The 72,089-nt window shown below is 42.2% G+C and overlaps 1 protein-coding gene across 1 annotated transcript; it reads left to right on the forward strand.

Annotated features, from left to right (window-relative positions):
- Positions 1 to 5,865: 5,865 nt before the first annotated feature.
- On the forward strand, positions 5,866 to 23,801 carry LOC311237372 (myosin heavy chain, fast skeletal muscle-like). Its single transcript, XM_084325206.1, has 41 exons — positions 5,866 to 5,890; positions 6,502 to 6,537; positions 6,929 to 7,147; positions 7,241 to 7,384; positions 7,466 to 7,622; positions 7,711 to 7,738; positions 7,825 to 7,933; positions 9,732 to 9,824; positions 9,939 to 10,002; positions 10,080 to 10,178; positions 10,309 to 10,412; positions 10,528 to 10,666; positions 10,810 to 10,928; positions 12,104 to 12,253; positions 12,342 to 12,512; positions 12,604 to 12,904; positions 13,113 to 13,177; positions 13,269 to 13,356; positions 13,478 to 13,595; positions 13,679 to 13,802; positions 14,726 to 14,862; positions 15,214 to 15,469; positions 15,571 to 15,813; positions 15,899 to 16,075; positions 16,155 to 16,300; positions 16,424 to 16,514; positions 18,002 to 18,391; positions 18,481 to 18,607; positions 18,953 to 19,071; positions 19,166 to 19,362; positions 19,465 to 19,648; positions 19,756 to 19,921; positions 20,237 to 20,361; positions 20,500 to 20,808; positions 21,211 to 21,414; positions 21,511 to 21,636; positions 21,750 to 21,920; positions 22,018 to 22,122; positions 22,229 to 22,324; positions 23,180 to 23,311; positions 23,421 to 23,801. The coding sequence occupies exons 3-41, from the start codon at positions 6,941 to 6,943 to the stop codon at positions 23,427 to 23,429; spliced, it is 5,790 nt and encodes a 1,929-aa protein (XP_084181332.1). The 5' UTR covers positions 5,866 to 5,890; positions 6,502 to 6,537; positions 6,929 to 6,940; the 3' UTR covers positions 23,430 to 23,801.
- The last annotated feature ends 48,288 nt before the right edge of the window (positions 23,802 to 72,089 follow it).

Raw genomic sequence — 72,089 nt, forward strand, 5'->3', positions numbered from 1 at the left:
TAACCCAGGATAAGATGCTAGCCGATGACCCCCCCCCCCCCCTTGTTTTTCAATTGTGTGAGTTAAACACTCTTGAATAACAAGCTACTGAAAGAGTGAAGATATCTCAAAACCACGCTTGCTACAATATTAACATACATGAAAAAAGTCACAAGAACAGTCAAATTCAATATATCTAACTTCCGATACATCAGAACTGTCTGAACATTGAAGCAGCAACACTACTTCAATGCCATCATCATGTCACACCTTACATACTGTATTACAAGCTGGACCCAGACCTGCAAAACAACTTTAACACCCATTCAATCTGCATACAAACAGGCTCTGAAGGTTCTGGACCAGAAACCTATCCGTCACCACCACTGAAATATCCTGGACAAGCATGCCCTCTTGAGCTGGGACAACATCATCAAACTAACCGATGCCAGTCTGGTCTTCAAAATCCTCCATGGTCTAGACTCTAGCCCCACCCCAGCAGCAGGTTCATCAGAACTGTTGTACCGGGTGACTTGGCTGTTCCATTAACACATTAACTGCCACGGAGTTTGCCCGTCTCATACCACTCTCTGCCACCACTCTAAGCCTATGGAGATGTTCACCTTCTTTGCAGGGCTATAACTTTTTAAATTGTATTGCTAAATTGACATTACTATGGCCCATTCAACATCGATTATCTATCGTTCAGGATGTAGGAACGTTATACTTTTTCATTCATAGATTCATACAAAAATACCGTTTTCTGCAGTAATTCCTAGAACGTGAGTTATAGGCATAAACGCATATATAGATTATCAACTGCCGTTTGTCGCCGATACACGCTATATTAAAAATGTCAACTGTACATGATACTAAACGTTATGACTCATCATGCGCGGATGAACGGGGAGGGGGTCGTTTATAATTCCGTGATTGTCAGTAAATTCTTTATGTAGTATGGGTGATATATTGATCAGAGCAGTTTGCATTAATAATAATAAACATTCACGCTGAAAGTAACGTTACTGTCCTCTTACCGTTCGCCGATGAGACTGGAGGAAAAAGATCCCACTTATTTGACGGCAATCTACTAGATCCATTTCCGGTTTGTATAATAATAATAAACGCCCAAATAATATTGATTATTGAGTTATGGCAGCGATCCATATACACGGATGTGTGTCTAGAGTCCCGCAACAATATGTGAGTGCCGGACGCATTTCCCAGATGCACAGAGATCACCAGAGATCCATTTCCGGTTGTAACTCGCCCGATCATCCACCAGGCGGCAGTATTGAAGCGTTGCAGAGTTGTGCAGGCTCCCACTGTATCAGCCGAGGCTGGGTGAGGGAATTATGAATACCATGGCAAAAAAATTAAATATGATATCAATAACGTCGTACGCCGTGGTTTGGCAGAATTAGCATGACCTTGAAACACGTTGTACGACGTTATTGGCGCCCAATGTGTTAAGGACATTTAGCAAATCAGCCCTCTCCGTGAGAGCTGCCAGACATGGAACTCCATTCCAAGTTACATCCGCAATATAGAAACACACAGATCATTCAAACACACTTTCAAAACATGGTTAAGAAATAACATGTGAACATAACAGCCCTGCAGAACTCTAACCCCATATGCTTGCCTGTACCTAATATGTAGAATTATTGTTTGTTTGTACATTGTCTGTACATGTCTGATGTAAATATTTAGCATGATGTGTTTTTAACCTGTTCTTAATTACCTGTATGCCATATATGTTGTGCTTTATTTAGGCTCAGGGACAACAGTTGAAAATTAGCTTTGGCTAACACTGTCTCACACATTTACATTTATGTTCATTAATGTTGCTGTCCCTGTTCAAATAAAGTTTCAACTGAAACTGAAACTGAATATAATGCTCATGAATTACAGTTATGAATGCGCTAACTAACGCATAGATCACACTAGGTTGATCAACTTACAACTATGCATTTCCTGGTTGATAACAAATAAGATTGCTAAAATGGCCAATAGCAAACTTTAAATACTTAACCTACAAATATATGACTGTTCTGACTGTACAATTAATGTAACTTCTTTTTGTATTCATTGGTACAGTATTTCAATTTGAATACAGCACAGCAGAGCAGAGCTGAGCACACTTAAGTTTGAGATGTCTGGACCAATCACGATACATTTGTGTTCCTCTGTGCTGGGATCATCCCTGCCCTGAAATTGGAGCAAAATAATCCCCCAAAAATGTGGTTCAGGAACTACGATTGTTCTCAGTTTCTGTAGTTCCATTTATTTTGCACAAAAAGGGGGTACTTCCCCCAAAAAGTCCCTCTGCTTTTGATAATGCCTATTATTGTCCCTCCCCTCTCACACTCTGCCTCAAGCAGAGACATACACAGCCTTGGGCCATTGATGATTGTGTATGCAAAATATAAGTAAGGTGGCACTTTTTTTTGTAAAAATTATTTTAAGGGCGTTTTCACACCTGTAGTTCGTTTGCTTTGTTCCGATTCAGAGAGACACAGGGACTATAATGATACAATGTTGGACTTGTCCCTTAGTTCGTTTGTGTTCACACGGCTGTGTTAACAGCGGACCAAAACAACCGCACGCGCGAGCAAACTGTCACTCATTGGTCAGATTTTGGGGTGTGCCCCCCCCCCCCCCCCCCTAACCCTGAATCTCTGCGTTACATTGAAATCGGGGAGGAGAGAGCGCGTGGAGCAAATTAATGAATGTGGATGAGAGCCGTGATTTAAATCGGCCGATTTAGTTCTGATCGATTAGGAATGGGTTGCGCCGTGTTCAGGAAACTCAGGCGCATACAAGTCTATTCGATCATGTCTCCAGCACCCCCACAGCCGTATCTGCAACCACTTACATCAAGGCTCTCATCCACATTCATTATGCTCCCCCCGCTATCTCCTCCCCGATTTCAATGTAACGTGGAAGTGCAGTGGTCTATAGCGCGTTAACTTTACCGATCTAGCTGCCTAAAGACTACAACCTGATCCCGCCCACAATTCAATGCGAAAGCGTCATCATGCAGCGTGTATACAGTACGGCAAGTGAGTTGTGTCGGTTTGCAGCGCACAAGTCGCTTCGGGTTCGGTTGGAAGTGCGCCGAGACCACCCTCTCTAGGTGGTCTCGGCCCGCTTGTTTTGTTCCGCAACAGAATGCGATTGCTGTGTTCACATATGCCCAAATGAACCGAAAAAGGGGGTAAACGCTCCAGGTTTAGGAACAACAGCTCCAAACGAGCTAGGTGTGAAAACGCCCAAATACAATACAATACTTTTTCACAGAAAGAGACAATACAGTGTACAGTACATGGCCAGTGGTGGTATTAAAGGGGAACTATCTTATAAATGGCCTTTTTCAGTGTTTAGCATTGTTTCCTAGCTATGTGGAATTATATTAATAGGATCTATGTCTCTAATTCTCATATTGGCGCATTCTTCCAATTCTCCTCTCACAATATTCACCCCCACTGAACTAATGTGGCAGTTGATGTGCGGCACCAGGCCACACAGTGCCCAGCCTCAAAACGGCTTAAGATCTTGAGGTAGAAAAATGCTGTTTTTGAGTACTTGATTAGAAATACAAAACAATGCTTTTTTTTAATAGACTCACAGGAATTGTGTAAAAGTGACCAAATAGTGAAAGAAATAGTAAAATAGTTCCCCTTTAATGTGGACACAAAATAAAAGTATTTAAATTTCAGTTGAACTTGAAAAAATCCTTTAAAGACGACTTTAAGCTGCAATAACATTTAATAAAATAATTATGTCTAAGTTCAGGATTCATAGACATGTTTAGATCTTCGCCAGACACTGCTCCATTTTCTCAAATAAGCTCTCAATTTTACTTCAATTCACAGAGCACATGTCTTGGATTCTAAACTCCCATTGATTTTGCAGTGAGAGCGAAGATTTAAACTGCACTGCATTTAACCTTTTTTGTCATGACAACATTACAATAGATAAATAATATCCCTGTAAGTAGTGATGTAGCTTGCCAAGGCTCTCCTCTTGCTCTCAGCAGAGCATTGCAGGAGGAGGGAGAGGAAGGGCAAAACAGCTTCTAACTTTTTCTTTTGGATGCCAATTTTATTCAGATATCAATTATAGAGTATATCAATTTATGTATTGTTTCTAATACAGTACAAGTAGGACCCCGTTTATTTGGCTAAATACTCTCACATCTCTAAACTGTCTTGCACACATTAATTTAGTTTGACAGTTATTGTTTTGAATATGGCCACCAGTGATGTCAGAGGACACGTAATCCTCCTGTTGTGTTATTAGGTCAATTACAGATCAATAAAATGACAGAGATAAAACAATAGAGGATTGTTATTTTCTACTTGTATGTTTTTTGTCTCAGTGAATTCATTTATTCATCTTTATCACAGGTTAATAATATGATAATATGAAGGAACATCACTGTTATTAGAATACTCTATTTACTGATCTAAGCATGACGAACCATACAAGTATTCCAACCATATAAGTAAATGCAACATTACACCCACTAGGTCCTTTATAATAATCCACTGACTGATTATAAGCATGATTAACCATAAAGGTATTCCAACACCATATAAATAAATGTAACATAATACCCACTGGAAAGTAACATACGGCCCTGGAGATCTTACCCTACATACTAACCATCTGTCCTTTGCAAAAGTATGGCAGCAATTTACAAACACCATTGTAAGCATCCTTGGCTTGGTTTATTAATAGTTATGAATAGGCTGGTAGGGGGGATTTGTTTACATTAGCAGAGCTTGCAAATCATTTACAAAACATATAATCATATAAATCATGAATCAAAACAAAATCATTTTGAGATAGCTGTGAATCAAACATAACCCTTGAATATGTTTGGGATGCCATCGTAAACAACAACAACAACAACAACAACAACAGTGAAGCAGTAACCCAATTATCCCAATGAGGACAGTTAATTAAGCCATGAAGGTATACAATATAACTTTTTACTTCTGAGTTTAATTTACTCTTGGGCATTTTTCCAAATTCCATAATTATATGATTCAACTGAAGCTATTCATTGTTTTAGACCTGTCATTGTCTGGGGGTGGTTGATCGGACACCCTGGAGCTGAGGAATCTGATAAGATGTTTATTTTAATAATTTGCATTATTTATGTAAGAACTTAGCCATTGTGTTATACCAAACATTTATTTTTCTTACAACACTAGTTCAGTATGTCATATTTTCATTACTTCAGGGTTGAGTGGTCTAACCCTGTCTACTAGCTAGGTAGGTTATCTTAGTAGATCTTTCAAACTAAGTGTCAATCATTTAATTTATCTAGACTTTTACAAAGTGAAAGTCCCTTTTAGCTTTTAGCCTGTTGCTTTTTACAAATGAGCCACCATTGGAGCGGTTGCCTTACATCATCTGACATCAGAATATCAGCCTTGGAGGAGAGAAGGGCCAGACCACTGAATCTAGAAAGTGGGCGATTCAGCGGACTGGATCCAGGCTAGCAAAATACACATTTAATTAAAGTTACATGGAAATAACTTGACATTCTTATGAAGACACTCTAAACTGTAACTGAATTGTCAATGTTTTGAATTATAATATTCCATAGCATAATGTTTATTTGTTTGTATGCACTATTGTAAACATGCTATATTCCAACAAATGAAACATTAGAAATGTAGTCTTGTCTGAATTTGTCTACTAATTGAATGGCATATGAGGTAGTGCTACAACAGTAGATGCTGCTGAAAAAAAGAAAATGCTCATCACTATTCATGTAAGCCTTTTTGAGACATGCCTGTATTTAGTTTGTGCTTGGCAAGCAGAATGACCTGAATATAAGGAGGTTGAAAGGGTGATGAGACAGGCAGAGGAGAAAGGTCTGTTCCAGCTAGTGGTAAGTGATACTGTTCATTCACTGTGAAGGCACTGCATGATGCCTTAGTGCTTGTTGAAAAGTGATTTACTGATGAATAGGTTGAAGTTAATTAGGATAATAATAATCACTAAAGGTGGAACAGTTCACAGAACTAACAGTGTTAAGTCATGGTGTTTTGGATCAGTGGCTTGGAGTATGGTTGGAAAGATTTCCTGCTGTTTCTGATGTATAACCTGCACCAAAAAGTCTGTCTACCAAAGATTTCTTCTATACATTTTATTTTCTATCATTTCTTTGAAAAGATAAAAAGGATATTAGAATTGTCCCTCCGCTGGGAACAGTAAGTGTCCTGGGCGATTTCATCTTCTAAAAGTTCAATGAATTATAGAAGCACCTTCAGTTTGAGTCCATTTATTGATCAATAGTAATATATCCTTAGTGAATCTTCATCAATTCTACTTCTACATCAATGTTCTGCAAAGGGATGCACAATATCTGTTCTGCAATATCTGTTCTCCATCCACTGTTGATGCATATCATTCTTTGCTAAAATGTCCATACTTTGGCCAAATATTCATAATTCAGGATATGAATCAAGAACATTTACAAATATTTGTTCTCTCATGTAGGGTTGTCCATTGTAAACACTTGGGTCATAGAACAAGGTGAGAATAACATTTTGTTTCCTATTACAGAACATCCTCCTAACACAGTATTTGTTCTAACAGTTGTGTTTCAGAATAATGTTGGTTTTGATTCCACATACAACCCTAACATGGTCCCAGTTCTGGGTATAGCTTAGGTTGCAAATATTAACATAATTTATTACAGTGGTTAACAAATATGTATTTGTGTATTGGGGGGGACACAAAATATAAAGGATGTTTTATTTAATATTTTCCATAAGCAGTAATGGTAATGTTCTTGCTGTTATGGCCCATGACTGAAACATGTATTTACTGTACAGGAAACACTGCAAAATATGCTCTAATCACACTAAAACAAACAAGACATCCACTTCAGATGACAGAGAAATTGATTTGTGTTTGTCTACAGAAAACCGCCACCATGAGTACCGATGCGGAGATGGCCCTTTATGGCAAGGCTGCAATTTACCTCCGTAAGCCAGAGAGGGAGAGAATTGAGGCTCAAGCGGCACCCTTTGATGCCAAGTCTGCTGCTTATGTGGCCGACGTTAAGGAGCTGTACCTCAAATGTACCATCCTGAAGAAAGACGGTGGCAAAGTCACTGTCAAAGTGCATGACACTCAAGAGGTGCAGTAGGATTAAGTGTTCCATTTAGAATTCAAGGCAATGTGACTTAAAGATGAGTCAGAGATCAACTGAAATTGTCCTTCTTTATTTCAGGAGAAGACAGTTAAGGAGGACGATGTTACCCCTATGAACCCTCCCAAGTACGACAAAATTGAGGACATGGCCATGATGACCTATCTCAGTGAAGCCGCTGTGTTGTATAACCTCAAAGAGCGTTATGCCGCATGGATGATCTACGTAAGATATTCTCAAATATGAGTAAAAGGTGCAGGACCCTTGGATAGTCTAATGTACATGTTCCTAATTATCTCCCTTCAGACCTACTCTGGACTGTTCTGTGCCACTGTGAACCCCTACAAGTGGCTCCCAGTGTACGACCAGTCGGTCGTAAATGCCTACAGAGGCAAGAAGCGTATGGAGGCCCCACCCCACATCTTCTCTGTCTCTGACAACGCCTTTCAGTTCATGCTTACTGGTATGTCCTGGTCAAGAAAACTAGATGAATTATCAATATATTTGTGTTTGTTTAAATAATTAAGAAACCTTTATTTTACCTTTCACAGATAGGGAGAATCAGTCCATTCTTATCACGTAAGTTTCTCATTTATTGATCATCAATACTATCAATACAATCGAATTAATTGAGAGTTTCTCTTAATTAAATGATCTATACACAGTGGAGAATCTGGTGCCGGAAAGACTGTGAACACCAAACGTGTCATCCAGTACTTTGCCACAATCTCTGTGGGAGGAGAGAAAAAGGCAGTAGACCCTTCAAAAATGCAGGTAAATTACTGAAAGAATATTCTGGAAATGGAACCACAGCAATTTGAACAAAGAATTGAAATGTACTGATATGAATGTTATATTTACATTTATATTTAGTCATTTAGCTGACACTTTTATCCAAAGCGACTTACAAGTTCTGTACAACAAGTCATCAGGAAGGGCACAACTCTATCAGCTGATTAACAATGTTTATCAAAGTGTAGGTTAGTATATTTAAAAAAAAATATTACATGGGGGTACAGTTCATCTTTGCACAATATCACCAATATATATTTTTTTCTTATTTTAACAGAAGAAGAAAACTTATGTTTCCTGCCCCCTTCCAAACTTCATATTTATTTTATAATAATGGTCAGCTCAAGTGCACCTTACAGCTTCATACCATAATAATAATAATAATAATAATAATAATAATAATAATAATAATAATAATAATAATAATAATAATAATAATAATAATAATAATCATTACCATAATTATAATAATAATAATGATAATATGACCATTAACTCATTCTGCGCCAATCACGAAAAAAGTCAGGTTAACTCGCCCAACCGTTCAGCGCCAATCACGAGAAAACTCTGGTTTTAATCGTTATTTCTTTTATTAGCTATATCCATTCATTTTTCATCCATCCAGCTTGATGTTATAATTGGGAATGGGTCTGAGCTCGCAAAGGGCAAATACCGCCACCTACGGCTTCCAGCCGGTATTGCACTCCATTAGAAACGATGTAGTTCCTTTTCTGGGCTGATCTGAGCCGCGCAGGCAGGGTTTAAATACTCCGGCAGGACGAGCGTTTACAACGATACATCTGCCAGGCTGCAGATGTACCGCAGGCAGGGTTTAAATACTCCGGCAGGACGAGCGTTTACAACGATACATCTGCCAGGCTAAAATTAAGGCTGTCAAAGTTAACACAATCGCGTTAACGCACAATTCTATTAACACCACTATTTTTTTTAAACTCACGATTAACTTTTTAGAAAAATAATTGAATTTTTTTTGTAATTGTTCTTTTTTTTATTAGACTTCACTCAGGTGTATTATTGATACTCTCATTGATACTACTGTATGTTTGTTTCTGACTCAAAGTGTGTGTGTGTGTGTGTGTGTGTGTGTGTGTGACTGTGTGTGTGTGTGTGTGTGTGTGTGTGTGTGTGTGTGTGTGTGTGTGTGTGTGTGTGTGTGTGTGTGTGTGTGTGTGTGTGTGTGTGTGTGTGTGTGTGTGTGTGTGTGTGTGAGAGAGAGAGAGAGAGAGAGAGAGAGAGAGAGAGAGAGAGAGAGAGAGAGAGGGAGAGAGAGAGAGAGGGGGGGTGAGAGAGATGAGGAAGGGGCAAGAGAGAAAGAGAGCTGGGAGAGTGTGTGTGTGAGAGAGAGAGGGGGGCGGGGGTGTGAGTCCTCAGCCCTTGTGTGGGTGAATGTAACAAGTTCCTAACGTTTTTTTCCCCCTATTATTTCATGCACACTTTATTTTAAATTATTCTTTTCTTTACTTTATTATTTTGTGCATCACTCTGTTTTGAATTTGATGCAAATTTGCAATGCATGAGGGTCATCCTTTTGTGTTAAATGGCTGCATAAAGCAAGAATTATTTTGATGACTCTCATGTTGATAAGAGTATTAAAACTTGGAACTTGAAAAATATCTGTAAGGTAGATAAAAAAATATAAATAAAAAGGCGATTAATTTACGATTAATTGCGAGTTAACTATGGACAATCATGCGATTAATCAGATTAAATATTTAAATCGATTGACAGCACTAGTTAAAATCTAACATTTGAATTATAGGGCTCACTGGAGGATCAGATCATTGCAGCCAATCCCTTGCTGGAGGCCTATGGTAATGCAAAGACTGTGAGGAATGACAACTCCTCTCGCTTTGTAAGTTGGATATTTAATTTCAAATATTACTTAGCATTAGTTACAAAATACAAAATATACAAATACAAAATATTTACTTACAAAATAATAACTCTGTTGTGGTCTTCCTGAAAGGGTAAATTCATCAGAATCCACTTCCTCCCAACTGGCAAACTGTCCAGTGCTGATATTGAAACATGTAAGTATCACATTCACATACTAAATGTACTGACATTATTAGTAGGCTAGATATTTAATTATAACCAAACCTCATAGATCTGCTGGAGAAGTCCAGAGTGAGCTTCCAGCTTCCAGCTGAGAGAGGCTACCACATCTTCTACCAGATGATGACCAACCACAAGCCAGAAATAGTTGGTGAGCTGACTAACAGACTGACATACTGATGAGACAGTAACTAATGTAAATGGTCATAAATAGTCCATAACCACAGGAAGAAAGCAAATCCAGTCTAATTTATTTGACTCTATGTGTTTCCAAACATCAGAAATGACTCTCATCACCACCAACCCCTATGACTTCCCCATGTGCAGCATGGGTCAGATCACGGTGGCCAGCATTGATGACAAAGAGGAGCTGGATGCCACTGATGTGACTGATTTGCTCCCCTATTATATTCAATATGGTATCAGTTGTTAAAAGTAAAATGTATTTGCTGATGTCATTTATACTTAATATCATAATATCAACCAACTTTTGCATACAGAGTGCTATTGACATTCTGGGCTTCACTCCTGAGGAGAAGAATTATATCTGGAAGCTGACTGGTGCTGTGCTTCACCATGGCAACATGAAGTTCAAGCAGAAGCAGCGTGAGGAGCAGGCGGAGCCTGATGGCAATGAGGGTCAGTATTAACTTCACTACAAGACCAGGAGTCTGAAATACATTTGAATAATTTACATTAAATTATAATAATAATTATTATAATTATTTTTTAAATGTGTACGTTTTATTTCAACATTGATCAAATTTGTGTAACTTTTGCAGAAGCTGACAAAATTGCCTACCTGTTGGGCCTGAACTCTGCTGACATGCTGAAGGCTCTGTGCTACCCCAGAGTGAAGGTCGGAAACGAGTATGTCACCAAGGGACAGACTGTGGCTCAGGTTAGCAAAATACACTGCATTATTTCACACACGGATCATAATGAATAAGTTGCTCTTTTAGGTAAGCAACACATAAAGGTATAATAAATAAATAAACCCTTTCTCCCTCTGTGTTCCCTTTTGACCGTTTCTCCCAGTAATCTCCTGTTTACCCCACAAAGGAAATTGAGTTGTCTTGTGACACAAATTGTATGGGGGATTTGGAATACCAGATAAACTAGTTTAAAGCCCCAGAATATCTCTCTTTTTTCACAGCCTAATGTTGGCAGGTATAGATTTCAAAAGTATGGTTTGGTTAAGTTAACAAAGGTAACAATTTCAATTTTGATTCAGACCATTTCAAACAAATTTAGGTGTGAAAGTGCTTTCTGTTTTAAGATTTTATTTGATTAATCGGGCGGCTGGGTGGTGCAGCTGACATTGCGCTCGTCACCAACGCAGAGTTAGCGGGTGGAAGTCGATGGGTGGTAATCTGGACGTTGTGGACAGCGACTCCTACAGGTCGGTTGGGGGACGCCTGCACAGCAGAGACAGGAAAATGGCAGGGGTAGTGTGAGCCTCCCACACGTTACACCTCGCCGAATGAGAGTCTGCGCTGGCAGGTGAAAAGATGTGACAGGTTGCCTCCACATGTATCGGAGGGGACATGTGATGCAAGGCTTCTATCCTCCCTACAACCGACCAGTGGGGGGCATATGCGAGCAACGTTCAAGACAGGGGAGGGGAGAATTGGCACGGCTAAATTGGGATGGGAGAAAAAATAGAAAAAGAGGAAAAAAAAGTGGATACAAAAAAAAGATTTTATTTTATTAGATCAATTAAAATGTATTGTCATTATACAGCACACGTATAGTACAATGAAAAGACGTTTTGCATCCAACCAGAGTGCAAATGTAACAGTAAAGTGCAATAGTAATATACAATGTACAGGTGATTAAACTGGGTATAAAATATATAAATTAGTATGACTATAGTATAGTGCTAATCAGATGTATGTACAGAGTTACATGTAAGCTGTGTCATATTCTCTTCAGTTGAGATTGATCCACTAACATAAGTAAATTACTATATATTACTGTTTACCTGCTGTAAAACCCACTTGAAGCCGTTTAGACCTCTGATAATTCTGTTACACTGGGTATGCTTAATTCACTCAAATCATACACTTTCTTTAGGTCCATAACTCTGTCATGGCCCTGGCCAAGTCTGTCTATGAGAGGATGTTCTTGTGGATGGTCATCCGTATCAACCAGATGCTGGACACCAAGAACCCAAGGCAGTTCTTCATTGGTGTGCTGGACATTGCTGGTTTTGAGATATTTGATGTATGTATGCATTAATTATAATATATAGGCTGCTGAATCTTATGATAAGAAATGTTGGAGATAAGGCTAATGCTTTGTCCACTGACAGTTCAACACCTTGGAACAGCTGTGCATCAACTTCACCAATGAGAAACTGCAACAGTTCTTCAACCACACCATGTTTGTCCTGGAGCAAGAGGAGTACAAGAAGGAGGGTATTGTCTGGGAGTTCATTGACTTCGGCATGGACTTGGCTGCTTGCATTGAGCTCATTGAGAAGGTACACCATTATGTTGTGACTTAATAAATGCAATGATTCTTTATTTGCCACAACAGTTTCTTTATGATGCATCTTTTCTCCTTTTATAAAGCCCATGGGTATTTTCTCCATTCTTGAAGAGGAGTGCATGTTCCCCAAAGCTTCTGACACTAGCTTCAAGAACAAGCTGTATGACCAGCATCTTGGCAAAAACAAAGCATTTGAGAAGCCTAAACCTGCCAAAGGCAAAGCTGAGGCCCACTTCTCTCTGGTGCACTACGCTGGAACTGTAGATTACAACATTGGTGGATGGTTGGACAAGAACAAGGATCCATTGAACGATTCCGTGATCCAGCTTTACCAGAAGTCTTCAGTTAAACTGATGCCTGTACTGTATCCTGTTGTTGTTGAAGGTACAATAGCACTGAGTAAAATTTACTTAAAGTGTAATTGGCTAAATGTTCTCATCCTTAGAGTATCCTCTTTGTCATACAAATGTCTCCTCAGTGCTATCAATTAAATGACATTGTCTAACAAAAATGTCCAGCGTAATCATAATCATAATACGAGTATCACATAATGTTGAATCTATAAACTGATGATGTATTATCCAATCAACAGAGAAGGGAGGCAAGGGGGGCAAGAAGAAGGGTGGCTCCATGCAGACTGTGTCCTCCCAGTTCAGGGTAAGATGTAACAATAAGACTGTGATGTTTGAAAATGAAATACAAATATTAATTTTCATGAATAATATTTGGTTTTGATATGTATCTACAGGAAAACTTGGGCAAGTTGATGACCAACTTGAGGAGCACCCATCCTCACTTTGTGCGTTGCCTAATTCCCAATGAGTCAAAGACTCCAGGTACACTGACAGCTAACATAATGTTCTTTACATGTCTTTTGATGATGTGCTTTAGTGATTTAGTGTAGTTTAGTAGTAATGAGCCATTGCATAATAACCATGATCATTATCATCTCTATAGGGTTGATGGAGAACTTCCTGGTTATCCACCAGCTGAGGTGTAATGGTGTACTGGAGGGTATCAGAATCTGCAGAAAGGGCTTCCCCAGCAGAATCCTCTATGCTGACTTCAAGCAGAGGTATCCATTATTTGCAACAAGCGCTGGAACTCACTAATATCTATAAAAAGTGCTGAACATGACCATGAACTCTTTCACAAAAGGTACAAAGTACTGAATGCCAGCGTCATCCCTGAGGGTCAGTTCATGGACAACAAGAAGGCCTCTGAGAAGCTGCTTGGGTCAATTGATGTGAATCATGAAGAGTACAAGTTTGGACACACCAAGGTAAAGAATATGAAAAAACCCTATCCTGACTGGCCAACCCAATATCACGTCAATGCATGAAATCCACCGTCAGTCCACCACGAGATAGCATGTCAGTGTCACAATAAATGGTTATGATGCATGAAGAAGACATGCAGGTATGAAGGTACAGTCAATGTGCACTACCAGCAGGGAGAGTTAAAGAAATTCCACAACCGAAAGGTGGGACCGACTTGACAATGTGACGCAGGAGGCATGAGAATGGGTTGGACTGGCTCGAGGGTGTCTGCTAAAACCTGATAACAGGATACTTTAAATTCTAATTTATTGCACTAGCAAGATATCTAGTAGTTGTCATATTCCATTTCATGTCATCTTCCTCATCTTGTAACTCCACATGGTGGCAACAAAAGCAGAAATTGAGATCTTAAATATTTGAGTGGATGGTATTTGTAAATAATACCTTTTGTTTGATATCACACTTTACATTACCATGCAATACAAAGCAATGAACACTAACTATCATTTTGATTGTTTTGTGGTTTTGTATACATAAATAGATATTGTGATATATATTCATTGATATTATATATTGATATCGGACGAAATTCCAGATGATTATCGTGATAGGAATTTATTTCATATTGCCCAGCCCTAAACACAAAACACTAAATATCACTATTATCAATGAAGGGAACTAAAGCATTCAAAAACAAAATGTCAAGACAGTCATTTAACCTACTGCCGAAGCAGTCACAAACACTTGAACACATGAATGAACCTTCTTTATTATCAATGTTTTGCATATAACCATAGTATCAACAAGATGGTGCTCTTTGTAATTGCTTTTACCTTCTTGTATGCACAATAAAAACACGAAACTGTATTTGAGATCATCGTTTAAAAGTCATTTGATTGTAATGGTATATGTATCTCATATTCAGGTGTTCTTCAAAGCTGGTCTGCTGGGTACCCTTGAGGAAATGAGAGATGAGAAGCTGTCTACTCTGGTAACAATGACTCAGGCTCTTTGCCGCGGTTACGTCATGAGGAAGGAGTTTCTGAAGATGATGGAGAGGAGGCATGTTGAAAACCACCAATTCTAAATACATGCTTATGTTAAAGTAACACTGCAACATTTTGGGAAATACACTTATGTGGCATCTTCCCCAGAGTCAGGCAAGATGATTGATATCAATTTCATCCCTGTGTGCCAGTGTTGGAGTTGAATTGTATTTGTTTTGATGGAACTAGGCTAGCTGCTCTCTATGCACCTGGACTGATCTGAGGCTACTGGACAGAAGAGATACAACTGATGTCAATCATCTTGTCTGACTCTGAATATGGCAAACAAGTGGATTTCCCAGAATATTGGAGTGTTCCTGTACAGTCCTAAAATTATATTGTAGTAACAACAACACTTTCTCTATAGGGAATCCATTTTCAGCATACAGTACAACATCCGCTCATTCATGAATGTCAAACACTGGCCATGGATGAAGTTGTACTTTAAGGTCAAACCTCTTCTGAAGAGTGCTGAGACTGAGAAGGAGCTGGCTAATATGAAGGAGAACTATGAGAAGATGAAGGTAGACCTGGCCACTGCTCTGGCTAAGAAGAAGGAGCTGGAAGAGAAGATGGTGTCTCTTCTCCAAGAGAAGAATAATCTGTTGCTGCTAGCGGCATCTGTAAGTAGACTTCAACTGTTTAGAAACCTTGCTCGCATTGCATACATTTTCTGATATGAATGTTGACACCTTTGCCCTGTTTCTCTATTTGTGTCAACTAGGAAACAGACAATCTGTCAGATGCTGAGGAGAGATGTGAGGGACTTATCAAGAGTAAGATCCAGCTTGAGGCCAAACTCAAAGAGACAAGTGAGAGACTGGAGGATGAGGAGGAAATGAATGGTGAGCTGACTGCTAAGAAGAGGAAACTGGAGGATGAATGCTCTGAGCTCAAGAAGGACATTGATGACCTGGAGCTTACCTTGGCCAAAGTGGAGAAGGAGAAACATGCCACTGAGAACAAGGTTCATAAGTATTCACACTAATTTATTAACCAATAACACACTGATCACTCATTTGTGACAACATGATTTTATTTTCCTTATTTAGGTGAAGAACCTGACTGAGGAGATGACCTCTCAGGATGAGATTGTTGCTAAGCTGACAAAGGAGAAGAAAGCCCTCCAAGAGGCACATCAGCAGACTCTTGATGACCTGCAGGCAGAGGAGGACAAAGTAAACACCCTGACCAAGGCCAAGACGAAGCTTGAGCAGCAAGTGGATGATGTGAGTTATGAGTGAGATCAAATTGTTGCTGTAAAATGTATTTTAAATCATTGACTAATTTTGTTACTGAAAATCATAGCTTGAAGGTTCTCTTGAGCAAGAGAAGAAACTCCGCATGGACCTTGAGAGAGCCAAGAGGAAGCTTGAAGGCGACTTGAAACTGGCTCAAGAATCCATCATGGATCTGGAGAATGACAAGCAGCAATCCGATGAGAAAATCAAGAAGTAATGTAGATTGGGTTTCACCAGTACATTTTCTTTCATCCATGACATAATGTGTCATGTGTTAAAGGATGTGGTGGAAGCACTCTGAAATGACACTATGCTGTTCCTTTGTGACTCTCACAGGAAGGACTTTGAAACGTCCCAGCTGCTTAGCAAGATTGAGGATGAGCAGTCCCTGGGTGCTCAGCTTCAGAAGAAGATCAAGGAGCTCCAAGTGTGTAATGTTTTATATTAACTCTTTTGTACAACAGCTTGGCTAAATGCTCAATTCTGATTGGCTAAGAGGTCCGTATGTATTCATTGAAATGCCCTTGTTAAATGCCCAGCTGCAAAGTAGTGCCAAGTAAGCATTATTATTGTAATTAATGCCGTATTTCAAATGCCCTAAGTTAATTTCTATAGATTCCAATCAGTTGTTGTTTTAATTCCCCTGAAGTTTTAGTCAGTGGTGGTGGTGACATATCAAGATAAGAGTATTTCTTTAGTATGAATATGATACAATATCACAAATGATTAATAGTTAGCTCCTTCCCATTTGATTTGATTGTCACATTGTATCTTTTCTGTAGTATTAGGTAAAACCAAACAAAATAACAATGATCTGCAGTTGACTTACTAGGTAAATAGACAGCGTCTTTACAACATGACTTCCTACATCATATGAACAGCAGCTCATCCAGTCTTCCCAACACACATTGATGCCAGGTGTGGTGGTTGTGGCTAGCAGTAGCCATACACTATTGGTTACTGATAGCAAAGCGTGCAGATGGAACTATAAAAGCAGTAGTGATTTACCCATGAATCGGGTAATTATTTGACATTTTGAGATAATCAACATCTAAACATAAATTGTCTATAGACACATCTGCTGGCAGCCTAGTAAAGTTTGCCATTATAAGACTTAAGGCTTTAATTATTAGCTTTCAAAGCTCAATATACTTATTGAGCCGCTTTTAGTAACAAATACAGATCGCTTAGATTGGCTATTTGGCTTGTAACCGAGTCTGTCAACAAACATAAACAAACAAAAATATGCCTTAGGACAGTTTTGGAAAGGTGGTGAATAAGTTTGTCGAGCCCTGTACTTCTCTCATGCACCGTACTATAAACATTTACTCAGTCACTATCATCTTTTCTAAATGTTGACACGTTACTCCCATCTTAAATGACAGCATATGTAATCTAAAACCATTACTGGTGTTAAATATAATAGTATGTTATAATGCAGTTGAATCACATTGCTTCTGACATACTGTACCCTGTTCTCCCTTAGATCTACAGCTCTGGAGTTCTGAATTCTACAGAATAACCCAATTTCATTAGAAAAATCATTTAAATTCATAAAAAAAAAAACATATTGGCATTATTGGCCTGCTTTCTAAATATTGACCAACCACTAAAAAGCAGTAGTTGCTAGGTTGTTAAGTTTGAACTATTTTCTTAATTGATAATCAATTATGAATAAAAAATTCTAAATAGATTTCTTATCAAATCGTGACCCCAAGAATCTAAATTGAATCATGAGATTCCCAACGATTTCCACCTCTACTTCACGTAGGGAAAGGCCTGAGGTATGGGCATACAACCTCTGTGTCATTTAATTTAACTGTGCCTGCTACCCTGCTTGTTAATTGTCCCTTATTGTTAGAACGTATATATTATATTATTTAACCTAATAATGAATATAATACTTTTTTAAAGGCCCGTATTGAGGAGCTGGAGGAGGAGATTGAGGCTGAGCGTGCTGCTCGTGCCAAGGTTGAGAAGCAGAGAGCTGACCTCTCCAGGGAACTTGAAGAGATCTCTGAGAGGCTTGAGGAGGCTGGTGGAGCCACTTCTGCTCAGATTGAGATGAACAAGAAGCGTGAGGCTGAGTTCCAGAAGATGCGTCGTGACCTTGAGGAGTCCACCCTGCAGCATGAAGCCACCGCATCTGCTCTCCGCAAGAAGCAGGCTGACAGTGTTGCAGAGCTGGGAGAGCAGATCGACAACCTCCAGCGTGTCAAGCAGAAGCTGGAGAAGGAGAAAAGTGAATACAAGATGGAGATTGATGACCTCTCCAGCAACATGGAAGCTGTTGCTAAGTCCAAGGTGCACTTATTTATTAAGTTGCAACAAATTCACGAATAGAAAACATTTGTATGAAAAAAATACTCAACCTATCCAATATTAATTAACAGGGAAATCTTGAGAAGATGTGCCGCACCCTTGAAGACCACCTTAGTGAACTGAAGGCCAAGAATGATGAGAATGTGCGCCAGCTAAATGATATCAGCGGTCAGAGAGCAAGACTCCAGACTGAGAATGGCAAGTCCTTCAAATGCAGATTTGTGTAGTTCAATGTGTTTTAGGGGTTCAAGCTGCTAGAACCCTATTTGTTCCTACACATAATATCCATAAGGGGCAGACAATATTTGGTGATACTCTATTGTACCACCATTGGGAGAAATAGGCAATACTCTTTTCACTTGGTTACAGGACATGTATTGCAAAGCTCTATTTTTGAGATGTACAACTTTTAATTTACATTACTGTATATTCTCACAGTGACATTATTTGCCCATGGGCTTGGACACTGCTAATGGCCGCTTGCGATATATACATACAGTATATATCCTCCCAAATTTATATAAAATCTAATCCCAAAACCAGGTGAGTTTGGTCGTCAGCTGGAGGAGAAAGAATCCCTTGTATCTCAGCTAACCAGAGGAAAGCAGGCCTTCACTCAGCAGATTGAGGAGCTAAAGAGACATGTTGAGGAGGAGGTTAAGGTGAGGAATATCTTTAAAAAGAAAACTGTAGGTCGGATTTTCTAATTATTGTTATCCTTTTTTCAACTTTTCTGATTTTGATATCTTTTGTTAGGCCAAGAATGCCCTTGCCCACGGTGTGCAATCAGCTCGCCATGACTGTGACCTTCTGAGGGAGCAGTTTGAGGAGGAGCAGGAGGCCAAGGCTGAGCTGCAGCGTGGAATGTCCAAGGCCAACAGTGAGGTAGCCCAGTGGAGGGCCAAGTATGAAACTGATGCTATCCAGCGCACAGAGGAGCTTGAGGAGGCAAAGTAAGTCAATACTGTTATTGTCTGCTGTCCATTTCTACAAAATCTGTATTTATTTATTGTTTACATTATATTATATAATTACGTTTGACAACTGTTCACCAGGAAAAAGCTGGCCCAGCGCCTACAGGATGCTGAGGAGCAGATTGAGGCTGTGAACTCCAAGTGTGCCTCTCTGGAGAAGACCAAACAGAGACTCCAAGGTGAGGTGGAAGACCTCATGATTGATGTGGAGAGGGCCAATGGTTTGGCTGCCAACCTTGATAAGAAGCAGAGGAACTTTGACAAGGTGCATTGACATCAATTATCATAATTAAAGACATTCATTAAGGATTAATTCATTCACATTCATAAAGACTGGTGTACATCACTCCTTTTATTAAAATGACTATGCAGGTCCTGGCAGACTGGAAGCAGAAGTTTGAGGAGAGCCAGGCAGAGCTGGAGGGAACTCAGAAAGAGGCTCGTTCGCTCAGCACTGAGGTGTTCAAGATGAAGAACTCCTATGAGGAGGCTCTGGATCACCTGGAGACCCTGAAACGCGAGAACAAGAACCTGCAGCGTGAGTGACTCTTGTTTTGACTAATGTTACATCAATGTGGGGTATATATGGAAAATAAGCAATTTGGAATTTTCTGGAATATAGATTTTTATTTTATTCCAGTGTTTACAAACATTATCAACGTAAACACACCTTTCACAGCCACAAATACTCCATTGTTATTCCTTATTTTTTTGGTGGTGGGGCGACCCATTTGTTTACATTTGGATCACCAATTTTTAAGGGGATGTCCCTATTTTTATTAATATGATACAAGCAGAATAATACATAAGCTACAATTTAGTATTTTTCATCATGGTTTTGTGGTATCTACAGAGGAGGTCTCAGACCTGACTGAACAGATTGGTGAGACTGGAAAGAGCATCCATGAGTTGGAGAAGGCCAAGAAAACTGTGGAGACTGAGAAGTCAGAGATCCAGACAGCCCTTGAGGAAGCTGAGGTAAAGGTTCTCCTGGAGAGCTCAACCTCATAATTCCAATAATGTGATTTTGGTTGTGAATTTGTGAAGTTATATAGATTATGAAAGAATGGACATTGCATTCAAAAGTCAACCCGGGCTATATTCTGTTCTTATTAGGGAACTCTGGAACATGAGGAGTCTAAGATTCTGCGTGTGCAGCTGGAGCTCAACCAGATTAAGGGTGAGGTTGACAGGAAGCTGGCAGAGAAGGATGAGGAGATGGAGCAGATCAAGAGGAACAGCCAGAGGGTGATTGACTCCATGCAGAGCACTCTGGACTCTGAGGTCAGGAGCAGGAATGATGCCATGAGAATCAAGAAGAAGATGGAGGGAGACCTGAATGAGATGGAGATCCAGCTGAGTCATGCCAACCGCCAGGCTGCTGAGGCCCAGAAGCAGCTGAGGAATGTGCAGGGTCAGCTCAAGGTACTGAATTATTCTGTTATAATAACTAAATAATTATATACAACATGAAGAGTATAATATTATTGCAAAGGACAGCTACACCTTCCAGTGCTATTGCAATATTAAATGGCCAGTCCAGTTTACAGAACGCTCACTCACTCATTAACAAAGTATCAACTGTTCAATCCAGGATAGCATTTACAGTAATGTTTGGGAGATGATGTTCCTAATAGTCTGAACCAGAAAAGCATGAAAGCAATTTATTTAGGATGCGCATGTCTTATACCATGGGTGCTGCGATATAAGATAATATAAGTTAAGGAAAGATATGATTTTCCTTTATTGATCCCCTTGGGTAAATTCGTGATATTTTGTGTTGTATAGCCACATTCTGATCTTTTAGTCATCATCTTTTTCAATTAGGATGCCCAACTGCACCTTGATGATGCTGTCAGAGCACAGGAAGACCTAAAGGAGCAGGTTGCCATGGTTGACCGTAGGAATGGACTCATGATGGCTGAGATCGAGGAGCTGAGAGCTGCTCTGGAGCAGACAGAGAGAGGCCGCAAAGTGGCTGAGCAGGAACTGGTGGACGCCAGTGAGCGGGTTGGACTGCTGCACTCTCAGGTAAACAAAATAAATCATGTCATCACTAGTTTTTAATTTGTTTCTTTCGATGTGTGCATCATCTTAGTCATTGCTATCTGTATTTTCTTATTTTAGAACACCAGCCTTTTGAACAGCAAAAAGCAGCTTGAGTCTGACCTGGTCCAAGTCCAGGGTGAAGTGGATGACAGTGTTCAGGAAGCCAGGAATGCAGAGGAGAAGGCCAAGAAGGCCATCACTGATGTGGGTTTATATTTAATTTGATACTTTCTTCATGGCCAAGAATGTCATTCCTGACAACAGTGTGCCATTTTCTCATGACATTAGTAGTGAAGACAACATTATGTATCTTCTAGGCTGCCATGATGGCTGAGGAGCTGAAGAAGGAGCAGGACACCAGCTCTCACCTGGAGAGGATGAAGAAGAACCTGGAGGTAGCAGTCAAGGACCTGCAGCACCGCCTGGATGAGGCTGAGAACCTGGCCATGAAGGGGGGCAAGAAGCAGCTCCAGAAACTGGAGTCCAGGGTAAGATCAAATAATAGCCTGTCATGTCAAAATATGTACCGTTGAACTGATGTAGAATCATTACAGTGGATTCTTAATATCTGATTAAATTCTGAAGGTGCGTGAGCTGGAAGGAGAGGTTGAGGCTGAGCAGAGACGTGGAACAGATGCTGTTAAAGGTGTCCGCAAATATGAGAGGAGAGTGAAGGAACTCACCTACCAGGTATGTCACGCTCACATTCATGACAAGTTGGTCATCAGCATTGTTCCTATTGGCTGAAGGAGAATAATTTTGTTGATTTGAATTGATATGTTCATGTTTCCATCAGACTGAGGAGGATAAGAAGAATGTTGCCAGGCTGCAGGATCTGGTTGACAAGCTGCAGCTGAAGGTCAAGGCCTACAAGAGGAATGCTGAGGAAGCGGTAGGTTTTTATAGTATATGTTTTTTTTAGTGCTGTCAATCGATATTTAATCTGATTAATCGCATGATTGTCCATAGTTAACTCGCGATTAATCGCACATAATTTTTTTTTCTACCTTAAACGGATCTTTTTCAAGTTCCAAGTTTTAATACTCTTATCAACATGAGTCAACAAATGCTTGCTTTATGCAGCCATTTAACACAAAAGGATGACCCTCATGCATTGCAAATTTGCATCAAATTCAAAACAGTGTGATGCACAAAATAACTTAAGAAAATAATAAAATAATTATTTAAAATTTAATTTTAAACAATGAATAAAGTGTGCATGAAATAATAGGGGAAAGTAAACATTAGGAACTTGTTACATTCACCCACACAAGGGCTGAGGACCCCCCCCGCCCCCCTCTCTCTCTCTCTCTCTCTCTCTCTCTCTCTCTCTCTCTCTCTCTCACACACACACACACACACACACACACACACACACACACACACACACACACACACACACACACACACACACACACACACACACACACACACACACACACACTCCCAGCTCTCTTTCTCTCTTGCCCCTTCCTCATCTCTCTCACCCCCCCTCTCTCTCTCACACACACACACACACACACACACACACACACACACACACACACACACACACACACACACACACACCCACACACACACACACACGCACACGCACACACACACACACACAGCGTTAATACCGCGTTAACTTTGACAGCCTTCGTTCTAAGTATTCTGTATCTACTCATCTTTCTTTTCTTCTATTTTCATTCTATACTCATACTGTAGCATTCACAAGTAATATAGATCTATGCAACTTCCACAGGAGGAGCAGGCCAATACTCATCTGTCCAAGTCCAGGAAGGTTCAGCATGAGCTGGAGGAGGCTGAGGAGCGTGCTGACGTTGCTGAGTCCCAGGTCAACAAGCTGAGAGCCAAGAGCCGCGATGCTGGCAAGGTAATTGTTATTATTTTATCAGTGAATATTAATATGGTGAATATATATAGTGTGATATGACTCAAAGCATATTGAATATAGTCTAAATATCATTTTCTATCATTCACAGGGAAAATAAGCTGAATAATTCTGCTAATCCAACACAACAAGTCACAACAAGTCATACAATATGTCTACATCATGTTCTGTATTCCAATAAATGTTGCTATAAAAAATATTGTGTTATCCTTTGTTTCATTACTGTATCAAAACAAACTGTTTTTTTTTGATCGGGTTATGAAGCTTCCCAGTGAGCAGCAGTTACTGTAGGTGAAGAAAAGGTTGTGTGGGCAATGACATCTACTTTGCCCTCTTCCAAGGCTGGAGACCACCACCAGCCAAGCAGACGGAGTGAAAATCGCCACCACCTTTAATCATAGCCTGGCTCATTGTAATAATGCAAACATAGAATTGGTCCATATTTTAATATTAATAATGATGTATAAATTCTTACTATCTGGAGAGACAAGCATATGCACATTGGTATTATGAAACAATAACAATAAATTATTGGACCTGATGATGGTAGCACAATGCCTAGTTTCCTCTTTGTATTATTTGCCCATTGCAAAAATAAATATTTCATTCATTGTACAACACAACATATTTAAAGGTATTGTCTTGTATTTCGGAAGCAAAAATATGTTCCCCAAATATACTTCCCGTTACCTCATGTGAAACATCCTTGTGCCTCTGTAACGTCCTGCACCAAAGCACAGGCTGATCTGAAATAATAGCCCAGCAAAAGAGCACACCTGACATACACACCACAACAAACAAAGTCTCATGACTGATTCTCCAGAACGGTGTACACATCACAGACTCATACATAAAAAACACATGACACACTTTGCAATTAAACTTTTATTTATATACAAAATTATCTGTCATACTGTCAAGCCATGGATATTTTTAAATGTCCCGCATGCAATTGCACAACAGCCAACAAGAGATGCAGACACATAGAGCGATGAAAGGATTTGTCCCAAGAGACCAAAAAATATACTATGTAAGTTTCTCTTATGACAATAGCGCCCGCTTTTATTATGAAGTTTGTAGCATAGAGAACTTTTATTATGAAACAGGAAACACCTCAATCAGTGCCTCCGCCTCGCCACAACATCAGCCGAACTTTCGAAAACTTGCATTTGAGCGGAGATCCCACTTTTCACATTGACACGCTCTGATTTCCATCCCATGGTTTCTGCTTGATCCGAATATTATTATTATTTTCTTTTTAAAATAGCATTTTGGTTGTTAGACTTGTTTTGACGTTTTCAAAGGTGTTTGAAGCGGTCCTGCATATCTAGTTTCCATTCGGTTAATAGCATGTTTTTATTTGTGTTAACCCATTTAGACATAAAACGCCTGCTAATAATGCATTATATAGCCTGCATATGTAACCGGTCTCGTATTGCTCTGCGTTGTGTTTCAGATTCGACCCCTGTTAACTCTTTCCGTGCCACTCACGAGATATCTCGTGTTTTTTTATAGGTGGTTGAAAGCCACTCACGAGATTTCTCTGATTTTTTTTTTTTTTTTAGCGATCTGAAATCATATTGCATCACCCGAGCCTACCCGAGTATAGCCGAGCGGCGCCGGCGATCATTGTGGAAAAAAGCGTCCCCTGTCGTCTCCCAGATGACATAAGTGATTTTGGAATGGACTCAATGAAAATGAATGGGGAAAAAAATCCGGTACTCCACATTTTCCAGTCCACTGATCCAGCCGGGGTTACCACAGTTCATTCTGGAACCTCAGATCCCCGCTGATCATGGAGTTCTACTGTATCGCGTTGGATCCATACACGTATCGATTTTTTCTAATGGTGATCAGGAATTGGAATATACCAGTTGGATACCATCTGATGTCAGGTAAGGACTCTATGTTATCAGTGTTAGGATAATCAGAGTAAGTTTGATGAAGTTATAAGCTGTTTTGTGAAATGTCTTCTTTCGGTTTCACTGTAAAAGTCCATGATGAAATCAACGGGGCGATTATCCGTGCGCGGCTCGAATGTGCTTGCGTGCACGTATAATATTGATCATCTAGCGTTTATTTGAAAACGATTCATAAAAAGGCAGACGAATATCAACGTTGTGGAATATTCCAGTAAAAGGCGATTTTCATAGAATGCTCCAGAATGGGCTGTTTTTTATCTGAAAACGGGTGCTTTTCTAAATGCTCTGAAACGGAAATGCCGCGATAAAAAAACAATCTGGCTTGACAGCAATGACTGGAAAATAGTCTTTGATAATGCGATGGGCAGATTAGACACATAGCCATAATTTAAAACATAGATTAGGTGATATTAACGTTAACATTGGCGCCGATGGTGGCATTCAGCCGGTAAAAAGGAAAACCCGGCGTGGCGCTCAAAGTGTTAAGGGATTGCCCCGAGTAGGAGTTGAACCCCGGTCTCCCGCGCCGCGGGCAACATCGCAGACCACTATACCAAGAGGTGAATTCACTTCTTGGTAATGTGTCTGGATGCCTTTTAAGGCGGAGTGAGTTTAACTTGCAGTACCGCTAACGTCCACAGTCACTTCACAACACTTGAGTCCATCGTGACTGTGGATAGACTCGCGGTACTTCCGTTACACATATACACACAAATATGTTTAAACAAACAAGTGTTGCGCTTCTCTGCCATGGACAATTACATTTTTTATTTCATGAAAGTCTAGGCCTGCATTAAAGTGTTTCCAGCAGTAGGCTATAATTGCACAAAATAATTTGATGCTCCTTCATAGAACAAAAAAACTAAAATGGTTATTGAATGTTACATTTGGACTTGCATTTCATGCAACTGAAAGAAATTGCATGCAACTGAAATGACAAGCTGTTCAAAATAAACTCTGTTCTTCTCACTTAGCCTATGTCTGCATTTTGAATGAGGGAGGGATGAGGAGGTTGAGGTTGGCCTGCCAAGTCATTTGAATCCTAGAAATTGGACCGGGCAGAAAATGTATTGGGAACACCTGGTCTAGAGGGTCAGCGCTCTCAGGCCGATGGTCTGTTTTTCACAAGCGGGATGGAGATCCACAATGTCCGTGGATTACAGTCTTTGGCAAGGCAAGAAAGCAGTCGCATGTGATCAGTTGTTCAGGACAGAGAGTTTGAGCTCCATGCCGAACACGGAAGCTGATTAACGATACGTACAAGGGATTATTCACTAGTAAAACAGCAGTATTACCTCTGTCTATTCATCTACAAGTAAGCTAGTGATCACAACTGCCCCTGTCGTCCACTGTCAACACCTGTCAGGGTTTCAGCGTGGGTATAGGAGAGGAGACCCCAAATGCAAGAACACGAGCTGAGAGAGTAAAAGGCAGAGGCGACGGATGAAAGTGAACAGGCTTTTACTTGTACACTTGCGACAAGGATACACGTTACAAAACGGTAGCAAAACAAAAGCGAACTGTAAACCTGAAAACAAACAATACACAGCAGAGCTGGAAGGATAAGGAACGGACTCACGGGGAAATAGAGAGTCCAGTACCTGGAGTTGCTGCGTTTGGCCACCAGAGGGCGGCCGAAAACCACTGTTCATATTGTTCAGGCATGATCCCTGGCTGGGACCATGACAACACCACCATTCCTCCCAGGTGTCAGGCTCATCATTCACTTCCATTCATTTTGGAGACCATGTCTAATCATCATACTTGTGCCCCTTCCATTCATCACTGTTTGAGCACATCATAACTATCTCCGCTAACTATCTTGCAAAAATTTAACAAAAACTTCACCCAGAGAATTTATCCGCTATGAGCAGTTCCAGGATTAGTTTAACTGCTTTGGGACATGCTTAGTTGACATTAGCCGCTAACATTAGTTCAGGTCATTGAATCGACCTATCGCTAAGCCACGCCCCCTTTGACTCTCGTTGACGATGGCTGCAAGCAGCCCCTTTCCTGACTGTGATGCAAGCCTTGCTTCACAGTCACGAAAGGGGCTAGGCCGCTGGAGATTTACCACAGCAGGTAATAGACCTGTTTTTTAAAGATAACACAAATATTTCATCTAGAAGCAGACAGAGAGGGTTACAATATGCAGTGGAAAAGTACGTTCATGAGATACAGTACACATTTACCTTAGACCTCCATGGTGATGCAAGCATTAGCTATAGATAACGTCTCAAGCATTACTTACAGTTTACTTGATTGAAGATTACAAGAACTATGACGATAATCCATGATTACTACTATTGCTGATACATTTAGTTTAAGGCTAGTGGTCCAACGCAGTATACGAGCTATACCCGACAGTTGTGTCACTAGTCACTAGAATGAGGAAAAAAGTGAGAGCTGTCACTTGCCAACAATCCTCCTCCATAAAGGGGTGAGACGTCAGAGAATGGTATACACATTCTAGTGTACATCAGGTCAAATGATTGATTACACTAACTATAAATGTATAGAGACCAAAGTAAAAATACCTAATAATAAAATAGACCTAGGGGGCGACAGTGGCTTGGGAGTAGAGCAGTCGTCTGGTAATCCGGAGGTTCCCGGTTTGATTCTCGCTCTTCCCGGGCAGCGTGTCGAAGTGTCCTTGAGCAAGACACTGATGAGCAGGTTGGCACCTTGCATGGTTGCCTCCACCGTGAATGTGTGAGTGAATGGGTAAGATGTGAGAAACAAATTGTAAATCGCTTTGGATAAAATCACTATATAAATACAGCCATTTACCATTTACCAAAATACCTGTAGTAAATGGGTACAGGTCAGGACATAGCTTTTCTTATAACACTAAGTATAAGTTATATTTAATATAAATATAAAGAAATGCATATACAACACATTCTCAAGATAGATCACTCTGATTAGAAAAGAAAACCCACAACTAAAGTGTACATAAATAGCCACTATTTTTAATATATAATCAAATCAAATTTAAATCAAATCAAATTTATTTATAGGGCCCGACAACACACGTTAATGTCCCCATGGGCCGTACAGGTCTTCTTTAAACAAGTCAAGAAGACAACATAACAATAAGTCAAGAACAGAACAAAAACACCATAGGGTCCAAACATTTTTTAGATGAATGCAAATAAATGAAAGAATGCAAGCACTCCCAGACATACCCCACGCGAAGGTAAGGAAAAACTCACTAAAACCTAACAATAAGGAAAAAAAGCTCCACAGGCAATGTGGAGGAGAGAAACCTTAGAAGGGCCGTTCAAGGGGGGATCTCCCTTCTTAGATGTCGGTGATAGTAGTGTTGCAGACGGACAGTTGGTAAGCATGCACTCATGTGTGTGGTGAAACACAGATGAGTGCATGCAATAGCAACTGTACATTTTGAAAAATTAAAGATAGAGCTAATAGCGATAGCAACTGAACATTTTGAAAGATTAAAGATAGATTTGATAGCGGATCTATTTGAGGCACAGGGGCGGCGCAAGAGGGTCATGTCCTCCCCGTCTTAGTCACGGGACATTCAACACTCCGGTCGTTGCTCAGGGACAGCCGGAGACAGGGGGAAGGGGGGTGGCGCAGAGAGGGTCGCGAACTCCCCGACATCATCGCGGGACATCCGGCACTCCGGTCACCACTACGAGACCTCCGAAGACAGGGGGGCACGCAGAGGGGGTCGCAATCTCCCGGCCTTCGTCACGGGACGTCCAACACTCCGGTCAACACTCCAGGACAGCAAGTCATAGGAAGACAGGGAGACGGGACAGGCGTTAGACAGCTCATGAGATTGTAGTAGGCGGACATAGCAATAGATACAAGTGGTAGGCATATATGTGAATGGAGTAGATATATGAAGTAAGCGTATTATGTGAATAGAATAGAAGTACTTAACCCAGCAATGAAACCGCGTTGACTGTTAATCTGTTAACAGTCTGTTAATCAGTTGACAGGACCACGGACAGACGGCGGTGAATAACTGATCCAATGCCTCGGAGGTGCATATACAATAAATATACATGGATTTACAGTTACACAAATGGATGTACGATATAAACTGGAATAGCTAACAATGTCATGTGTTGTTGTGATACATCTATGGTAATTTAACATTATATTCTTCTAGTACCTCCATTATGGATTAATAGCCTGGTCTGTTGACATTTGCAATATCAGCAATTGTTGATGAAGATTAAGTACTTTAACATTGTAAACCAGCAATCTGAGGGACACAGAGCAGCATAACTGGACCACTTTAACAACCTTCAGGTCAATCGAGGGTTGAATGCACTGAAATACAAGAACACCCTATAGAATATGTACTGTACTTTTACTTTTGAAACTTAATACAGTACTGTAGTGATTGTAATGGTACATAATTCACCCACAGACCTATTGTTAGGAACATTCTAGAAAATGTGTGCCGCCCGAACATTCTGGAACGTGTGTGATGATGTCATGGCAGTACATTCTAGAACCTTAGGTCTGCCCGATCATTCTGGAACATTGGTTATGATGTCATAGTAGTACCTTCTAGAACCTCTAAAACATTCCTTTAAGCATTCTGTTTAGCTTTCTAGTAATGTCCACCTTCCATTGGGGGCAGCGTTTCCGTTAGCCGGTAATTACCGGTATTTGACCGGCAAAATATGTTGAAGTCCGAATATTTAAATCTCTCCGGTCATAATGTCCGGTGAAAATAATTCCTCTAAGCACAATTTTATTATTTGAATTGTATTAAAATAGGCTAAAATTAAATAGCCTATGCGATGAACGAAACAATCATTACATTTGTTTCATTGTTGCTTCACTCTGATAAAGCGCGGATGGCGCCGCTCGGATGTGAATCTTTTTTTTCTTTCTTTTTTTGAGCCTGTCTGGCCACCATAACGACAAACAGGTATACGAGCGAGAGAGAGAGATGGCCAAACAAGCTAAGCTTAACAAATATTTCATGAAACCAAGCACAAGCAGGTCTAATAATAATGACAACGAAGATGAGTCTTCTGAAGTCACAGAGACCGCCGATGTCGTGGTGGCTCCCGCGGAAAAGAAACAGAAATGTTCAGGCCCGAGTGGAAAGTTAAATTATCCTGGGCTGGCTGAGGTGCGACATTATAGTCTAGTAGTCTAGCCTCTATGATGTACAAGAGATAACATTGATTGAACGTACACAAAGTACACTTTATTGATTGAACCACAAAGCGCATCCCCAGTCTGCTGCTACCGTTGCGAGCCTCGCAGACGTCCACCTGTTCCAATGGGGATATCAAAGTCGAACCAACCAGACGACCCCGCTGTTCTCGCAGGTACAAAACGGATAGGCACAACGAGAGACGGGGTGAGTTGACATTTTTTAATCATATGCAACTGTTGGTTGACTGCCGTGTCACATAGTAATGCATATTATTGATTATAACTAAATGTAGGCTATAATGAAATCAACAAATGCGTTACGAGCATGTGGCTCGTCCTCTCTGCATGTGGCGACGAGCTAGCAAACGAGGCAATGTGATGATCAACTACAGTTTGCTGTGTGTGAAGTTGAACATTATGATATGTGTGACGTGTCTGATACAACGAGGTGAAGCGATGTCGACTCGAGATTCATTTGGGGGTGCGTGTGACAGCTGCTGCAGCGCAAGCCTGCAGGGCGGGAGCTTGATGCTGGATTAGCGTATCGCACTAACTTGGGAGGCGAGAGATAGTAATTTGATTCTGCAAATCAATTTCTCATTATTCGCTTGATGTAATTAATACAAATGTCCAATATAACGGAATTCGTTAGCTCATAAAAATGTGATTATAACAGACTGCTGTTTAAAACTCTGACCGGAATTTCTCGAATATGTCCGGGGATAGAAATCTTGCAGGACACCCAGACCGGCACGAATATGTTCTAACGGAAACGCTGATTGGGGGAGCCTGCTGCCCACAGGCCGGCACTCCTCATCTGGAGTAAGAGGGGAGGAGAGAGGGGTGATGGATAAGGAGAGAGGGGTGATGGATAAGAGGAGAGGGATGAGGGGGAGAGGTGAATGTGGAGAGAGGGATGAGGGGGAGAGGTGAATGAGGAGAGAGGGATATTATTCAGTTTATTCAGTTCATCCATGACATGATTGTAAAGCTGCACACATTCCATGATGCTCACTTTAGTCCAAAAACATAAATCAGACCTCTTTCATTGTCACTCATGTCCTGTCTTGGGTTGACCTGTGTCATCTCTGTGAGGGCAGTAATATCTCCAGCATACCTCATTCTGTGAAAAAAAACACAAAAAGCTGAGTATTAGCTAAGCATAGACAGATAATAATAATAGTTCATTTATGGAGCATCTTTCATACATAAAATGCAGCTCAAAGTGGATTTTATCAAACATAACAACAAACATAACAACTTTGACAGATCAACATTTGTGTTTGCCTTGTCAGGGATAAAACGAAAGGTCCAGGACCTATTAACTGTTTACATCGTTGTCCCTGTTGTTACTGGTTTCAAGTGGCACTATGGCATCTGAAATGCATCGAGCATTCTTAGTGCATGTAGTAGTATTCATGTTATTAGTATTCTGTTGTCTGTTAGCCAGTTCTTTATACTATCAATGGTGGTCACTACATTACAGCGAACGGAACTGAAGACCATCGAGATACTAGTAATGGATCTTCTCAAGCGTCAAACGGAGCTCATGTCCAAGCTGGCTAGCATGGAAAAAGCGGACGCAGGCTGCACCAGTAGTCCCTCCTGGGCGACAGTGGTGAGGGGCCGAAGGAAGCTCTCCCTTCCTCTATATGATCCCTCTGATTCACCTCAACTATCAAACCGATCCAATCCTCTTTGTAATGATTCCAGCCTCCTAGGCTCTCCCTCGCTTCCGTCTCCTGCTGCTAGTACTGTAGCTTTGCTCAAAGACTATCCGATGCTAGCTACTAGCCTAGCTACTAGCCAGGCTCCAAGCGAAGCTGCCAGGACGGCGGCCCTCTCCAGCTCACGACTCAACCATGGAAATATATCTACAACCCAGAGCAGAAAGCGCTCTGCCCTGTTTGCTCTCGCATCGCCAAGCTCCCCAGACTCACGCGATGGGTCCGACTCCCCAAAGTTTAAACGTCCTCGTCTGCGGTGCTCTGCAGCCCATGCCAGTATGATCATTCAAACGGCGAGTGTCATCGATGGAAATGCCGCTGTGAACGAGCCCCTCCACACGGCGCTGCTGCCCGACCAACCGTCTAACTCCGCCAGCAATGCAGACGCTACTCCTGCGGCTTTTCACCATAGAAACCTGGCCATCTACGACGGGGAATGCATCCAGGAACAGCCAGAGATCCTACTCATCGGAGATTCCATCACCAGGTTTTTGCAAATACCACACGGCATTACGTATTGTTTTTCCGGTTTAAAAGTTACTGACTTACTTGAGTGTACTCCCGAAATCATCGAGAGATATCCGTCCGCCCACACCGTTATCATTCATATCGGAGCAAATGACGTAATGGCTAGACAATCCGTTAAACTCCAATCTGACTTTGAATCACTAATACTCACTATTGAAAGCCTGGGTAAAATATGCATTGTGTCTGGCCCCATTCCATCCATAGGTCATGGATCTGAGCGATTTAGCCGTCTGTTCTGGTTGCACAAATGGCTACAGACCCACTGTACTACTATAGGACTTTGCTATATAAATAACTTTGATCTGCTCTGGTCCAGGAAAGACCATTACAGACCCGATGGCATCCATCCAAACATATCAGGGGTAAATGTGCTAATACATAACGTCATACAAAGTATAGCATCACTGGCCTGACAACCAACCATATCTAGCTCTGTAGACTATATACAGAAGCAGCCTAAACTACAAAAAAACACGTTGAGTGTCATCCCGATTCTGATCACCAAAAGACTAATCAATTACTCATTATCACGTCCCATATGTAAATCTAACCTTATCAATATCAGTGTTCAACCACAGACTATCTCACACCCCACTACAGAACCCGTACAGCTAAAACTAGCACTGTTCAACGTTAGAGCGCTGAAACAAAAATAATTTCTGATAAATGAACTCATAGTAAAACATGGTGTACATTGTATGTTTTTAGTAGAGACATGGTTAGACAATATCACTGGTGTAGCAACACTGATTGAGACCTGCCCTTCCAATTTTAAATTCTATCAATCAAACAGACAGAGTGGGAGGGGAGGCGGAATAGCAGCAATCATCTCCACTCAATTTGTGTGCAATGATATTGACCTGGGAACATTTTTATCATTTGAATACCTTGCTATTGTATTGAAAACAGAAATGCCAGTAATATGTGTGACATTGTATCGACCACCAAGGTACTCGCCACTCTTCATACAGGAATTTTCAGAACTCATATCGATCTGCATTACCAGGTATGATAGAATCATTCTTAATGGAGATCTAAACATTCATATCAACAAAAAGGATGACCCCAGGGGTTGTGAGTTTCTGAACCTACTGGACAGTTTTGGACTGATGCAACATGTTCACGAGGCCACCCACCAACATGGCAACACTCTGGACCTACTAATAACAACAGGGCTAAACATTGAGAATATATCAGTAAAACAAATTCCAATTTCTGACCATTATTGTGTGTTCTATGGTACAAGCCTAATATTACATAAGACCAGAAGCGAATTCCTAGTTCACAGAAGGCTTCTGGACGCTAGAGCTGAAGCAAAATTCTCTAGTATGATGAAATCATATGACCAATGCAGTGAATCCTCCTTAAATCAGCAAGTGCAAAACTTCCACAGCACCTTGTCAACTGTGTTAGATACTGTTGCCCCTCTAAAGGTTAAAAAGGTAAAAACTGATAGAATCTCTCCATGGCTAAATAAAACCAATGTTAAAGATAACAAGAGAAAATGTAGGATAGCCGAGCGAAAATGGAGGAAACTCAAACTCACAGCTCACTTTAATTTATACAAAGACGCCATGGGCGCATACAATAAGGCAATACAACTTGCGAGAAAGGAATATTTTTCCAAAATGATCTCAGAAAATATGGGTAACTCCAGGGTACTTTTTTCCACCATTGACCGGCTGATTAACATACCACCCCCCATATACCGCAGCAATCAGCCACAAAATGTGAAGAGTTCGCAGTTTTCTTTAATGAAAAAATATCATTGATTAGAGCAAGCATTACCGCTGATATAGATCTGGCTGTGAGTGAAACCCCACCTGAGATAACTATGGGGGAATTCACATGTATTACATTACCTGACCTCTGTAAGATTGTCTCTGAGTGTAATTCCGCCACCTCCTGCCTCGATCCTATACCAACAGCATTTCTCAAGCGGGTGTTTGATAGTGTCTCAAATCATGTCCTTGAAATCATAAATATGTCTCTTCAAACAGGCACTTTTCCAGATGCATTTAAAACGGCTGTAGTAAAACCACTACTAAAGAAAACAAACTTAGATGTAAACGAACTAAAAAGCTATAGGCCAATATCGAACCTTCCATTTATCAGCAAGATATTAGAAAAGATAGTCTCAGTACAAATAAACTCCTTTCTCAAAGATAATAACATCATGGAGGAACTACAATCAGGTTTCAGAACAAATCACAGCACTGAAACTGCCCTTACCAAAATAGTTAGCGACCTCAGGCTAAACTCCGATGCTGGCAAAGTCAAATTCAAAAAATTCTTGTCCTATTGGACCTTAGTGCAGCGTTCGATACGATTGACCATAATATCTTGATCAGTCGTCTTGAAAGACTGGTTGGCTTTTCCGATCATGTACTAAATTGGCTCATAACATACATTAAGGGGAGAAGGTTCTATGTTAAGCTTGGAGACAATGTATCCGAGGAACATGACAGCAATTTTGGAGTCGCACAAGGAAGCTGCCTTGGTCCATTACTCTTCTCACTATATATGCTGCCCCTCGGGGACATCATTCGAGACCACAATGTATGCTTCCATAGTTATGCTGATGATACACAACTATATATCTCCGCAGAACCAAATAACACTACAGCCATACAGTCCATTACAAATTGTCTGTTAGCAATAAACAAGTGGATGAACAATAACTTCCTAAAATTAAACGAAAGCAAGACCGAAATCCTATTGATCGGCCCAAAAGCGAAAAGGGAAGTGCTTTGTAAAAACCTGGGGAGTCTGTCATCCTATGTAAAGACTGAGGTTACAAGCCTAGGTGTCATCTTGGACTCAGACCTGACCTTTAAGTCTCATATAAATAAGGCCATGAAAACGTCATTCTTCCACCTAAGAAACATAGCGAAAGTAAGACCTTTCGTAAATAAAAAGGATGCAGAGAAACTTATTCATGCTTTTGTATCAAGTCGGCTTGACTATTGTAATGCACTGTTCACTGGTCTTCCCAAAGCAACCATTGGGAAGCTTCAGCTTATCCAAAACTCTGCAGCTCGATTACTAACTCATACAAGGAGAAGAGAACATATCACTCCAGTCCTGGCCACTCTGCACTGGCTTCCAATAACTCATAGAATTGATTTTAAGGTCCTTTTCCTAACATATAAAGCTCTTAATGAGCAAGGCCCAAAATACATAGCAAATTCCCTAGTTAGTTATCTTCCCTCAAGAACGCTACGGTCATCCACTACAGGTTTACTAGACACGCCCAGAAACCAAAAAAGGATAGGAAGTATGGCATTTGCCAACTATGCCCCAAAACTATGGAACACACTACCAACACACATCAGAAACGCCAGCTCTATACACATTTTTAAAGGAAAATTAAAAACGTACCTATACAGTCTAGCTTACAAATAGTTATGGCTTGGAAAAACCTGATGGATCCATGAGGCTAGGATAAGCCTTGTGGACCCAGCTTTTTAGATGAAGGAACGGGTACATAGGAGACACGCCTCCAGTTTTTCAAACGTTTTTGACACGCCTCAGCTTCTGAGCTGAACGGTCGTGTTTTTGCGGACCTCCCAAACTTTCAAACTTTTTAGATGAAGGAACGGGTACATAGGAGACACGCCTCCAGTTTTTCAAAAGTTTTTGACACGCCTCAGCTTCTGAGCTGAACGGTCGTGTTTTTGCGGACCTCCCAAACTTTCAAACTTTAGACTGTTTTCTTTATACGTTTTTCTTTTTCTTTCTTTCTACCACAATACACGGCCACTGATGGATCCATGGGACTTGGTAAAGCACTATGGACCCAACTATGACCACTGATAAAAACGTAACTACACTAGCGTTATAAGAGCTAAACATTGCTACCTACCATACAAGTGCATTGGTTTAGTGCACTTCCGGTTGCCACTGAGCGGAAATGTTTGTGCGGACCTGTTCTCCCAAACTGGTAAGCAAATGACTGTTTTTACGTTATTTTCATTTTTACGTTACTATTATTATTATTATTATTATTTTTTTTAAACATTGATCTTAACTGATCACTGTGACTTTATTGCTTTTATCGTTATATATGCCTATAATTGTGTACAGCACTTTGAGCTACATGACATGTATGAAAGGTGCTTTATAAATACTTACTTACTTACTTACTTACATCTACAACTGTTATGCACCTGGCTTGCGGTAACGTTGCTGACGTTATGATGCAAAAAGCTAACCTTATGATACAGAAGGCTCACGTTATGATACAGAAGGCTCACGTTATGATACAGAAAGCTAACCTTATGATACAGAAGGCTTGCGTTATGATACAGAAGGCTTGCGTTATGATACAGAAGGCTCACGTTATGATGCAGAAAGCTAACCTTATGATGCAGAAGGCTCACGTTATGATGCAGAAAGCTAACCTTATGATACAGAAGGCTCACGTTATGATGCAGAAAGCTAACCTTATGATACAGAAGGCTCACGTTATGATGCAGAAAGCTAACCTTATGATGCAGAAATATCTGCGGTATCGTTACATGTTGGCAGCTAATGTTAGCTAGCTGCTAACGTTAGCTAACTGGGCTGGATATACGATAGCTAGTTCGCAGTCAAAGTCAAACGTTAGCAAACTAATAGTTTGGTCTACATTTCTAATACATGCCGTCAAATATTATGTCTTTATGAATTGACCTTACCTTTGAGCAAACATAAGTGTCCTTGGTAATGGTCTTCACATTCAGTTGTGTATGTGGTCGACGACACAACATAATCCATCGCTTGCATTTCTCTAGTTTTCGTTTGGGCTTCGGGAAAGGTATGAAATATACTCCTCCATCCAGTCTTTCAGGGTACCTGGTGTCCGAATTACAGGTACCCCACGCACAGCGTTTCACGATCGGATATTAGGTAGATAATAACATATAAACTGAACTCTTCACAGTGGTTTTGATCACAGCCGTCTGGTTTGATGCGCCACAAATGGGTTTTCTCTTGTTGTCCGACTATTCTCCAAGCTAGGATTTTTGCTGTGATATGATTGGACAAATTCTATTTGGGGCGTGGTTTAGCGACAGGTCTATTGTCAGCTTGTAGGATATAATCTTTACTCACACATTTCTGGTTTGCACACATCTATTTTGGTCACACATACCCGGGGCTTAAACCCACTCACTCAACTGTTTGTATAGGCACCATGTCCTTACATAGGTACTCTGTTAATGAGGCGGCTGGGTGGCGCAGCGGACATTGCGCTCGTCACCAACGCATGAGACACCGGGTTCGAATCCGGCTGTCGGTGTTGCCTCCGGCTTGGGCCGGCCGCCATACTAACTCAATTGACAGGTTAGCGGGTGGAAGTCGATGGGTGGTAATCTGGACGTTGTGGACAGCGACTCCTACAGGTCGGTTGGGGACGCCTGCACAGCAGAGACAGGAAATGGCGGGGGTAGTGTGAGCCTCCCACACGTTCAGGGCTTGACGTTAACTTTTTGGCTCACTAGCCACTGTGGCTAGTGGTTTTCCAAAGTCACTAGCCACTCAGCATTTTCACTAGACAAAAATCCCTGCACTCGCGCCCCCACCCAAAAAGTAATAAATATAGGTAATTTCTTCTTCACTAACCCCTGCTGGGGACAGTATCATTGTAATCATACTGCTACACGCCAACTGTACAACTGTGCTTCTGACTGTTGACTCCATTGTTTACTACTGCCTGCGACCAGTGACTCAGCCGCAAAAGGAGCTCCAGTTGGGGCAACGGCTGACTGGGACAAGATGGAGGGTGTAGATGTGGAAGAGTTGTGTTGAACCTAGCAATTACATTGTTGCTCCAAACGCCGTGAACATTATCAGTGACAGGCTGCCTCCTCGTGTATCGGAGGGGACACATGATGCAAGGCTTCTATCCTCCCTCCATTATCATGATATCTGGTTTAATAATTAGGGATCCATTTCACATAACAACTCTGCTTCACGTTTGGCCCCCCAGGCCCAAGATTTTAATCACACTCTGTTTCCAAGCCATTAAAAGGAGTAAGAGACGTTTATTAGACGGTGGAGAAAAATAAACAAGGCTTAATTGGCTGACAGTGAGACTGTTCAGCTCTCCCCTCTGCCCTGTGGTGGAGACTCTAATGGCCTCTACTTCAAATCTCATCTGCTGTTTTTAAGTAATTCACCTCCTCGTCCTCCTCTTCTGTCCCTGATTTTACACCCGCACGCACTGTGAAGGAGGTATTGTGATCGGTGATCGCTCCTGTCCATGTGTCTGTGTATCTCCGCGCCTCAGCCATAGTTCCTAAAGTTCTGATCCAATTTGAATAAAACTTTGCACATAGGTTGAGGAGTTATTTTTTATGTATTTCTTTTATGTACACATAAGTACATACGTTTGTTTTTAATGTATTTCTACCATTGTCCGTTGAAATCAATATTCAGGATTTTGAATGCACAAGGGAGATACTACACAGGTTTGCTACTCTGAGACTACAGTAATCAGCTCTCTGTCACCTGTTTACAACATGTAAATGTCAGAGTGAACCTGGCATTGTAGTTGATATACCTATGCATTAAAAGAACATCTGCTCCTCTTCTCTCTCCACCCCTCTCCACTCTCTACCCTTCCCCTCTCCTCTGTCCACCCCTCTCCTCTATCCACCGCTCTCCGCTATCCACCCCTCTCATCTCTGCTCCTCTCTTCTCTCCACCCCTTCCCCTCTCCTCTCTCCACCCCTCTCCTCGCCCATCTCCGCTCATCTCTTCTCTCCACCCCTTCCCCTCTCCTCTCTCCACCCTTCCCCTGTCCTCTCCTCTCTGTTCCTCTCCTCTCTGTTCCGCTCTTCTCTCCACCCCTCTCCTCTCTGCTCCTCTCCTCTCTTCTCTCCACCCCTCTCCTCTCTCCACCATATCCTCTCTTCTCTCCACCACTCTCATCTTCTCTCTCCACCCCTCTCCTCTCAGCTCCTCTACTCTCTCCACCCCTCTCCTATCTGCTCCTCTCTTCTCTCCACCCCTTCCCCTCTCCTCTCGCCACCCCTCTCCTCTCTGCTCCTCTCTTCTCTCCACCCCTCTCTTTTCTCCACCCCTTCCCCTCTCATCTCCTCTCCACCCCTTTCCTCTCTGCTCCTCTATTCTCTCCACCCCTTCCTTTCTCCACCCTCTCCTCTCTGCTCCCCTCATCTCTCCACCCCTTCCCCTCTCCCAGTGGCGGCCGGCCGATAGGGGGCACTGCCCCCCCCCCCCCTGGTTGAGAGTAATGAGAGCGAAGGAGAAGAAGAACTTGTGTTTTTTTATTTTAGATATTTTGAAGGCTTGAAGCCCTAAAAAATAAACTAAACATGTTTAAAATGAATAATAATTACTATTAAAATGCACAATAACATTAATATAGCAAGTATAAATCATTGTTTTTTGCATGCTATTCTAATCTCCCCCCCCGTTTGTGATTGACGTCAGTCTATTAGAAACTACCTCCAAACCTGGGCGGCCAATGTAAATTAATCAAGCAAATGCATTTAGCCTATCAAGGGTCATAAATATGATCTGTTGGGGCGCGGCTTTCTAGCCCTCAAACAAAGCAAGCAGTCAAGCACTTTGTGCGCAACTCTGTTGTCACTCGTCACCAGTCGTCAAACAGAAAAGACTTGCCATTTCGAAGAGTATTTTAATTTTCGATTTCTAGTTAGCTACCATGAATTATTCTGTTAAATCCATCAAAGCAACACCATTTGAAAGACGGACACTGCAAGAAAAACTCAGATTGAAAGAGCTTGGAAATAAGGGTTTTACTCTTTCTCATGTTATCCTTTGGATCCTTGTTGTGTTTTTAATCCATCAATAAAATAAAATAAAATCAGACCCCATCAGCCTGAGATCAGCATTCAGCAACCAGCAACAGACCGAGGAAGGCAATATATTCTGTCGTTTTCCAGAAGCTGGTTTGGTAAGAAGACATGGGCCATGGACTGTTACTGGAGTTTCTTTTTAAGTGAATACAAAAAAAAGTGGATTAAGGCTTGTGGACAGCTGAATATGTCACACCCTTCAACTCTTGTGATGGTAAGTCATTATGTTTAATTTACGCAAGCCAGGGGTCCTACTAATCACCCCAAAGTACCAGAAAATACCCCAAAATACCCCAAAATACCCCAAAGTATACCCCAAAATACCCCAAAGTACCAGAAAACACCCCAAAATACCCCAAAGTATACCCCAAAATACCAGAAAATACCCCAAAATACCCCAAAATACCAGGAAATACCCCAAAATACCTCAAAGTATACCCCAAAATACCAGAAAATACCCCAAAGTACCCCAAAATACCCCAAAATACCCCAAAGTACCCCAAAGTATACCCCAAAGTATACCCCAAAGTACCATAAAATACCCCAAATTACCCAAAAATACCACAAAGTATACCCCAAAGTACCAGAAAATACCCCAAAATACCCCAAAATACCTTAAAATACCCCAACGTATACCCCAAAGTACCAGAAAATACCAGAAAATACCCCAAAATACCCCAAAATACCCCAAAATATACCCCCAAATACCAGAAAATACCCCAAAATACCAGAAAATACCCCAAAATACCCCAAAGTACCAGAAAATACCCCAAAATACCCCAAATTATACCCCAAAGTACCAGAAAATACCAGAAAATACACCAAAATACCCTAAAATACCCCAAAGTATACCCCAAAGTACCAGAAAATACCCCAAAATACCCCAAAGTATACCCCAAAATACCAGAAAATACCAGAAAATACCCCAAAATACCCCAAAATATACCCCCAAATACCATAAAATACCACAAAATACCATAAAATACCCCAAAATACCCCAAAGTACCCCAAAATACCGCAAAGTATACCCCAAAGTACCAGAAAATACCAGAAAATACCCCCAAATACCCCAAAATACCCTAAAATACCCCAAATTATACCCCACAGGTACCAGAAAATACCCCAAAATACCAGAAAATACCCCAAAGTATACCCCAAAATACCATAAAATACCCCAAAATATCAGGAAATACCCCAAAATACCCCAAAATACCCCAAAATACCCAAACGTATACCCCAAAATACCAGAAAATACCCCAAAATACCCCAAAATACCAGAAAATACCCAGAAATACCCCAAAATACCCTAAAACACGCCAAAGTATACCCCAAAGTACCAGAAAATACCAGAAAATACCAGAAAATACCCCAAAATACCCCAAAGTATACCCCAAAATACCAGAAAATACCCCAAAATACCCCAAAGTATACCCCAAAATACACCAAAGTACCAGAAAACACCCCAAAATACCCCAAAGTATACCCCAAAATTAGGGATGCTCGATATTGGCTTTTTTACAGATACCGATATTCCGATATTGTCCAACTCTTAATTTCGATACCGATACCGATACCGATATCAACCGATACCTGGTTTCTGGTACTTTGGGGTATACTTTGGGGTATTTTAGGGTATTTTGGGGTATTTTAGGGTACTTTGGGGTATTTTTGGGGTACTTTGGGGTCTTTTCTGGTATTTTGGGGTATACTTTGGGGTACTTTGGGGTATTTTCTGGTACTTTGGGGTATACTTTGGGGTATTTTATGGTATTTTGGGGTATTTTGGGGTATTTTCTGCTACTTTGGGGTATACTTTGGGGTACTTTGGGGTATTTTGGGGTATTTTCTGGTATTTTCTGGTTCTTTGGGGTATACTTTGGGGTATTTTAGGGTATTTTGGGGTATTTTCTGGTACTTTGGGGTATACTTTGCGGTATTTTGGGGTACTTTGGGGTATTTTGGGGTATTTTCTGGTATTTTCTGGTATTTTGGGGTATACTTTGGGGTATTTTGGGGTACTTTGGGGTATTCTGGGGTATTTTGGGGTACTTTGGGGTATTTTGGTGTATTTTGGGGTATTTTGGTGTATTCTCTGGTATTTTGGGGTATACTTTGGGGTATTTTGGGGTATTTTCTGGTACTTTGGGGTATTTTGGGGTATTTTCTGGTATTTTGGGGTATACTTTGGGGTATTTTGCGGTATTTTCTGGTATTTTCTGGTATTTTGGGGTATACTTTGGGGTATACCCCAATGTCAACATATGATCATTAGTTGACCTGCTCTACCTCTGAGCCAGTATTTTGTGGTACATTGAGGTATACTTTGGGGAACTTTGAGGTTCTTTGGGGTATTTCGTGATACTTTGTGGTATTTTAGGGTATACTTTGTGGTATTTTGGGGTACTTTGGGGTATTTTCTGGTATTTTGGGGAATTTTCTGGTATTTTCTGGTACTTTGGGGTATACTTTGGGGTATTTTAGGGTATTTTGGGGTATTTTAGGGTACTTTGGGGTATTTTTGGGGTACTTTGGGGTCTTTTCTGGTATTTTGGGGTATACTTTGGGGTACTTTGGGGTATTTTCTGGTACTTTGGGGTATACTTTGGGGTATTTCATGGTATTTTGGGGTATTTTGGGGTATTTTCTGCTACTTTGGGGTATACTTTGGGGTACTTTGGGGTATTTTGGGGTATTTTCTGGTATTTTCTGGTTCTTTGGGGTATACTTTGGGGTATTTTAGGGTATTTTGGGGTATTTTCTGGTATTTTCTGGTACTTTGGGGTATACTTTGTGGTATTTTGGGGTACTTTGGGGTATTTTCTGGTATTTTCTGGTATTTTGGGGTATACTTTGGGGTATTTTGGGGTATTTTCTGGTATTTTCTGGTACTTTGGGGTATACTTTGGGGTATTTTAGGGTATTTTGGGGTATTTTCTGGTATTTTTGGGTATACTTTGGGGTATTTTGGGGTACTTTGGGGTATTTTGGGGTACTTTGGGGTATTTTGGTGTATTTTGGGGTATTTTGGTGTATTCTCTGGTATTTTGGGGTATACTTTGGGGTATTTTGGGGTATTTTCTGGTACTTTGGGGTATTTTGGGGTATTTTCTGGTATTTTGGGGTATACTTTGGGGTATTTTGCGGTATTTTCTGGTACTTTGGGGTATACTTTGGCGTGTTTTAGGGTATTTTGGGGTATTTCTGGGTATTTTCTGGTATTTTTGGGGTATTTTGGGGTATTTTCTGGTATGTTTTATGGTACTTTGGGGTGATTAGTAGGACCCCAAGCCAGCCTTGACTCTTTTAACAATATGCAAAATAGTTATTCTTGGTATATACTGTATACTAGGTCTGATCTTTTGCAGTTTCTTCTAATTTGTGTAGTGCTTGGGTTGGGATTCCACGTGAGGTACTAATGCTGTGTATGTGAGAGAGAGAAAGAGAGAGATAGAGGAGGGGGATACTAATTAATTTAGCCGCGGGGGCATAATCCCAAGGGACAATGTATTGGAACTTGTTTCAAATGACAATACATCTGTGATTATTATTGTACGGATCTGAATACGGGCGTGCGTCTGGGACCGTGCACAAAGATATTACAGTGATATGCTAGTGCTCCTGACTGCGAGGCAGAGAAAGAGAGAGAGCGTGCGTGCGTGTTTGTGTAGGCGCTATTGGAAACGTGGCTGCATTGACTGATCATATATTGATTGATGGCAATGGTGATAGTTGTACTGTACCTACTTAAATATTCGTACCTTGTGGTTTCGCCGAAGCTCTGACATGCACAGTAGGCTATACTCAGTGTGTGGTTTCGCCAATGCGTGCACGCGTGTGTTTGTGCGTGTGTGTGTGACATTGTGATACCTCGGTACATGTTTGCAAAGTTTTTGGTATAGCGCCCCCCCTGGAGAAGAATTCACCAGCCGCCACTGCCCTCTCCTCTCTGCTCCTCTCTCCACCCCTCTCCTCTCTGCTCCTCTCTTCTTTCCACCCCTTCTCCTCTCCTCTCTTCTCTCCACCCATTCCCCTCTCCTCTCTTCTCTCATTTCCTCTTATCTCCTCTTGTCTGATGCGTGACAGGCCTGACGATGATGTTACAGTAAACCTCATTAAGGTGAGACATAGCTATTCCTCAATGCTTAAATTATGCAACAAAGAGCAGAGAGCTCATCAGAAAACAAGTATCTTCCTGTGCTAAGGAGACTTTAATGAGAAGGACCAGGGAGGAGGTCTTTATTTCATGCAGAGCGTGTTGCTCATAGTGATCCTCTTCTCATATTCCTAAATGTTATTTCCATTAAGCGGCACGTGGTGTAGTGGTTAACACTGTCGCCTCACAGCAAGAAGGTGGACCACGTTGGGGACCACGTTTCCGCGTTGCCAGGAACCCAAGTGGGGTATCTCCCAGGCCTTTCTGTGTGGAGTTTGCATGTTCTCCCCGTGCTCGCAATGGTCCCCCCCCCCCCCCCCCCCCCCGATAAGATAAAACCCAATGGAAAAACATGCACAACATGTTTTGCGTCCTTGACGAAGACGGGCAGGAGCACTTGGATTGGTCCCTGGGCGCGGTACCTCGCCGACGCCCTGTCTGCTCCCGGCTGCCCTTGGGGGGAAGGACGGCGACTGAGAAAAAGACAATGCATGTGTGTGTGTGTATTCCTGTGTGCCGCCCATTTGCATGTCCCATGTCGTTGCATGCCAAATAAAGACCCCTAAAGAGGTCCTGCATTATTATTATAAAGACAGAACAATAAACTAGATACGGTTGAATTGCTGCTTTCAGTTCTATGATTAATTAATGAAACATATGTATTTACAGTCAAACTGACGAGGAAACAAAACTTATGAGAAAGTTGAATATGAAGATAATTTACAATTGTCATGCTGTTTAACGTTTTCTTTTTGGCTCTGTTATTTCCGATACTGGTTTAGTTATTATCACTAATATTAGTGGAGCAGATACACCTGTATATGGAAGGTATTGTGCATTTGATGACTTAACACTTTCAATGCCCACAACGTGATAAGACGTTTTATCAGCCCAATGCCTGAAATAGCCCACGACGACAATTATCGTTTTATTTTTTTATTAGCGATCTGAATTCATATCTCATCAACCGAGTCTCCCGTTGGTAAACCAGCCCCATCAGCAGCTCAGAATGGAAAAAAGCGCTCCCTATCGTCTATCCCTGAAAACTGCACGTCAGTCGCTTAGACTGACCTGGGATCAGTGATATGTAGAGGCGGGGCCGCGTGAATATTAAAGGCAACCAACTTGTGTTCAGCTTTTCTCTGATTGGCCACGACCCCACGCCGCTAGCCCACCCCCTTTTGCCGCGAGCGCGGCAGGAACCTTCAAGTTCCCTGGTGCAAAATAAATCTGGTAGTTCGTTTATGACGTTAATTAATAATAAACACTGTTAGGACTCTTAATAATAAACACTGTTAGGACTATCTGACTCTTAATAATAAACACTGTTAGGACTATCTGACTCTTACTAATAAACACTGTTATGACTATCTGACTCTTAATAATAAACACTGTTAGGACTATCTCGATTCACGCGTCACTACTGTAACTAGAAACTGTACATTGTAACGTTATATGTTATTTCGCGTTTTTAACGTCAGTCACTGTACATCAGTGTGGAGGCTGGTAGTTCATTTATGACGTTAATTAATAATAAACACTGTTAGGACTCTTAATAATAAACACTGTTAGGACTATCTGACTCTTAATAATAAACACTGTTAGGACTATCTGACTCTTACTAATAAACACTGTTAGGACTATCTGACTCTTAATAATAAACACTGTTAGGACTATCTCGATTCACGCGTCACTACTGTAACTAGAAACTGTACATTGTAACGTTATATGTTATTTCGTGTTTTTAACGTCAGTCACTGTACATCAGTGTGGAGGCTGGTAGTTCGTTTATAACGTATTGCTGGCTCTCATATTTGCGAATACAACAGCGTTCACCCTGATGTAAACAAAACAAGTCATTGCAACGGCCAACGGAAGACGGCCGCTGCCGCAGGCGGCGCAACTCTCTGCCGCACGGTCAGAGAAACGCTGAACGCAAGGCTGAACACAAGTTGGTTGCCTTTAATATTCACGCGGCGGGGCCAGCTGGCTCCCTGAGAGCTGGCAAGCCGTCTGCTCAACATGGAAGTGATTGCGGGATGGGAATCAGCCTGGAATATATATTCACAGTAGCCAATCGATAGTAGACAGTAGTGATCGATTTTTGGAATGGCGATCAGGAACTGGAATGATCTTTTTGGAGAACATCTGATCTGAGGTAAGGAATCTATTTTACCAGTCTTGGGATAATCAGAGTTGTATTCGCTGAGATATCAACGTGTCCCCCATGTGTGTGTGTGTGTGTGTGTGTGTGTGAGTGTGTGTGTGTGTGTGTGTGTGTGTGCGTGTGTGTGTGTGTGTGTGTGTGTGTGTGTGTGTGTGTGTGTGTATGCGTGTGTGTGTGTGTGTGTTTGTGTGTGTGTGTGTGTGTGTGTGTGTGTGTGTGTGTGTGTGTGTGTGTGTGTGTGTGTGTGTGTGTGTGTGTGTGTGTGTGTGTGATGTTGAGGAAATGAGGTAATCGATTTTCAGCTCGTGGCCCCAGCGTGCATACGTACACATATACTATTGATAATCTAGCGTTTATTTGAAAACGATTCATAAATAGGCCGAAAAATTTCAACGTTTTTGTGTATTCTAGAATATTCCAGTACAGGGCGTTTATCATGGAATCTTTTTATTTTCCTTGAAAACGAGGGCTTTTCAAAATGCTATAAAACGAAAATGAACCAATAAAAAAACAATCCGCTTCGACAATGTTGACTGGAAAACGAGTCATTGATAAGCGACGGGCAGATTAGACACATAGCCATAATTTAAAACATAGATTAGGTGTTATTAACGCTAACATTGAAGTGGATGGTGGGCATTCAAGCACTAAATCGTGCTGGGATTAGGTGGAGGTCAAACTGATTTCAGTATGTCAAATATATTCTTCTTTTTAGCAGGCATAGGGCAGTATACATACTTTGTGTTGTTTATGCTCTTATTACACACACAGTATATTGCACAGAACTGCTGTAAAGTAAAACATGAACACCCCTCCCACACACAAAAGTGGACGTCACACAAACTAGATTTTACATTTTGCATTTGACTGAGCAATGTTGTCATGTCTGCCTCTGTTATCCCACCCTACGATGACCAGGGGCGGATTTAGGATTGTAGGAGATCCGGGGCTTAGCCCAGATAGGTAGAGAACACTTAAATTCACACCCTTTAATTAATGAAGCAAACTATAATAATATATAATAATATATATAATAATAATAATAATAATAATAATAATAATAATAATAATAATAATAATAATAATAATAATAATAATAATAATAATAATAATAATAATAATAATAATAATAATAATAATACACTGTGTTTGTATAGCACCTTTCATAGAAGAATTGCAGCTCAAAGTGCTTCACAGCAGTACAAAAAGACAGGCATAAAATGAGCACAACATTTGCAGATCAAGAGCAATGCATAAAGCGCAGACATAAAGCATAAAATAGATAGCAGTAAAATAGACAAAGTCAAGGTAAGACATAGAACATTAAATCACATCGTTTTTCATATTAGGATCTAAGATCTAGGGTTAACTCGCCGAACGTTGAGCGCCAGGACCCCCGAAAACCAGAGTATAGTCGGGTTTTCATCGTTGTTTCTTTTATTCGATATTTCCATTCATAAAGACATGCCGGCAGCCTGTGTTATCACTGGGGATGGGTCTGAGATCTCAAAAGTCCAATATCGCCGCCTAACACCTTGCGGCCGCTATTGCACTCCATTTGAAACGATGTGGCTTGGTGTCTGTCATTTTGGAAATGACACCAGACCACCCTGAAACTACACTCATATTCACGACGGTATAATGTATGGATGGAAAAATGATCTGTTTTTTGCATCTTGACCGGAAGAAACTCAATGACAATCGACTATATTATTAGATCCATAGCTATAATATATAATATAGCTTTAGGCCTGCAAACACATCCACGTATCCCCATGTTAAAAGGCGCTGGCCTTTCAACAGCAACAGTAAACAGCGGCATCTGGCGCTGAAAGGGTTAATATGCGTCTTTGTTTACGGTTTGATTATCACTGATACAAAGTAAAATAGTGCAGTGCAATAAAATAGTTAGTAAAATAGAATAAAATAATGCAATAGTGCATTGCAATAAAATAGTTATCATCGTATTTTTTCGGGAGGCCGGTAAGGAGTGCATTACAGTAGTCGAGTCGGCTTGAGATAAAGGCATGGATCTGGTTTTCAGCGTCCTTTTGATTTATAAATGGCCGTACTTTAGCTATGTTTCTAAGGTGGAAGAATTATGTTTTTGTCAACTTGTTGATTGTGATTTAAAACTTAGGTTTGAGTCTACCATAACACCACGACTTAACTCACTCAAATACAGTTAGCAGCTGGATAGACTACAGATGGAAATTAGCTTTAGCTAAATCTGGTGCCAACATATTTTCATGTAACAATGATTAATTGTCAAAAAAAGAATATATATATATATATGTATATGTATATATATATATATATATATATATATATATATATATATATATATATATATTTTAATAGATTCGGGGCTTTTCAGAAAACATTCGGGGCTTGAGCCCAAGTAGCCACCCCCTAGCCCCGCCCCTGACGATGACATCATCAGTTCAGTATGGCCATGTGTCCTTTCTAAGCCTTAGCAGTCTCCTGAACATGAGCAAAGGGCAGTGTATGTGAGGGCAGCCTTTTTGCATTTCCAGGCATAGTACCCCCTTTCTTGCAGCCACAGTGGATTTGTTTGTAGCTTTGTAAGGCTTCTGGAAGGGTGGTCTACATTGACTGCCATGCCGTTGCTTCCTTCACCCAGCCCCAATCTAAAAGGCTTGACAGCTCAGGTTCGGTACTAAAGCTTTGTATCAGACATTGGCTTGATAGGTGGCCCACTTAATGTGTTGCTCTAGTGCAGCTTTTGTGGGTGGAATGCTCTCCAGTGCTCTGAATTTCTGAGTGAAGAGCTGTTTTCTAGCTTCATTCACCTCCATGGAGTCGCTCGTTCTATTATACATCAGCACCACAAAGCGCTCCAACAGTGACTCGGACAGCTCACTCACGTCATCTTCCATCTGTATGAGCTCATTGAAGGCCTCTGTCACTTCAGGGAAAGTCTTCCAAGTCTCCCATGCAGTTTTCTTCCCTCTTCCAGCAAATGCTGAGACCTTGTCACATTTTGTAAGTGCGTGGAAGAATGGAAGAGTGACACACATACTTGGATAACACTTGTTGGCCACTTCATGAACCCCAATGTATCTGTAGCTGGTGCTTATTTTGATAGCGTATTATCATTAAGACGTGGCAGCAACCTCGCTTCTCGTCTCCAGTTGGGCGACTGCGGTTACCATCCCCCGCCAAATATTTCGAGTTCCTTACGTTTTTTAAAAGACAACAGCTAAAAACCAAAGTCAGAGAAAATGCTTTCCCAACATCTTTATAGGATCTCTAGATTACATTACTTTAACACATTGGACGCCAGACCCGAGATAAGTCGGGTTAACTCGCCATCGCTTGAGCGCCAAACCCGAAAAAAGTTGGGTTTTGGTGGTTATTTCTTTTATTCGCTATTTCCATTCATAATTAATCGAGGGAGCCTGATGTTATCATTGAGAATGGGTCTGAGATCGCAAACGTCCATACCGGCCGTCTAACGCCTTGCAGTCGGTATTGCACATCCTTGGAATCTCTCTGGCTTGGCCTGTACGTCGATCTAAAAAGTCCGGTCCGGGTTTTCCTAGTCTGGCAGGAGTAACGTTTATAACACATGGATTGGGGAGAATCAAGCACTGCCGATTCATGTTCTTTGGTGGATTATGTTGGCAACACGATCGACATCAATACTTGGAATGGCGATCAGATAATTGGAATATTCTTTTTGCAGTACATCCTAGTCAAGGTAAGGGCTATATGGTATCAATCTTGCGTTAATCCGAGCATGCCTTCATTGTGATCCCAAAGTGTTACTGTAACGTTACTCCACAATGTATGCCGTTGGTGACGATCGAAGCATAGAACCCCCCCCCACCCTTCCATGCATGCATGAGGAAACATAATACCAATAATATAGCGTTGATTTCAGATTGATTGTTGATCCAGGCGAAGAATGGCACAGCTTCTAGTGAAATGCACTAAACGCTGCTTAGCTGCGTTTCCTGGGATTACACAGAATTACTCTAAAACTATACTCATATTCACCACGGTGTAAAATGGGAATGGATGAAAACTTTTTTCTTTTTCACAAATTGAACGATAGATACTCGATGTCAAATGGGCAATCGTTTTATATCCATAGCTATGATATTTAATATAGTTTCAGCCCTGCAAACACCAGCATGTATCCCCATTCATTAAAGCGCTGGCACACACGGCCATACGGCCCACAGCGACATCTGGCGCTGAATGTGTTAATAGATGCAGATGTCTCAGTGTGTTATTTCCTCTTGACTGTGCAGCGGGACAGCATCATGCACGTTACCTAGTTTGATTACGCTTTCTCTCCAATAACCTAATGGTTTCCCACCCCTCTAACTCATCTCATCTGAGCAGTTCTGCTGCTGCAGTGTTAGTGGACTAGGACTGTGGGTAATTCATAATATTATGCTTTATAATTACATCTCCCATGTAGCCAATGCTCGGGGGAACAGTAAAGAAGCTAATGGAAAGCAGGCAGAGCAACAATCTCCAAAGCCAGAGAGAAGGCCTGTCTGCTGTCAGGCCTGAAAGGTAATGGATTTACAGTCCACTATGCAGAGAGATGGACGACATTTCACTGTCAAACATTTCCCTCCCCAAGTGGAAGTAAACTAACTAGCACTACATACATGTTTTATTTGCCCATGTTGAATGAATCAACTTATAGTGAAAATATATAATTTACAATATATAATGGTTCTGAATAATCTCAATGACTCTATGCAACACCTACCCCAACCATCTATGCACTGCATAGCACTAATTGGAGTGCACTGAAAAAAATAAGTCCTAATTTATACGCATAAAGAAGTATTGACATTTTTGCCATAGAAGTCAGTTCGTTTTTCAATCTGTATTTTTATACCAAATTCAAGGTAAACTTTGATAAAACTACTTGTAAAACTGATTGGAGACCACATAAGTGATGAGATAGTCAAACAGGTGAAACAAGCTAAGTTACAATCATAAAACACAAAATTGTTAAAAATCTTAATTTCAACTTCGGATGGAATCTCCTTTAGGGGTGGAATTCCGCTTCAAACCTTGTAACATGCAATCAAAGATTTTCCGCAGATACTCAGCCCCTCCCCTACGACTCAATGTAGTTCAGAGGGCAAGTGAGATTCTACAGCCAGACAAGTTATCAATAATTAACTAATTTACAAGTCGTATTACATTTAGCAAATGAGGAAACAGATAGAGAACATTTCAAAGCACTAGTAATTGCTAATATAATATTTTTTTACCTAATTCTGAATCGCGTAACATTATCGGCAATAATGAAAAATCCTCTCCGCCGAGATGAGGACGTTTTCACACCTTTTAGAGCCTATTGTTCTCCCGTGCACGGGAGCTCCGACCTCAGATTAATGTCGGGCCACTGCCCGCAGACAGGCCGTCTGAACCTTCATCTATAATAATAATAACTTTATTTGTAGCTATAGCAGCTTTTGGGGGAAATAAATAATAAGTAAGACAAACGATGAGTTTAACAAATTCCATTTTTTTGTTTAGTTTTCTGAAATAACTTCATTCATCAGGAGTGCCAAATTTCTCAGTTTTCCGCTTGATATAAGTAATCAAAATGTCCAATCTAACGAATATTGATTGCTCATAATAGCCTGCTGCTGAATAACATAAAATTATGTTCCATGATTTTATTAAAACTCATAACACCATAACTGCCTATAAATAGTTGCAAGCCCCTCTAGTAGTGATGTGTTTAGTTCTTGAGATACATTGTAAACTGTATCTAATAATAGTGACAAAATCAAATAGGTCAAATTCAGGTTTAACCTCTTAAGCCAGAGCGGTCCGGTACCGGTACGAGAATGACATCACGCAATAAATCCATCTCTACAGAATGTATGAATTTATGTTGCGTTTTTCTGCGAGTAAAGACCCTAAACCTGTCAAAACAGCAGTCAACGTGTATATTTTCAGCACTATGTTTGTTTACCAATGATTTTAAGTGTTATTAGTGAAATATGAGTTTATAGAAATCTCAGGGCATCGAGTCGGAAAAAGGCGAGGATTGAATTTGTGAGTAAGACAAACGATAAGTTTATAACGAATTCCATATAAATCGATAGTTTATTAACAGAGGAGCACCCCTCATTCATTTGTCTGTTACTCAAGAGGCAGTGTTCTGAAATCACTTTCAGTAGTGCCGAATTTCTCAGTTATCCGCTTGATATAATAAATCAAAATGTCCAATCTAACTAATTTAGTTTGCTCATTAAATGCTCATTAAAGGTGACAATACATAACATAACCGTACATGATGACAATACATTTGAATCTAATGTAATCTAATTATCTGTGCCCTCCCATTTCAGACTGCGAAAAATGGTTATTGAGCTTGAGCCCCTATAGTAGCAGTTTTCTCAGTTGCATATTTGAGCCAGGGTTCGAAATTAACGGGGGCTTGGTGCAAAATGCCCTAGAAAAGTGGACCAAATGCCATCGAAAATCAGTTAAGTGGGGCAAAAAAAGCCCCTGACAGTTTACTAATTATATATATATGCTCTACAGTGCGAGCATTTCACTCGCATTTGCCCCTAAAAGTGTGCGAACCGGAAAAGTTATTTACTGGCATAGTGTGCGAGTGAAGATTACAAACGAGAGGTTATGTATATAACCAAGTTCTATGAATACTGGTGATGCTCAGCGTCAGTCTGCACTAACCTCACTTCGTGCACAGCACTGAATAAAAAACTCCACAATGTACCTTTACATACCGACATCCGTCTGGCCACACCCCTATCCGCTTACCTTCATAAGCAGGTGTGTGGCCACCTACTCGCCTCCTTCCCAAACTTTCACCACAAGGCGAGGTCAAGGGCCGCAGCGGATTCCAGACGCTGAGCGTCACCAGTATTCATAAAACTTGGTTATATACATAACCTTACGTTCTATTTCATACTGGTTTCCGCTCAGCGTCAGTCTGCACAACAGGAGCTGAGCGGAAGCCAGAAGCTCGACAAATGTACCCCGAGGAGGCCCCCCACAACCATCAGACCGGAGAGGACCGAGCCCCCCGACCCTCCCTAATGGGGGGATACCCTCCCTATTGGAGGACGGGAGGGAGACGGATCCGACCATGTGAAGAAGAACTCGAGCAACTCAACGCACAGGGTGAGCAGACCGTGGCTTGACCCCACGACTACGCACAACCCGCATGCCACCAGGGAACGAACGGAAGGAACAAACCTTGTTACTGCCCCCAAAATCACGGAGTCAAGAGCAAACTCAACCCTGTGGCGAGGCCGTAGCAGCGGAGCGCGAAGGAAGACCCAGACCCCCTGAAGGGACTGGATCCCCTGGAAAAAGGGGGCCCGGAGAGGTCAATGACGCCAAGCAAAGACCTCACCAGGTGGTCACTTAGTGACACCGCCCCCCACATCGCCAGCGTATTCGGACAGGGCCCCTCCAAGAGCGGGCCCTTCCCCCCACTAGTACGCCGCCTGGCATACTGACCCTGCAACACAGGCAGTCAGCATGGCCGTAACTTGAAGCACTCAAAAGACTAACCATAACGGAAGCAGGCAGTGCACCGGGGAAACCAGGCAGCAGGCTTTAGACCCGAGCCTGGAGCACTGCGGACGAGACAGGCGCCAAAGGGGTCAACTGAAAACAGCACCCCGGCGGAAGGGGCGTATGCTGGCAAAGCCTCCATCAAAAAAAACCCACCCAGAGGGGTCGAGGCAGAGAAGGCTGACACGATTGGCAGACGTCATGAACGTGCAGGGGCACACTCAACCGGGTAACCCGGGAGTTGACTCTGCTCCAACACACCAGGGAATCAACCACCCTCTTGGTACCACATACGGTGGTTGTTCCTATAAGCCCTCAAGAAAAAACTCCAAAACACACCTGCGGGTATACACCAGCTATACCGCAGTACAAGTGTTTCAGTTTCCAAAAAAGGGTTATTCCAGGCCTACGGGTCAACGAAACATTACTTCGGACCGGGCCCGGCGGCTCAGGAAGCACACAGGGCTACCAGAGGAGGTCTAGAAGACCACCCCAACAGCCCCCTCTTCGCCATGCGTGAGAGAGGAGCGAAAAGAAAGGAGAACCAGCCCCTTCGTGATAGGGCCAGGTACAACGTGTACCCAACAAGGGTCTCCATAACGCCCAACCCTGTGACACCCGGGCCGACCCGGCATTTTTCCCCCCGAAAAAAGCACAAGTCCCTCAGGGTACCAGAACAGCAGATCTGCGTCACCGGCGGACAACGGGTTAACTGACCTGGACCAGCGTGACCAGACCAGTCCCGTGCCCTAATCACGCCGATCTAAAACATGAAAAGAGGGCGCCAACCAGACGGTCCCATTCGTACCGCGCTCAGTGGCCCACCCCAAGGGCGTGAGACCGCTCTACCTATGTTTTGATCTATTCCGTTAACATCCCCCAGATATGAACGAGAATTAGTCGAGACAAACCTAGTAAACTGGCCCTCGAAAAGACAAAACTCCATCCCAGTTGCCCTATAAAAACGTTGTTGTAATAACGAGCAACCAAGGCGCACCAGCCTCATGCGTGATTCCTATCAGAAACACCCAGAGCCAGCACCATGTACGCGTCGAGACCCAAAGACATCAATGGATAGTCTAACAAGACACCAGACATTGTTCCTCCAAGTTGCCTGGGAGAACGACAAGGAGCCGTCGTGCTTCATGTTATTCCCTCTTTTTATTTAAAAGAGAAAGAAACACAGACTGACATGAATCCCCCGTGACGCGGCTGAGGGTAAATTTTATTTTATTTTTACATCCCACCACCCTCTCCACAGGGAGGAGACGGGAATCCCCAGAGAGACTTCCCATGCGAGCTGTATAGATTGAAAAGGAATATTGCAACATTGAGCTATGTAACACTTGGGTTAGGGCTCTCCGAGGAGGAGGCACTGAACCAATACACACTCAATAATCGAATTGAATCGAATACACACACAATAGAGCAGAACTCCTTTTTGAAGTTCTACTCACCTTGACAATCTGAGGAGGAGGCTCTGCAACTCTGAGGAGGCTCCCTCACTGGGAAGGAGAGTCCGAACTCACAGAAGGCACTTCTCCCTAAGGAGGAGCTTCGTGAGGAGGAGCTCTGACAACTCCCTGAAACAGATCCATAACATGGACCTGAACAACCCACGGAAGTCTTACCAATAGAGACGCGCTCAGTGACGTACTCTATGGCGGGGGAATTTCCACGGTGCACACGCCCAATTTTTCAGGCCGTGGGACCAGGAAACTCCCTCCCCCCCTTACCCTGTAACGTGCCGAACAGCAACGTGACAGGAACCCTGAAAGACAGGTGGTTTTAACCCCTGACCAATCAGAAAAGGGAAGGAAAGGTTTAGCAGTTCACCCCTTTATGACCCCTCACCCCTGATACGATGTAATGACAAAGTAGAGCCATGACCCAGTCATAGCCTGCTACATGAAGCATTAACAGCTTCACATAGCTCATGTGCTAACCTGCTATCTGAGTTGTACCAAGGAAAAAACACAGAACAGAGAGGGCCCCTTTAAGAGCCCCGGACTTACACATGTGCTTCTGTGGACCAAACCTACCCCAGTTGTAGATCACAACGACACACACAACCCTTCATCACAACAAAAAATGGCAAAAGTACACTCTTACTACAGAGGAACGCCGTTTTTCATAACGAGAGAAGACACAAGTCCTCGATTATGTAATGGCCACAGACCTTGCTAAGCACACATGATAAGTGACCAAACAACCTTTTCTTTAGGAAAAAATAGTTTCTCAAGCGAAAGTACAACCCCAGCAACTTAAGCTGAGGGTTACATCGTATCCCCACAAACACAGTGACACAATATATTGTAAACAACATGTCTGAGAGGAGGGGGGGGAAGCCCCAGGGAAACCGGGGGGTCACCCCTCATATCTTACCCTTGATACGACCAAGGTGAACAGGCACCCCTGTTAATATGTGAACATGCTGTTCATTGTCATCACAGGCTGAGAAAAAGATTCATTTGTTAGGGTTTGTAACCAACCTCAAACGCAACGGCACAGAGAGAGTTGTTCAGAGTTAGCCAAAGCAAGGGCGTATTTATTTTCAGAGTTACAAGATGGAATGAAGTTGAGCAACCGAACAAACGGGGAATCTGGCATGTGAAGATTGTTGCGGCTCTGCAGATACTCCCAGTAGGTGGTGGTGAGGAATTGGCTTGTGACGTCTGAAGCGGCTCTGCAGATCCTCCCAGCTTTCACTCCCGGTGGAAACGGAGAGAGAGAGAAATCTGAGTTAGCCCAGCGCACAACAGAAACAGAGAGGTGACTGATCCAGTATATATCCAAGTGACTTGATCTTCGGTGTACCACACACAGTTAGCAGAGTCCAGAGAAAAAACAATACGGTAATCCAAAGTGTAAATCCAACACAAAAATAGGTGAGAACAGTACAAACAAAAACGGGATCTCTTCGGTGTTTCACAAACACACAAAAAACTGATGATCCAAAAGAACTGTTTCCAAAAACTCACCAGAGCACAACGCGTAAAGCGGGCAGATAACGAGGCGCAGCTCAGAACGGGAAACCAGGTTCTCCACAGGGATTCTCCACGAAAGTCCTGGAGAGCAAAAGACAGCAAACAGCGACGGGGAAGGCAGGCAAATGCAGGAGTATTCAGAACGATCCAACATCGATAGTAGGGGGATCAGGGTATATAAAGCCACAGGGCGCTGATTACAAGCTGTGACAGCTGCGGGATGAAATTGATACTTGCTCCAGAAGCGTGTGGCGGGGAGAGCACCAATCAACACGGCACCTTACAGGAACGGAGCGTGTGGCGGGGAATGCAATTAATCAACAAAGTACCTTAACGGAACGGAGGGTGTGGCGGGGAGCGGACCAAACCTCACATCATTCCTCAATCACATGTCACTAAGCATAGCTTCACAGGTTATTTCTAACCCTCTTAGTTGTGAGTTCACCCACGTTACAACGTTACATGAACACACATGTTCTCATCACAACCAACCAGTTCATTTTTACACATGTAAAAAACAACGCCGATTCACTATGGAGATAGAAGCTATACCAGTGACAAGACAATTCACACACAACACGCGTCGTATCCTCAATGTATTGCAGCAACACATGTTTTGGAAACATCGTTATTACAAAACATTTAGAAGGGAAGAAAAGAAGAAGTGTTTAAAGTCCGGTCAGGACTCCTACCTTCACCCTGAGCGCAGGCCGAGAGAACTGCAACACTGGTTAACGGGACACCGAGTTGAACCCAGCATCTCCTGCGTTGGTGACGAGGGTATGTCCGCTACGCCACCCAGCCGCCGTTATCCATGTTGACGAAGTCCTCGCTGGCACTGGCACCCGGGTGTAGGGTCGACTAACATCCTCTGTCAAAGATGACGTCGTAGTCAGAGTGTTTAAGGCATGTTATAGTCACAGTAACGTTTCAACAGTGTAGCATTAAGCTAACAGCCGTCCGACTGATAGCAACAAGCTAATGTTTACTAGCCTAGTGAACACAACAAGCTAGCGCCGCAGCTAACAGCTGACTGGCTAACACAGTAGGCCACAAACTAGCATGCCAGCTAAGCAGCTATCACCTGAACTGTACACAACGATATAATAAGCCACACTTCAGACAGGCCGCCGCCTGAGTCCCTCCCTATCCTAAGAGGGAAGAGAAAAAGAAATGTCAAACACAGTTTTCAACGGTGATTTACCAGACATACAGCGGAGCCAGCACAATTCCCATCCGGGCTGCAGCCGACTTGAGCATGGAACTACCGATAAAGAAGATCCATGCCCACATTTCCTCGTTAGGGTGTACTTCCACATTCATGTGAAAGATGGGGCCTGCACGGGACAGAGAAGCATCCGTTCGTCCAAAGAATCCCGGGTTCAAACCAGGTCTCGGTCGCGGCCCACTAGGTTGACCATCATGGGCGTCAGACCAAGATCCTCCGTCCGCCGCTTAAGAAGCCGAGCAGAGGACCCCAGTCCGGGGTCGGCTCCCGTAAAATTGTCAGCTAACCCCCAAGCGTTAACCAACAACTAGCGCTCACAAGCAAAACAGTACTCACCCAACACGAAAGCACCCAGTTTCTCACAACAGCCGGTGCCTCCCACAGTCCAGCTGTATGACCGGAGGGTCAATACCCATCCAGCCGCAGCAAGGAGGACTTCAGTTGGGGAGTATATCAGCGGCGCAAGCCCCTAATACGAAAAAGCCGGTGGAGGTCAGAATGATCATCATCTTCCAGACACTCCAGTGACGAAGACAATATCGCCGTATTTTCTCGAAAATAGTGAGAGAGAAAATAAAGATATAATGTCAACGTATCTTCCCGTTCTTCTGTTTTCCAACTTTCTTCAACTAACAACCTCGTCAAGTGGGGTATATACCAAGGCACTTCCTTGTGGTGAAAGTGAAGAAGGAGGCGAGTAGGTGGCCACACACCTGCTTATGAAGGTAAGCGGATAGGGGTGTGGCCAGACGGATGTCGGTATGTAAAGGTACATTGTGGAGTTTTTTATTCAGTGCTGTGCACGAAGTGAGGTTAGTGCAGACTGAGGCTGAGCGGAAACCAGTATGAAATAGAACTCAGTATTGCTTTTTTCGCTCCGCTGCTAATCGTTCAAAAACTACAAGTCCCACATTCCACAAGCCGCATAAACGTTCCAATCACAGTAGAGTTTCCTGTGGTGACACGACTGGTTTCATGCGAGAGAAAGGAAACGATAACACAGTAGGGGAGAGTGGGGTAAGTAGTGCCAAGGGGCATGTAGTTCCACCCCTGTTATCTAGAAAACCATAGAAGAAGTTGTTCATGTGACAACATATTTTTGAAGAGGCATCCATTTCACTCAACCTGCAGAGAAGGGAGACACCTGGCTTGAGAGGTAAGCACATTTAAGTTAAAAAAACAGTTTTTTGCCCTCCAAAGTAAAAATTTTATGATCAAGGTTTTTTTATTGCCGTGTTTGAACAATTATAGACAACTTTGAAAACAGTTCACACATGTTTTAGTGCTTTAGTAAGCTACAACATGAGTCTATACAGTTAGCATGATGCTAGCTCAAAACAGCTGGGGGATGCATTTTTTTCAAAATGGTAGGCTTGGGGTGATTTGTGCCAAAGGGCCTGGGTTAAGTTGTGCCAGGTGTTCTGTTTGTTAAGTAGCCCCAACTTATAATTATTAACTATATATATTACTTTATTGTATTTTATTGTTATTGTACATTGTATTCTTACATTTGATCACTAAAACTTACTAAACTATGTGATATTCTTAATTTTAGACCAAAATCCATCATGCCACACAGATATACAAACGGAAGACAGACAGGGTTTCAACTCCTCTTGAGAAGTTGGAAAGAGCAGTGAAAGAGGTGCAACAGGGGAAGACTATACGTCAGGTTGGAAAGGAGATGAAGATCTGCAGGATGCTTTTACCGCGTTTGAGATTAAAATGATCTGTTTTACGTAAAATTATCAATGGCACAATTTACCCCAGTGTATTCTCACTAATGTCACAACTTACCCCGCACCGGGGGCAAGTTGTGCCACAAAACCACTTTTTTTTCTAAAGCTATATTTCTGAAACAGTTTATTTAAGATCCAAAGTGATTGTCCCCAGGGATGCACAACATCCTAAACTATATGTACATATTTTAGTTGGGGGCATTACTGTAATCCCCTTGCTTTAAAGGCACTTTAAGTAAAAAGTGGCACTGCTCACTCCACTCTCCCCTACGCGCTGGAAAAGAAAGTCACGGTACCGGCATAGGCAAGTTATACAATCAGACACCGTAAAAAATGCAGCCAGCAATGAAGCCCATTAATTTTTATTTTGAGCGAAAGAGAGACAAGGAGAAAGAGGAATCCGGCGAGGCAGCTAATGTTACTGAGGCGGATAACGTTATATTGACGGCTGATAACGATAGCGAAGTTAGCACACGCACACTGTGGGCCAGCCAGTGACTTTGGTGGTGTGTGCTATTGCACAGATGTGTGTCCCGTTCCCGTTTGCACACGCACATACACACGCACATACACACACACACACACTGGGAACGCTCAGAGGCATAGTGAGGGAAGGGGGGGCTGAGAATATCTGTCTGTGTGTGTGTGTGTGTCTCGCTCTCTCTCCCTCTCTACATCTCTCTCTCCTGAACCTATTTCATTGATGCACAGTAGCTATAGCTCAGTAGCTGTAACAGAATAATTGCATTAACTATTAATTAATTAACTATTATTCAATAGCATTTAAATTATAATGAATTCAATAATTGTATAAAGAATTTTCCATGTTCTGTCATCTAATAATATATTACATTAACTTTCCTATCTGTATCAAAGTCAAAATGTTGGTATCGTAACAACAAACGATGTGCGGATGTGCACGTGCACTCAATTGCGTGCACACTAATTAACTGAGGTCCATAGATGTCCCTAGATACCAAGAATATGCAAATGACCCTTGTAGAAGTGGAGCAATATTCCATTTACTTAGGTATGTATTTTAGGCGGATTTTCAGAAAATAGGGCTCGGGCCTAAGAGGTTAAGACCACCAACAAGCCACCCTCCACTGTAGCTCCCAATGGAAATTAGCCTCCTCTTCCTACATTTTACAACTCCATCTGCATGGTATGAAGGCATGCTGCATTAATTTCGTCCATCTATTCACAATAAGGACTTTTTATATCTAGAAGGTAATCATCTGTGACATCTGCAACATGTGGATTCTAATGAGTGATGGCAACCACTATGGGATTGTGGTCATAAACTAAACACTCATTCACGAGTCCACAGGGACAATAGCTGACAGGAAGGGGGGGGGGGGGGGGGACCTCAGTCGAGTTTCTGTGATTTAGGTTTTGTGCATATGGTTTCCTCTAGTCAGCCACCATGCTGTCAACTGATTTCATGGTCATTCATTGCACTGTTATGCTGCTGTTGGACACGTCTTCCCAGCGGAATCACTGACTTGAGGATCTACATGTTTTTTCTGTAATGGTGGGATAAATAGATGCTCATGTAAATTCAACATGGGGATATACTGTAGCATGAAGGCCTGTTGGAACTGAACGTGGTCGCTTCAATGTACTTTCTAAACTCTTAATAGGTTAAACATGCCTGCTGTGAACTCAGGTCTGTTTAAAGTAGAACAGTCAACTGCGTAGTTTGAACCAGGTTACTGCTGTGTTGTGTTGCATTGTTTTATGTTATGTTGTAGTGTGTTGTATTGTGTTGTGTTATATCATGTCAGTGTGTTGTATTGTATCATATTGTGTTGTATCACATGGTGTGGCATTGGAGGCAAGATGAGGAAACTGAAGTGCTGTGAATTCCCTCTTAAACACACGTCAAATGGTAAATGTCATGTCTCCATGATAAATTATAGCCAGCAGCTGGAATCACGTTAAATCCCATTTAGCCGTCTCTCCCAGAAGGCCATCTCCTTCATCTCCTCCTTCAACTGCCTGAAGTAGGAGTATAACTTCAGGCGGGTGGGCTAGATTTTTCGTAGAGGGGCTGTCACCTGCTGATTGGCTGTGATGTCTCTGATCTGTATCCAGTAGCCTAGGTGAAGGTTTGTAGGTGTCCGTTGTAGAGAGATAGTTCTCCTCCCTAACTCCCCCTTTTCTCTCTCCCTCCTCACCTCTCAGGTTGGTCAGGTTGTTTATTATTTATTGTTTATTTGGATTACCATTAGCTGTCACCTAGGCAACAGCTATTCTTCCTGGGGTCCACATTCAACTAAACAAAAACATACATACATACATACATACATACATACATACATACATACATACATACATACATACATACATACATACATACATACATACATACATACATACATACATACCAGTGGAGGCTGCTGACCAAATTTTTAGGTGAAGCACAAATTATTATATTATATTATATATTAAATAATATTTTTAAAACATCCCCCACTGTGTGTCAGTGGTCAGTGGACACAGATGAAAACATATTAACATTAGGTGACAGCGGACCTGACCAGATGAAAACATATTAGGTGACAGCGCACCTGACCAGATGAAATCATATTAGGTGACAGCGCACCTGACCAGATGAAATCATATTAGGCGACAGCGCACCTGACCAGATCAAAACATATTAGGTGACAGCGCACCTGATCAGATCAAAACATTTTAGGTGACAGCGCACCTGACCAGATCAAAACATATTAGGTGAAGGTGACAAGGAAGCCACAGACTCATACCCCCCCGACACTCAACTAACCGCCTCGGACAGTCCTTCATACCAGTGGCCATCAGGCTCCACAACAGTGGGCAGCGACTGCTGCCAGACATCGACCTAGAACTGTTAGGAACCCAAGTAGGACAATAACACTACGTTATGCATACTGCACCTTATGTGGATACTGTGATACTGTGAATAATGAATAATGTATATTTCAGTTAGTTAGATAGTAAATTTTATTGACCTATTTGTTTACACTGCTTGTGTTGTTTTCACTACCTGTACCCCCCCCCCCCCCCCTTCCCCCATGCTGCTATGATGCCTGAATTTCCCCAAGGGGGTCAATAAAGGAATATCTTATCTTATCTTAAAAGGAAAGATGAAATTACCTACCTGGGTTCCATCCTATAGAGGCAAATATTTCCTGTGACAAAATGGGATCCAATGTAATAAAACTAAGTCAACCAACGAACTAGATTCCTGTACCGGATCTCCTCTGGTAAACAAGAATACCTTGAAGACTCTAACAGGAGCACTCATTCAAGGGTACTACGACTATGCTTGCACCTCATGGTACCAAAGCACCTCAAAGGCACTAAAAACAAGATTACAAACATCACAAAACAAACTGGTCAGACTACTGCTTGACCTTACTTCTAAAACCCACCTCACCCCTGTCCACTTTGACAACCTAGGATGGCTTAGAGTAGACAACAGAGTACAGCAACTTGCAATGGGCCTGGTCTACAAGATACACTACACCACTAAGATACCCATGTGCATGTCGAAATACTTCCCAAAGGTCAGTGAATACCACGACCACAACACCAGAGGGAGTTCCACAAATCATGTTCAACCCAGATAAAATCATTTAAAAAGTAAAAAAAATATATATATATATTTAATAAAAGAAAATAGTCATAACTTAGAAATGAGATTGCATAGGTCTATGAATCGATATCGCGATTCTGTTTCGATTAATTGCCCATCCCTACAGTGTGTACAGTAAGTTAGCTTGGTGATTATCACCAAGCTCCCCCTTGGCTCTGTCATCAGCCGGCATGGAATATCATTCCACTGCTACGCTGATGACACCCAACTATACCTAAAAATAAACCCCACCCCATCCACAGTTCTGCCATCTTCCACGCTGACCACATGCCTGGAGGAGACCAAGGCATGGATGAAGCACAACTTTTTACAGCTAAACAGTTCAAAAACTGAAGCCATTATCATTGGCACCCCACACCAGGTTCGTTCATCCACCATCACCACCATCACCTTTTCCGGCCAAAACATCACCCTGTCACCAACAATAACCAACCTAGGGGTAAAAATGGACCCTCACCTGACCTTTGAGGCACACATAAATCAACTATACAAAAATTCTTTCTACCACCTTAGAAACATCGCCAAACTACGCCCCTCACTCACGCTGTCAGATGCCGAAAAGCTCATCCACGCCTTTGTTTCCTCCAGGCTGGATTACTGCAACGCACTCCTCATCGGGATTCCTAGCAAGAACATCCAAAGGCTACAATGTATCCAAAACAGCGCTGCTAGGATCCTGATGAGAGTGCGGAAATACCACCACATCACCCCCATCCTCAAGTCCCTTCACTGGCTCCCTGTTTCACTCAGGATTGAATTCAAAGTCTCCCTGCTCACCCACAAATGCCTCTACGGAAACGCCCCCCCCTATACCTCAAAGAACTCATCACCCCTCACTCCTCCTCTCGACATCTCCGCTCTGGCCAGGCAAACCTCCTCCAGCGCCCAAGGACAAATCTATGCACTATGGGAGATCGGGCTTTTTGCTCCTCCGCTCCCAGTCTGTGGAATGCTCTCCCTGACTATCTGAGAGCACCACAGACTGTGGATGTTTTTAAGAAAGGCCTCAAAACCCACCTTTTTAGTAGAGCCTTCTGTTGACCTTTTATCAATTTCGCTTCTTTATGTTACATTTTGTATAAAAGTATTCTGTACTTCTGTATGACACCTAATAAAGAAACTTGAGAAACTTGAGATTGGCCCGAGCTAAACCTATCCTCCGGACATGCAACTGGACCCGTTTTGACTTTGCAATGCAGCAATCTCTGATTGGATTTGCAAGGCTGCCAATCATATTCAACCTCCGTGTATTGGATGTCAAGGGCTGTCAATCAATCAATCCTCCATTCAATGGCAAGAGTTTAACTGCACAGACCGTGCTTAGATGAAGTTAATAGCCTATTTTGATTCGCTGTTATTTATTATTTATTTAACAATGGGTCACACCTGTGAAGTTTTCTTCACGAATAATTACTGCAGGCAATACTGCAGTGCAGGCCTGCTCAGAGCTGTCAATTTTGGCCATTTTTGGAGAAAAAAAAATTCACTGGCATTTTTTTTTACAGAGGAAAACATTTATAATAAAAAAAAAATATAATAATAATTAAAAAAAATATATATATATAGTTTTTTTTTTCCTTTTTAAAAAATATATATAGGTATATATTTAAATTAATAATAATTATGAATTATGAGTGAATTTGTGTTTCACGTGTTGTCATAGAGAAACCTCCACTGATACATACATACATACATACATACATACATACATACATATATACATACATACATATATATATATATATATATATATATATATATATATATATATATATATATATATATATATATATATATATATATATATATATATATATATATATATATATATATACACCTATACAACACTTTACAAATCCTAGCTAGGAAGTCTATTTTACTAAACTTATACAGTCGCACAAACATTACAGTGGCAGGTTACTACATAGCCGCTCCCTTGATTTGAACACTGCAGCACTCTGTTTCCTTAAAATTGAGTGGTAGTTTGTTCTACTCCACTGCACCTCTATATCTAAATGAAAATTCACCTGTCTTCCTGTTGTGCTTACAGGGGACTACATTGCTCAAGCTTCCTCTTGTGTTGTGTGTGTGTGCAATCCTTTCAAAGTGGTTGTTAAAATATTTTGGGGCTCCTGTGTAGAATTTTGTGGACCATCCCTAGTTGTAGCAATAACTCATCAACACCTGCAGCATTATCTACAAACTATAACTTCACTCACACACCTCGACCTTCCAGACTGGGTGGAGGCACTGGCCTCATGACATCTCCTTCATGGGCTACAAACTTAACACCACTCCCAGAACTGTCACTCTCCTCTCTCGAATATCATGCAGTATCTGTCTCTAATCCTTTCAATCTCACCATTGTTACACTCTATCGCCGTCCAGGTCCGCTCGATCACTTCCCAGATGAGCTGGACATGCTTCTAAGCTCCTTACCGGAAGCTGGTACCCCCTTCCTTCTAATGGGCGACTTCAACCTGCCTGACTCATCTCAGTCGGACACAGTGGTCTCCCTCCTACAATCCTTTGACCTGACTCCCACTGCCATGCCTCCCACCCACAAAGCAGGCAACTCCTTGGATCTCATATTTTCCCGTAACTCCAGCATTAACACCACGGTAACTCCCCTGCATGTATCTGACCATTCCTTCATATCCTTCTCACTAACTCATGCTTAACCGAAAGGCCTTCACCCCAACTCAAACCGTCTCACTCAGACGCAACCTGCCCTCCCTATCCCCCTCCACCCTCTCCTCTGACATACTATCCGCTCTACCTTTGAGTGACACCTTCTCTGCTCTCCCCACAGAGATGGCAACCTCCACCCTCCTCTCATCCCTCGCAACCTCCTTCGACAAGCTCTGTCCCCTCGTTGAGAAACCTGCCCCGCCGTTCCCCACCCAGTCCATGGCTGACGGATGCAGTGAGAGAACAAAGACAGGTCCTCAGAGCAGCTGAGAGGAAGTATAGAAAGTCACGCTTCACTGCTGACATCGACACATATCACAACCTCTTGTTAGCATTCTCCAAAACCATTACTAATGCCAAAGCTTCCTTTTTTCACCATAGGATCAAGGCCTCTGCCAAGAACCTTCGCAAACTGCATGCTACCATGTCTTCCCTCCTCACTCCCCCCCACCCCCCTCATCTTTCTCTGCCGAAGACTTTGCGATCTTCTTTGAGGAAAAAGTGGAGAACATCCGCAGCTCCTTCTCCCAACCCCCACCCATTCCAAATACTGAATCGAGAACCTCATCCTTCACTCATCCGTCATCTTTCTCTCCCATTACAGAAGCCAAGACCCTGACACTGGTAACGTTGTACCGTCCGACTACATGCCAGCTGGACCAGTTACCCTCCCCACTCCTCCAGACCATAGCACCAGACATCCTCCCATTCCTAACTGCAACCATCAACTCCTCCCTCAACTTGGGGGTGGTCCCCACCTCCCTAAAACAAGCCAGAGTCACACCGCTCATAAAAAAAAACTGAACCCCACCGTCATAGGCAACTATCGTCCTGTCTCTCTTCTCTCCTTCCTTTATAAAACACTTGAACGTGCTGTATCCAACCAACTTACTGCTTATCTCTTACAGAATTACCTCCTAGACCCTAATCAGTAGGCTTCCGGACTGGCCACTCCACAGAAACGGCCCTCATTGCGGTCACAGAGGCACTTCACTTAGCAAAAGCGAAAGGCCTCTCCTCTGTCCTGATTCTCCTAGACCTATCTACAGCCTTCGACACAGTCAACCATCAGATCCTCCTCGCGGCCCTCACAGGAATGGGAGTGGCTGGCTCTGCGCTGACATGGCTGACATCATACCTCAATGACCGCTCCTACCAAGTGTCATGGAGAGGGACCCTGTCGGCCACCCGCCCCCTGCGGACGGGTGTCCCCCAGGGCTCGGTCCTAGGACCCCTTCTCTTCTCCCTCTACACTAAATCACTGGGTAAGATTATCATGTCTCATGCCTTCTCGTATCATTGTTATGCCGATGATACTCAACTCTTCCTCTCCTTCCTCCCTCAGATATCCACGTCTCTGAGCGGATCTCGGCCTGTCTGTTCGACATCTCCGCCTGGATGACGACCAACCACCTCAAACTGAACCTAAGCACAACAGAATTGCTCCACCTGCCGGCCAAATCCTCCCCCCTGACCGACTTTTCCATCACAGTCAAGAATGCAGCTGTGACCACGTCCCGACCACCAAGAACCTTGGTGTTGTCCTCGATGACCAGTTGAACTTCTCCGCTCACATCGCAGCGACAACCAGAACCTGCAGATTCCTCCTGAGCAACGTCAGAAGGATCCGCCCCTTCCTGACAAAAGAAGCCACCCAACTCCTCGTCCAACCATCCACGTCATCTCCCGCCTCGACTACTGCAACACGCTGCTTGCTGGCCTCCCGGCCACTGCCACCAAGCCTCTTCAACTCATTCAGAACACAGCGGCCCGCCTGATCTCAAACCTACCGAAGTCGGCCCATGTCACCCCACTTCTTAGGGACCTGCACTGGCTCCCCATTGCTGCACAAATCCGCTTCAAGGCCCTCGACCTGGCATATCGTGAGGCAAAGGGAATCGCTCCCGCTTACCTCCGGTCAATGGTCTCTAACTACACACCCTCAAGACCCCTACACTCTGCATCTTCTGGCCATCTCAGACCCACTCCTATCCGAGCTCCGGGAGGGTCATCAAGGAGAACCTGCCTTTTCTGTCCTTGCCCCACAATGGTGGAATGAACTACCCACCCCAGTTAGGACAGCCGAAACCCGTCTTTCGCCATCGACTAAAAACGCACTTCTTCAACCATTATTCTTCAGGGTTCTTACTCCTTTTCCAAAGCAAAATTCAAGAACTTTTCAAGCTTTTTCAAGGTGGATTTTCAAGATGAGATTGCGCTCGTCACCAATCCAAGAGACTCCGGTCTCGAATCCGGGTGTCAGCATTGCCTCCGGCTTGAACCAGCCGTCATACTAACTCAATTGGCAGAGTTAGAGGGTGGAGTCCGCGCTGGCAGGTGAAAAGATGTGACAGGCTGCCTCCTCGTGTACCGGAGGGGACACGTGATGCAAGGCTTCTATCCTCCCTACAACCGACCAGTGGGGGGCATAGTCGAGCAAAGTTCAAGACAGGGGAGGGGAGAATTGGAAACACGAAATTGGGATGGGAGAAAAAATTGAAAATAAGGAGAAAAAGTGGATAAAAAAAATGTTTACTCAAAAAAAATTATTTTACTTCTTCCATCACATTAAATCAGATGTTATTGTGCTATAAACAACCAAAATGATGTAGACTTGGCATCCTATATAACCTGGCTGAGCCAATATGAAACAATCACTCAAATAATCACCAGATAAAACAGTCTTTGAGGCAGGCAGTCAATCAGCTCATTGAGCCTTAAAATGTATACAAAATCAAATCAACCTAGGATTTTTATATAAACCCCCACAGTGGTGTGTTCAGTTGGTACGTCCCAGCAGGGACCAGGATGTAAGCTATATGATGCCCATGTTATTGGTTGCAATACAGGCGCACAATTAGTTGACGCACGTTATAGTCTCCTCTCTTGTTATTTCACACAAACTGCTACCCCTAGTAGCTGCCTGGCTTCTTATGTTGCCGACATATCCTACAGAACATTCCTTAAAATAGAAAGAATTGATTTGCTTGTTAGCCATGATTAGGGTGACCAAACGTCCTCTTTTGCCCGGACATGTCCTCTTTTCACGCCCTGTCCGGGGCGTCCGGGGGGGGTTTATAAATGCATCGAAATGTCCGGGGTTTCATTGTTTTTCAGTTTCAGTTTCAGTTTCACGGCCCTTTGCGAGCATCTGAAGGCTCGGGGCTGCATTTTTTGCTATTCGTTGCCGTTCGAATGCCATCTGAATTGCCTAAATCCGTGCCTCGGTTCTCGAGTTACATGCCAATATGTCAGGCGTGCGACTTTTTACATGGCGCGCCAGATTATCCAACCGGACTCCCGGAGAAGCATGCAGCTGCAGAGCCGCAGAGCCAGCGGCGCTCTCTGGGCCGCGCGCTGACGGCCGCGCTGTGAGGCAATAGTATCCAGCTGCAGGACGACAGCACCAACACTCTCAGGACCGCAACACTTTAAGGACAGTACAGCTCAATACACACAATTGTTAAGGGGATGGAGACCAGAGAAAGACCTCAAAGCAGTACTGTTACATTTGTGACATACAGTAAATATATACAAGGGGGAGGGAACTGTACATTTATGATGAATTGAAAATGGGGGACCCTGATGTAAATAAGACTTGCAAGATTTTGCGCGCTGCATGGGAGCAAATTCAAGACACATATTCGGTCTCCTCTATAGCCGTGAATATTTTCACGCGGATCGGAATCACGGCGCGCCCGTGGCACACTTTACCGCTTCGGCGAGTTTATTCCACGCTATGTCCTCTTTTTTGGAAATCAAAATATGGTCACCCTAGCCATGTTGATCACAGCGAAACCACAGCTCCGATACATAATGGTGTTAGCTAAACGAAACTAGTTTGAAGGTAAATTGGCTTTCAGTGTGTCAGAGCGAGAGCACTCAAGATGTGCAGACTGGTGCGGCCGGGTAGCGCAGTGGACTAAGCGGCAGGGACAACGATGGAAATAAGTCTTGACTTTTCGTTTCTATCCCTGACAAAGCAAATACTCATGTGATCTGTATATGTTTGTTGTCTAAATAAAATCGACCTATCTACCTACCGCAGAGACACTGGTATCGAATCCATCTTGGCCGGTCGTCATACTGACACAATTGGCAGTGTCAGCGGGAGGGAAGCCGGTGGGTGGTAATCTGGTTGTTGTAAACAACAACTCCTACAGGTTGGTCAGGGCGCCTGCACAGCGAGGAAGGGATCTGGGTGAGGTAGTGTGCCCTCCCAGGTGTTACACTCACCCAATGAGAGTCCTCGCTGCCAGGTGAAAAGAGGCTGCTGGCTGTCTCCTATGTATCGGAGGAAGCATGTGATTAATAGACTTCAGGGCTCCCTAGACCGGCAAGTAGGGGGCAAATGCAACGGCCAGGAAGGGGAGGGGGGAATTGGCATAACAACTAAATTGGGATGGGAGGAAAATACAAGAAAATTGGAGGAGAAAAAGTGGATACAAAAAAAGAGATGTGCAGACTGGACGCTCTGACCAAAGAGTCAGTTTATCAGAGCGGAGCAGTGAATTTATTAACTCACCTTATATGGTGTCGCTTGTCGTTGTCAACATGAACAATAAACATAGCCGTCTGTGGCTAGCTTGCTAACGTCTTAAAAAATGTAATAAGAAGCTAGCTAGACTGCAGAGTGTGGGGATTATTCTGCCCCATTTCTCACTCTGTTATTATAATTTTTTTTAGGGACATAACACATTGTGTGCTAGCCGGATATGACGATTTATCGCTTGGATGCCAGCACGTTAATCAATGGGAGGACGAGCACATTTGCGAGAGATTAAACTATATCTTAAATTATATGTCTAATACACCCGTCGCTTATTAATGACTTGCTTGCAGTCAACATGTACGAAACAGATTTTTTTTTTTTTTTTTTTTTTTTAAACTTTCTTTTATTTTGTATCATAATGAACATCACATTGCATTGATCATACAGTATAATATACTTTATTCACATAGTCAATGACATTTGTTACTCAGGCTCTTCCATCTTATTAAATTTGTTTTCAAAGTATTCAGCATAATCAAAATAAGCTGTATAATCCGAGTACGCCTCATAAACAACCCAGGGGGGGGGGGGGATTTTTACATTTTTAAGGACAGTAGGATAAGAAACGAAAAAATAAATAGAAAAATTAATTTAGCAAAAGGTTTTTTTTTTTTTTTTTTTATTAAAATAAAAAAGAGGGAGTCAGGAGGGTCAGACTCATGCTAGTGTATCTCCAGGTACAAGGTTACAAGTGACCATCTCTGCATAAACATATCTTTTTTCAGTTGCAATTGTGCAGTCATTTCTTCCATTGTATACATCTGTCTCAGTCTCTTGGTCCATTGTTTGATTGTCGGTGGTTGATTTTGTAACCATGCCATAGTTATCATTTTCCTTGCTATTAACAGTATCATAAATGGCTCAAGATGTACATCTCAAGATGTATAAC

The sequence above is a fragment of the Notolepis coatsorum genome (assembly GCF_963971535.1).
Source record: "Notolepis coatsorum genome assembly, chromosome: 11".
In the NCBI taxonomy this organism is placed as follows: Eukaryota; Metazoa; Chordata; class Actinopteri; order Aulopiformes; family Paralepididae; genus Notolepis; species Notolepis coatsorum.

What these genes read in the sequence shown, in the direction of transcription:
- LOC311237372 (XM_084325206.1), top strand. Translation starts at nt 6,941, where the DNA reads ATGAGTACCGATGCGGAGATGGCCCTTTATGGCAAGGCTGCAATTTAC. An exon ending in CAGTGCTGATATTGAAACAT is followed by an intron (nt 10,003 to 10,079) that starts GTAAGTATCACA and finishes CAAACCTCATAG; the next exon opens with ATCTGCTGGAGAAGTCCAGA. An exon ending in AGCAGAGGAACTTTGACAAG is followed by an intron (nt 19,649 to 19,755) that starts GTGCATTGACAT and finishes ATGACTATGCAG; the next exon opens with GTCCTGGCAGACTGGAAGCA.